Source organism: Mobula birostris, chromosome 9, assembly GCF_030028105.1.
Source record: "Mobula birostris isolate sMobBir1 chromosome 9, sMobBir1.hap1, whole genome shotgun sequence".
Taxonomy (NCBI): domain Eukaryota; kingdom Metazoa; phylum Chordata; class Chondrichthyes; order Myliobatiformes; family Myliobatidae; genus Mobula; species Mobula birostris.
Window position 1 is genome coordinate 118,815,790 of NC_092378.1, and position 60,948 is coordinate 118,876,737.

Genomic DNA, 60,948 nt, shown 5'->3' on the forward strand with positions numbered 1-60,948 from the left:
ATTCCCGCATGGTCAGCTGTATGTGGCTTTAAGCCGGGGAAAAAGAAATGAAAATGTTCGCATATTCCTGAAGGGTGGCAGATCAACCAGAAATGTGGTCATAAAAAGTGTCCTTCGTTAAACGAGGAGGAGCAATATTTGTCTTGTTACGCATCTTTCTTCTTTAATACACTGAGTTCTTCTTCGTTAATTTGCAAAGCACATCACATCACACTGCACTACCTTTCTCTCAAAAGGTGCCCCAACAGGTCACCCGGTTGTCTAGTAGTCAACTGTAATTGGTATCAGCAAGATCCATATGAGATACAAATATAGAAAATTCAAGAAAATCTCTTATCCATCAGAACATATGGACAACAGGAAAATATGAAGTGAGAATTACAGTGAAATCCGGTGCATTGGGCATTTTCTGCCTCAGCTATCTATATATAACTTTATGGTTTTGCTCTACAATCCCCATCACTGATAAGAAAAAAAACATGCACAGTTGTCATTTAATACCTCAATTTCATTCTAATGTTTAATTATTATTTCTTTTCCCTTCAATAGATTGTTACTATAAGCAAATTTGAGTTTGCTCTTCTGGGAACTATTCTCATACTCTCTGTTCATTTGTAGCTCTCCTCTTAATTATGTTTTGATTTGATTCACACTGCTTTATGAAGATTGCAATTGTCGTAAACCTTATTTAACTATTTTATTTTAACCTCTATGACTGTTGTCATTCAAGGGGTGCTGACCCTGGATTTTTATCCTTCCTGTCTCTCATAATGTGTCATCTCTGGACTGAAAACATCTCTTTAAAGGCTTCCATTGGTTTGGCTACTAGTATTTGATTTCAATCTACCTTCAGCTGTCACATGATTTTTACCCTCCTCTAATTATCTCCTTTAATTTTAGTTTGTAACATTTCTGTTTTCTTAACTACTTTGATATTTTAAAAGACAGAGATGAATTTAAAACAGCTTTTTGTGAGTCAATCATGATTCTAAGTATATTGTTAAGTGCAGAGAGAGCACCAAATTTTGGAAAGGTGCAAGAGAAAACATATTGACTTTGAGGATGAAACACTGAGAGAAAGCGGTATTGGAAATGAATGAGAGAGAAAGTGAGGGATGAAGAAACTAGTAGGAGAGAGGGAAGGAGAATTAAGGAGGAGTTTGGATCAATAAAAAGGGGAGGGAAAAGGAAGAGTTGATCAGAGAATTGGAGAGTGGGCTCATAATGAGAAAGCATAATCTGATTCAGTAGCCAGATAGAGGGTAGAGATTCAAATCCATCCCCAGCTTTCAACTGAGGAATTGCCTTCGGGTGTCTCCTGTCTCCATGCCTGGGAGAGGTCTGTCTGATCATTGCTGCACATCTCCTTCCTTTTTACGGGACATTGCATTTGGTAACCTGTATCATGATAAGGCACGTTATTGCATGTTACATCAGAAAAATGTTTTCTTTCTCTTTATTTTGTGTCACAAACATAAGAGGCATATGAGGCAATGATGGCAGATTACCATATACTGTATAAACATGCAAACAAGCATTTTAGAGATTCGTTAACTGTTTCATGACTCCCTCGCTTTTTTAAAATACAGTATTTCTGGTTTTTGCACGTTTTAAAACTCTATTCAATATACACATCTGTAATTAATTTACTTATTTATTGTTATTATTTTAATTTTATTTATCATTTCTTTCTCTTCTATATTATGCATTGCTTTGAACTGCTGCTGCTAAGTTAATGAATTTCACGTCACATGCCAGTGATAATAAACCTGATTCTGATGAATCTTCTGCTGCCTGGGATCTCAAGTTTGTGGCCACAGTCCCGACTTGCAAGCTGCCCAGTTTGCAAATAGCTCACAGGAATTAAGCACCATTCTAAGCTGGGAGCACCTGATCTGGGGAGCAGTTACACATTGTTTGCTATTTGAAGATGCTTCTCCACAATTCCTGGCTTTACTTCATTGTCTTAGTGGATATTGGATGTAAGAGTGGGGATGGGGCTGCAGGCCAGAAGAAGCCTGAATGGCTTCCTGGTGGATTTACTCAGGTTTAGCCAAGGTATTAATGTACTGCTCAAAGGTGGGTGTTAAGAGAGGGACTGAGCATTCCTTGCCTCTCTTTATTTAGGTATGGAGGAGATCAGAAATGGAAGTTACTTGTAATCTTTGTCACCATCTATAGAAACAATACTAACCAAATTTACTGTTACCTTTCTTAAATATAATTTGGGTTTTATCGACAATGAGCCTCATTCAGAACTTGCTTTATTAAGTCACAATAAACACAATATTTCAGGTTGATATATCCTGGACTTTTTTTTTTGAGTAATACATTAAACTCAAGATTCTTTCTGACCATTCAGAAGGAAGTAAGCCCTTGGCCCGATGTCTATTAAAATAAAAAAAGGAATTGCTTTTGTCTCCTGGTCAACATTTATTTCTCCGTCAACAGGACTGAAATTGATTATCTGGCCATTGTCACATGAATGTTAATGGGAGCTCGTTGTGTACAAAATGATTTTCACTTTCCTCACGTTCACTCAGTACAGTAAATACCCTTCGGAGAAAGACAAACAAAACAATAAATAAAACACCCTGTGCTGCTGGAAAATCTTAAGACATGTGGAACTCACACTTTAACTGCCCAAATCTTCCTGTGCACATTCCAGCCTAAAGGATACACTGAAGCTTGGTGCAGACAATTCAAAGACTTAGCGACGAGGAACTGCGGGCCAAGGTCTTACCAACGGCTGAGTTCTGTGCATCAACTTTTTAAACACTGTTCAAAAAGGCCACCCGATGCTTTGTAAATAGAATTCATTGACTTGATGACACCATGGACTACTGACTGGATGGCTCAATGAACGCAGACATCCCACCTCTCCCGGATGTTACGTTAGACTCCCGCATATCAATAGCAGCTCCCTGATGCCTGCATATTATATACAATATCCCAGAAATCGATTTTTTTGAGAGCGAGCGAGCGAGAGAGGGTGAGAGAGAGAGAGAGGGGGGGAGAGAGAGAGAGAGAGAGGGAGGGAGGGAGAGAGAGGGAGGCAGAGAGAGAGGGAGAGAGAGAGAGAAAGTGAGAGAGAGAGAGGGAGAGAGAGAGAGGGAGGGGGAGAGAGAGAGAGAGACAGGGAGAGAGAGACAAAGAGAGAGAGAGAGAGAGAGAGAAAATCCTGATCCTGATTGGTCTCTCTTTGTGCTAAGTAGACTTATCAGTTTTCTCTGTGGGCAGGCTTTGCAGTCGACATCTCTCTCTCTTTCATTGTCCATCAGTTCAGTTTAGTGTCCTGCAGTGCCATGACAGACTATTCCAAAAAAAGAAAATATAAATCGTACTTCACCCCAGACTACACTAAAGTGTTCCCCTGCCTAACAGGGGTAAAAAATAATGACAGTGTTGCTCGCTGCACTGTTTACAACAGTGACTTTTCTATTGCCCATGGTGGGTTAAATGACTGTAAAAGATATGTTGAGGCGAGTTTAACAGGTGTCATTCGTTTATTAGCACAGCTAACGTTATTTAAACTAGCAAGCGAGCTGCTCAGGAGCTGCTCTGTTGATGTCCTACGTGATGAGGCCAAGCTCCCTGTAGACTTGCTTACAGTTGTAATAGAATAGAATAAAAAAACCGACTCCATGATAATATAATATAATTATGTATTATGCCCTTGGAGGTCGACCGGGGGAGGGGGGGTGAAATGAATTTCTGCAGGGTGGGATGGATGTCTGTGAACGTAACTAAAGGCATGAGGTATTTTATTGCATTTTAAATATATTTCCACTAATAAAGTTGAAACAAAACATTATTATATGTAAAACACCGAGGTTTGTATTGAAATGAGCTAAATAAATCGAGCGCGCTTCCTTGCATTGCAAACTGGACCGGATGGATGCAGCCCATTCCATGACAAGCAAAGTCTTATGGTGTTCCCTTTAAATCTATTGTAGTTCTTTATTTTCCTGTAAATGTCGGCAAGAAAATGAATCTCAAAGTATTACGTGGCTGTATGTTTGTACTTTGATAATAAATGTACAGGTATTTATATTTTACAACTGCTGATGTCAGCTCTCGCGTCGAATCACGTTCCATTTTGGTAGTTATAAAAGGCAGAAATCCCGCCTCTTGTTTGGTTTGCTATCAACAACATTCGCGGAGCGCGTTCGTGTACTCAGCCATCGATCCCTGAAACTTGCGAGATGCCTGTGTTGTCGGAGTGCTTGGGGACTATCGGGGCCGCTCTGTCCTCACCGACATGGGTCCTCCTCGTCACTTTCCTCGTCCTGCTGAGCTGGTAAGTGACTGACCAAGTCATTCTTCCAAATCAAAGGAGGAAGTTTGCTGCAGTTGGAACTAAGAGTGAAAAGTCTAACTTTCTCTGGATGTTTTGTTATTGATCTAGTGTATATTAGTGTGGAACCAAAGTAATCAGCGGGAAGGAAAGTGCCTTTGCAATTTAGTTCGAGATACTGTTGAGCCAATAGGGTTTAGTTCAGTTATTTGGAATCGAGTTGTTCTGATGCGTTGGAGTTCAATGTGTGGGGACGGGGTTGTGGTTTCAATGTGTGGGGAAGGAGTTGGGGTTCGATGTTGGGGACAGGGTTGTGGTTCAATGTATGGGGTCGGGGTTGGGGTTCAATGTGTGGGAACAGCGCTGGGTTTCAATGTGTTGTAACTGAGCGGATCTGATGGGGTTGAGTTCAGTGTATGGGAACTGAGCTGAATGTATTGGGGATTCCAGTTTCAGCTTGAGAGAATTGTACTTCTTGTGACTGAATGCACTTCCTGCAGAGTCTTCTCACATCCTAAAGATATGCAGATTAGTTGGCTAATTGACCTTTGTAAATGATCCCCAAGTGTGTTGGAGGCCCTCTGTTGGTCAAGGTCGACCATAGATGTGTGTCACAGCTGTCCGCCTACATGATACACAAGCCAGGGCAGTGCGATTTGGAGAGTAAGCACATGCAAAAGCCCTTCCCCCATCTTCATGCAGCTGATGAATCCAGAAGGATGGCAGAGACCAATACAGTTTGGCACCAGCTACGCCTCAGGAGTTGCCAGTCAGTGTTGAATTTAAGATAGGGCTGTGTTGGGGGCTCGATCTCCAGATTGTTTTTCAGGGATTACTCACAAAGCCTTCCCCATGAGTGGGTAAAACCACAAGCAGTGAAGGTTTGAGATCAGTTTTGCTTTTAGATGAGCTGCCAACCATCTGCCAGAACTGACTGCTTTTGGAGCTGCAGTAACCCGCCCTTGCCCCTTCACCTGTCAGTAGAAATAGTTCCACAGGGCTAAGCCTCACACAAAGGCCAGGAGTTGGACTTGGTTGTCAGAGGCTATTTGTGATGCATGTCCTCTGGAGCATTTCACCACAACCCCCAACCCAGTATAACAACCTTCAAGAACCTGGTGTGTAAGTGGATGTTAAAACCCTGGAGGGAGTTGAATAGATTGTGGAGAGAAATCTTTAAAAAAGGATTAATATAGAATCCATACAAAAGAATTGTTGATGGTCTGTATAGACTCAATGGGCTAAAGTGCTTGTCTCTTTGTGACGAATGAAGTTTAGATTCAGTGAGTTGGGATCAAGCTGATTCCAGTGGGGTAGGTTTTGGTTGTGCTGGAAAAGGGATGTATTTCTGGATGAGATAAAAACTAATTTTAATGGGAGGCATTTGAAGAAATTACACATGGACTTCACCTTTCAGTTTGCAAAGTACTACTTTGTCTTTTAGCAAGCTGACATTTAAATCTTACTGCTTTATTGTTGCTTGCAATAAAGTCCAATGGTTATAAAATGATTAGATAGAGCCAAGAACAGAAAGTATTTTGAGCTGTGTGAGTAGTTGGAGATGCCTGTTGAGGCTGGTGAACTAAACTTGCTTACAGGTTCTTTGTTTTCTTAATTTACTACTTCATATTTTTTCTGCATGATGCTCTCAATATTCTTTTCAGATGTGAACTATTGGAGCATTCCTTCATTTTAATGCTTCAATCTGTCCTTGTAAATCACTTTTCATTAAAGACAGATCATCAAATTTGGATGTTATTATTTTTTCTTCTGATCCCATTCATAGACCAATAAGAATAGCCATTGAGCAGGAAGTACATATGTTGAAGGCAGTGCTATTTCCTTCCAAACAAATAATGCGGAATTATATACCAAACAACTACCAATTATCTAGTCCCTTTCACAGTTATGTCCCAATATAGTCGAATTACGATCATTGGAAAATCTGGTGATCACTATGCACCACAAAAAAACTCCCATAGACAGCATGGTAATAATGAGAAAACTTCCCTGTGGTGTTGACTGAGAGATAAATATTGGGTGTTAAATTTCCGAAATAGTGCCAGGGATCTTTTTCTATATCTGGAGAGGTTAGGAGTTGTGGAGAGAAAGATGATACATATCTTCAAAAAACACTTTATTCATAAAATTTGCAAATATAAGTGTATCTCTGTGCCACCATTCAAAAAATACTGATTTCACTTACAACATTCATGATATTTGCATGACATCAATTTTTCTTTTGCTTATATTCTATGAGGAAGACTTTGCATTGATTTCAGTGTCTCTGTGCAAAATCAAGAGATTTGTTCTTTGTTTGGAAGTTCTGGTGATGAGCATTCTACCAAAGGAATTTGACAGACTCTTCCAAAACCATCCATCAGAATCCAGTTTTTCTCCCGCAGAGCTCTCAATGTTCCATGCAAACCATTACCTATTTGACTTTTGCTCTGAGGTGTTTGTGCATTTCTTTGTCAGGGACAGGTGGTATGGCATAGTTCAACAATATGGGAAGTTTTGCAACAATGTGACCAGAATCCTCCTCTGTAGTACTGATGATAGACACAGCCTCTGTGGTAATAATACTTGATGTTTGTGTCCTTAATATCTTTGCACAGTTTATGCAGCTAGGCAATGATACCCATCACAATTAGAGTCACAGTTGATACATTCTTCCTCTTTGTGCATGATGTCTTTGAGGAAACAATCAATTTTCAATCTCCAAATAAAATGGAATATGACCTTGAATGTTGCAGCACAGAAGTTGGGTATTGACTACGTCTATGGCATGTATAGCAACATCGAGAGCATCTAGTAGCTGATGAGTAGGTTCTTTCCCGATAACAATAGAGATACCAATAGAGACAATGTTTACACAGTGCCAATTTCTGTTTCCCCCAGCTATACATTCCTCCTAGCTCTTTGTTCCTGATGTGTTACCCTTGATTCCAGTTTGAATTTCAAATTCCACATAAAGTGACCAGAGCAGCATTTCAACAGTAGAGAAATATTGCAAAGGTACATCTGTTTCTGTCACATAATAATGCTGAATTAACAAATGCATGCCTTTATGTTGAATAGACTAAATTACTGCAATGCACTTTTTATCGGCCTTCCAAAGCAATCTATTAACAAACTTCAACTCATTCAGAACAATGCTAGACTTTGAACTTAAACCAGAATGAGGGAGCATATCACATCTCTGCATCAGCTTCATGTATCTTTTAGAATTAATTTTAAAGTTCTCTTAGTTGTTTTTAAAACTCTCAATGGTTTGAGATTGGAGTACATCACAGAATCGCTTTCTTTTTATAATCATGCTCGAAGTTTCAGGTCTTCTTCTGCTGGCCTCTTCAATTTAAATAATCTCCCTCAAAAGATGATTGGTAGGTCAGCGGTTTTGAGCTATGGAACTCAGTTGACGCTTTTAAAAGGGAGCTCAAAGCCTATTTGCTTAACCTTGCTTTTAGCTAACACCATTTTTATTTTCACGTTTGCACTATATCTCACTGTAAAGCACTATGAACTACACCTATTTCTACAAAGAGTGCTCTATAGATAAGTTACATTATAATTATGCCATCTGAACCGTATCTGCAGTAGATTAGATTTGTAATCAGGCCTACCTGTGAAGAGGATAAATGATCCATTTGCCAAAAAAAATTGGTTCATTTTTGCTGCCATACATATTGGCCCCCAGGGCCCTTTGAAACTGATGGCAGATGGCCAGTGATCTGCAGACTGACAGTGAACTTGAGTAGAAAATGGCAATATTACTCATGTGTTGTAAGGGCTTAAGTTGCCCTTGTCAAGACAGAGCACCCTTCTGCAAGCAATCAAGAAAGTATGGGGCAATTTATGTTAGGACCGGTGGACTAACTGCTTCTAGATTCATTGTTTTCTTAATTTCATTCTTGGTATTTTTCTGTAAGACTCTCTCAGCATTCTTTTCAGATGTGAACTATTGGAGCATTCCTATCTTTGCACACAGGAAGAAACCATAACTTTCTGTATCAATAGAAGATCGAAGTTTGAAGATCTGAATTTATTGAAAAGTGATATGCAAAGATAGGTTAAAGCATTAAAATAAAGGAATGCTCCAATAGTTCACATTCAAAAAGAATACTGAGACACAGTTACAGAAAAATACCAAGAATGAAATTAAGAAAACAACAAGAGGAGCCTTCCTGAGCCTGCTCAGAGACAGTCCAAGTATGCTACAAGATGTAAACTCATTATCTACTCAGCAGTGGCCTGAGAAATAGAATCGAACTCCTGGTTACTGGTTTAAAAAAAATCCAGTGTAGGATAGTAATGAATTTTCTTTCCAGAAGAGTGGAAATGTGTTTTCGTGTCGTAGATGCAGTTCCCTGTGGTTCCCCCGCAACCCCCACCATCCCATTTTTGTGACCAACTGCTCTTGTTGAGCTCAAAAACATGGTTTCAAAGAATCTGCTGGCACCGAGCTTAGGCATACGATAAACAATGAGTATGATTGTCATATATTTGAGGAAGTTAACTGATGTGAATCCTTCAGGTAGAAAGAACAGGGAGAGAAAATGCAGATGAAATGGTGCAGTGTTAATAAGCGTGCAAGAATCCACGGACGTCGGAGAGCAAGTATCAGAGTTTTTAACTGTTGGGAAAGGAGACTGGATTGGTGGGGCGGGGGGGGGGGGCGGGGAGTGCTGAGAGCACTCAGCAACCCAGGCATTTCCAGTAGAGAGAACAGTAAAGCTGATCTTTTCAGGTCAAGAGCCCTTCATCAGAACTGAAACGATGAAAAGACAAGCATGTTCAAGCTGCTTGGAGGCTGAGGAGTAGAGAGAAAGGGCGCAGAACAGAGTTAATGAGATTACAATTACTTTAAAAATCAGAAATTAGAAGCAGAACAAAACCAAAATATCAGCTTTCCTCATTAGAGAGTGAAGGGAAAAATGGGTAGTTAATTAAAATGATTAAGTTTAGTATAAATTCCCAAGACCTCTAACATGCCCAGAGGGAAGAATGGATGTTGTTCCCATGATGAAGTTGAAGGCAGAGAGGTCAGCGAAGGTGTGGGATGGAGATTAATGGATGGGTGGCTGGAAGTTCTGAGTCAACCTTGCAGACTGAACTGAGGCGTTCGGTCAAGCAGTCACCCAATGTGCTCCTAATTTCCCCAAGGGAACCACATTGGGCAAGTCAAATACTATGTACTTTGTGTAAAGGAACACAATATGCAAGTATATTTGATAATGTTTGTGCTAACCAATTTTAGATTTTTATAAGACTATAACCATTTAACTTAAACTTGCAGGTACAGTGTTTCATCATTTGGGACTTTTAAAAGGCTTGGAATTCCAGGGCCAAGGCCAGTACCATTCTTCGGAACATTCTTGCATTACAGAAAAGTATGATTTTTTTTATTGTGTCAGCAGTACTTCCTGTTAGTGCTTTATCTGTTATCAAACAATTCTTTAATTGGTTAAAAGAAGGTACAATATAAGATCTGAGAAAGACTTTTCTGAAATTCTTTGCTATATTTGAGTGAGAGAAGATGTGGGAGTGTTGACTTTCCATATGCTCCAGTGTAAACATTTCATTCAGTGTTGTCAAGCATTCAGAAAGTTTGGTGTTTGAATATGTGCCCCTGTGAATAGCACAATCAAAGCTTCATCTTGGAGTAAATACATTAGAGCAAAGTTAACATAACAACTTAGTTGAGAATTATTATTTTTTTAAATTAAATTTAAAAAACCTTTCTATGGGAAAGGATTCAAAACAAAAGTTATTACGTCACTGTATGCACCAGCCTACCACGAGGGAGCTTTTCAAAGGCCAAAATAGATTCCAAATAGACAATATCCACCATCCTACCCTTGTCACTCATCTTTGTGGTTTCCTCAACAATCTTAACTGAATTTCCCCAGGACTTCCCAAAAAAGCCAAGCCAACTGTATCTAATCTGTCCATGCTTATTCAAACATGAGAAATCCTGTTCCTAAGAATCTTTTCCAATAATTTCCATACCACTGATGTAAGATTCACTGAATTATAATATCCTGATTTGTTCCTGTTGCCCTTAAATAAAGGGGAAAGGTTGGATATTTTCCAGTCTTCTGGGACCTCACCTGTGGTTAAAGAGGATACAAAGATCTCAATTAAAGTCCCAACAAAGTTCCTTGCCTCCCTCAGTATCCTGGGGTAGATTCCATCAGGCTCTGGGGATTTAACCACCTCAAAGTTTTTCAATAAACCAAACACCTATTCCCTAATATCGATATGTCATAGAGTAGAACATCAGCAAATCGCTCCTTGATCTCACGATCATCAATGTCCTTGATTTTGGTGAATACTGATGCAAAATGCTCATTTGGGACTTCAGTCACTCCCTGCCTCACGGCGTCCTTTGTTCTTCAGTGGACTTACATTTTCCCTAGCTACACTCTTTCAATACCTTGGGATTCTCCTTAATCCTACTTGCCAAGGACATTTCATGGCCCCTTTTAGCCCTCCAAATTCTTTGTTGAAGTTATTTCCTGTTTCATTTGTGTTCCTCAAGGGCTTTGTCTGATTTGAGCTGATGGATTGGTGTGTTGCTGCAACGCTTTAGTCAAAGAAAATAGTTTACTTAACTGCAAGCACTGAAAATTTTCTTTAGTGCAGAATGAAATTGGGTGATTTCTAAATGACTTGCTGTATGCCACAAAGACTTCTGCCCATGCAAACTTTACCCTTCAGATAAAAATAGCAGAGACCTTCAGCAGGCAGAGCTCTTCAGACAGGTGTATGTAGTGGATGGTTCACCTGCAGAAGGTCCTAGGCTTGTCATCATTGACATGGTCTCTGGATATATTGTTCAATGAAGAGGAATTGGGTACTTATCACTCTTGGGGCATAGGCTCTCCTTCAGTTTCTTTTATGCTGATCTATCATTGACTGTCTTGTACCAATAGATGTAACATGTTCACCAAAGGAATGCTCAGAGCAAGATATAATAATTCCTGTATATTTTAGCTGCTTGTGTGCCCACATCATGATTCAATAGTATTATATGAATATCGTTTGTTTTCTTCTTGGCAAGGGTTTTTTTAACTTTGATCAAGAATGCTACAAAAAGTATGGAAAATTCTGGGGGTGAGTACATCCTTCTTTTGCAAACTACAGTAAATTAGTTTGGCACAACACTGGGCTGAAGGGCCTGTTTGTTTGCTGTACCTTTCTGTGTTCTCTATTCTATGCCACAATGCAAAACACCACTGTTCATGTTGTCATTATTCATTCACCTATTTGTTTGGATTTTTATTTAACTTTGATTTATCTGTTTCTTTTGCATTTATGCAATCAAACTGTGGAAATGTCTCCATTTTGCATTCATTCTATGGTCCTGAAGATGTCCTTCATTGGACTGAGATGCAAGAGGGGAGTTCATTTATGGGACAATAGATCTTTACAATGAATAATGAAGTACTGAATGTTTTCCTTTCCTGGGATTTGGTGCATTTTAGCCATTCTTGGGTTGTTGTGAGGATAGGCTGAATCTACTATCCATTAAGGACTATCTACTAAGGAATTTCCAAAGCTATTGTCCAGAATTTGACCATTTGACAACTTCCTACAAGTTGGATGAGTCTGGGGTAAATGTACTTAAATAGTGCAAAGGCAATTGATCCTGGAAGTGATATTGTTAGGTGGGGAACTCTTGAATGTCTAGAATCTTCCTTTATTTTTGACATTGGGAAAACAATGGGAAACCTGCCAGATTAATAGGGTTTTATTGTAATTGATGCAAATCTAGAAGTCAAATGCACTCAGAGTATGTCATTAAGTTTAGATCTGCATGACCTTTCCAAATCAATCCACAGGCAGATAACTAGATGTTAGAACAAATATGGGTCCATAATTCATTGAAAGTGACATCACAGATAGATAAGGGTTGTAAAGAATACCTTTGACACATTGGGCTTCATAAATCAAAGTACTGCGTACAGGAGGTGAGATGTAATGTTGAAGTTTTATAAGATGTTGATGGGTTGGAGTATTGTGTGCAGTTTCGATCACCTAACTACATGAAAGATGTAAAGATGCAAAGGTTGAAAGAGTACAGAGAAAATTTACAAGGATATTGCCAGCATTGGAGGACCTGAGCTATAAAGAAAGCTTGAATAGGTTAGGACTTTATTCCCCAGAACGTAGAAGATTAGGATGAGATTTTATTGTGCTCATTAATGAGGGATAGTGCAGGCATACACCAGGAGGCCAGCATGTAGGATCTTCAACTAAGCTTTATTCATAAAGTTGCTTGTACAATATGTGAACTCCTCCCACTTGGCACAGGAATACCACAACATCTCCCTTCTTGGAAAAAAGGAGAACTAGGTATGTACTTCTTGTCCAGAGAACTGCATTGAAATTAATAGGCAGTGAAATTGAGCGATTCAGTTCACTTTACCCATAGCTCGTAACTTGTGCTCCTTACATAAACATAAAAAATAATTGCCAGCAATTATAACTGTCTTTCTCTTTGTTTTTAACGGTCTCTCAATCACTTTGTTTTCCTCCTTTTTTTCCTACCAATTCCTTTTTTTTAAAACTTTTTCTGAAATGTTTTCAGCATTAAAACTCTTTATATAAAAAAAGCACGAAACTAATGGAGATCAGGGTAGACAACTTGAACACTCTGAGAAACCGGGAGGATTATCCTGACTCTGCAGTTACTTGCCCTAAGCTACTAGGCTATGGAGAAAATCTCTGTGGTGGAACAGATAAACAAGCATATCTGGTATAGGTTCCCGGAAGTGTTGGAGTGGATGGAGGTCCTTGAACAGGTGTGTCCACTTCAGGTAAGTGGTTCTCTTCATGAGGATCAGGACGCTCTATTTCTTCCTTTACCTTTCGTGGACTTTAAAGGCACAGGAGTGCCTGATTTCACCTTGTGATGTTCTGATCACAAGTGATTGTGGTGCATGCTGCTAGACAAAATTGTTCATATTTTGAATTGGTCTGAAACCCTAACAGCTTCACTACTCCTGAGCGGCGGCAAAGACTTTGCTCTGTGCCTGTGACCATGCATGACGTTCATTTTCTCACGCCGTGTTGTCTCAAAATGTGGTAAGTAAGGTTGGAGAAAGGAAGGAAGAACGGGCAGGCTTCTTCTCAGTCTCTGGCCCATTGACAGCTCTGATAGACCATAGCCATTCGTAAGAGGAGTGGAACGATCAGCTAGCAGTGCTTTGCTGGTGTCTTTTTGCCTTCAGTAGGACACTTCTAACGGTTTGCACTGCTCCATTTGCCTGTGGGTACCATGAACTACTTGTCTGGTGGTTGAACTCTTGGTCGCTAGCAAAGGCCTTGAATTATGGACTGTTTTCTGACACACATTCTCTGGTATTCCATGTTGAGCGAATACAGCTTTCAATTGCTGTATAACTGTTCTTGAGGATATAGAGGACGGCTTGGACACCATAAGACATAGGAGCAGAATTAGGCCATCTGGCCCATCAAGTCTGCTCCACCATTCAATCATGGCTGATATCTTTTTTTTATCTCCTCTTGAACTTAACTCCCTGGCCTTCTCCCTGTAACCTTTGATGCCATGTCCAATCAAGAACCAATCAGTCTCGGCCTTAAGTACACCCAGTGACCTGCCCCTCCCCCCATAGCTGCATGTGGCAACAAATTCCACAAATTCACCACCCTTTGGCTAAAGAAATTTCTGCGTGTCTCTGTTTTGAAAGGGCACCTCTCTATCCTGAGGCTGTGCTGTCTTGTCCTAGACTCTTCCACCATGGGAAACGACCTTTTCCACATCTACTTTGTCCAGGTCTTTCAACACTCGAAAGGTTTCAATGAGATCCCTCCTCATCCTTTTGAATTCCAGTGAGTACAGATCCATCAAACGTTTGTCGTATGATAACCCCTTCATTCCTGGATTCATCAGGACACCTCAACATTCCATGAGTAGTAATCTACAGTGAGAACATATTCATCTCTTTTCAGCTCAAAAATGTCTGGGCCTGCAATTTTCCATGAAAAGTCTGGGAATTCTGTGGGACAGAGAGGTTCAGTATGATTTTTGTGCTGTTTTCTGCATGCTTCACATTGCTTTATGTAGCCTCCCAGCTGTGTGCTCAGACCAAGACACCACATGGATTACCTTGCTCTTAAGAGACATTTTTCGATGCCTTGATGTCCCTGGTAGATTTGACTCATAATTTTGGCATGCAGAGAAGCAGGAATGATCAGTCTGGAGCCCTTTAGCAACAAACTGTTAAGAACGGTGAGTATGTCTCTTTCAGGCCAGTAAGGTCTGAGTTTGTGAGCTCCTTTTGGGAAAAGCTGGCCATCCATGCTCACAATTTTGCATTACCTTGCTGCAGATTTGGTCCTTTTCAACTCAGCACAAATTTCATCCAGTTTGCTCTGTGATGTAGAAAAGCTTTCACGTACCTGAGCTGAGTAGATGTTGATATATTCCTTGAGGGAGGAGTCAGCTTTCATCCACTCACATTTGCATGTTTTGCATGAGCACTCCTCCAGGCCAAAGGAAAAGGCATCTGCTGAGACCTTGGTTGCTTTGTTGGGTTCAAAGATCACCAATGTTGGAGGAGAGAGAAACTCTGCTTTAAGTGATGAGAATGACTCTCCCGTGGTGTGTCCCAGGTCCAAACGTCTCTCTGAGAGAGAACATCACATAGTGACTTTATTTTCTCTGCCAAATCTGGAATGAACTTTCCCAGCTGGTTTATATATATCTCCAATATATTCATAGGTTGTTCCATGTTCTGAACTCGTGCCAGTTTGTCCGAGTCTGGTTGCACTCCCTCTGAGGACATTTGGTGGCCTGAGAATTCACCTCCAACTTTGCAAATTCACATTTCTTTTTGTTCAGGGCAATTCCAGCCTGTTTCTGCCACAACCATGGATACAGCAGCGCAGCAGATACGACAATTACGCTTGTGTACAATACACGTGTCGGCTAATTATTATTTAATCGTGATAGTATCTAACTCCATACTTGTTGTCGTAGCGCTTGTCAAGACTTGGACAGAGCATGGCAACGCTTCACTGCCTGTTTGCGTTCAGCCTTCTCTGAGAAATTGGACTGTCGAGTCAACTGACTCTGCGACTAGCAGTATTCATTTAATGTTTAGATGTTGTTTTCAGCCGTAGTGTTTTCTATTTGAGAGTTTTAGTTAATGGCTCTGTTTGGCTTAGTGTTTATTGTTTTATATTCCCTTTTGACATTGTTCACATTGAAGTCTGAACTATCAACATGATTCAGCGTCTCTCACTCCGCACTCGGGCCATATCCGACCAGGTAACAGCAAGTCTCGAACACACAAAGATGCGCCCAGCAGAGAGAGAGCAGCTGACCTTGGCCGTGAGATTTATTGATCAGGTAGGAGACAAGCTACAGGCAATGGAATATGTTCTCAGTGAAGTTATGGAGGGCAGTGAAGCAGTTAATTTCATACTGACAAGCCCAGTCTCACTTGGAGGAACAGGTATCGTCCCTAGCCGCAACTGTTCAACAGCTCACCACAGATGACCAGACTCAGGTGTCTGCGATTTCCACACTCATGGCTGCCTTCCACGAACTTGCTGTGAACAGCCAGCATTGGCTGACAGTCATTAACATTCTCACCAACTCAATTCAGCAGCTTCAGGCCGCCTCAGTCCCACTCCCAGCATCTAGCAGGGCATCCTTTTCTGCTGCCCCGACAATCTCTGCTACTAACGCTCCTGCTCCTGTTCCCGGACCAGAGCCGACTCCCAAGACTTTACAGGAACCGAGAATTCCACCACCAGGCGGATCCTGATGGTTGCAAGTATTTTATTACCCAATGCGAGCTGACATTCCAAGCCCAGTCTGGTCGTTTTGGTGATGATGCGCGAAAATTGGCGTACACGGTCAATCTTCTGACGGACAACCACTCAGCCTGTTCAACACTTTACAGGAGCAAGGATACTCCTCAGTCCAGTCGTTCCAACGTTTCGTGGTGGAGTTAAGGAAGGATTTTGATCTTCCATATGGGTTTAGGAGGCTGATCACTGACTCTTGGACCTGCGCCAAGGTAGAGGAACGGTGAGAGCCAATGCAGTTAAATTCCGTACCCTTGCAGTAGAGACGGGATGGAATGAGAGATATCTCATCACTGCCTTACAGTGTGGACTGAATACAGGGGTCCGGCATCTGAGGCAGTTTCTACTTTGTTCTCATGTTCCTCACTTGAGCCTCCGAAGATGAGTATATCATCCATGTGGCCTACTACTCCTTCCATTCCCTCCAACATTTGGTTCATCCTCATCTGAAAGAGTTCAGGGGCTGATGAGATACCAAGCGAGTGTATCCTGAAGGCATAGCGTCCATATGGAGGTTGTGAGCTTCTGTGATTCAGCATCTAAATGGATCTGCCAGAACCCTGAAGTTGCATCAAGTTTGGTGGAGAACTTTGCTGCATCCAGCATACCTACTGTGTGCTCCACAGAGAGCAGAATAAACTTCACCTGACTCACTACCTTATTCAGTTCTGTTAGATCAACACTGATCTTCACTGTGCCATCTGGCTTGGGAACAGGAACAATGCCCGCACAGCAGTCAGTAGAGACATTCAGTCAAACACCTCCACTCTCTCAAGTTCAGCTTTGACTTTGTTCATCAATGGGACCAGTGTAGTCTTGCTCTGGTCGGAGAGTAGGGCATCACTCCTAGCCTCAGTTGGATAAGGTGCTCTTCTTTCAGCACCGCGAGGCTTGTGACCAACTCCTGGTACTTCTGCCACTAAACATCACTTGGTGAATTGAACCTTGCCACGTGGTTCAGCTTCTTGATGGCATGTCGTCCCACTAGTGGTGAGAAGTGATTTTTGACTGTTTCTCATTTTTATGAACAGAAGTAGTAAACGTTCCTTTCTCACTGAGCTGATGGTTCCCTGGCCCCATGAGCAGTTTCTTTGATGGGTTTAGCATAATGCCTGTTTTGAACTGATGTTCAGGGATGGCTGTGACATGTACCTCAGTGTCCATTTTGAATGTCACTGCCTCATTTTGCAACTGAACCATAGTACATTAGCCTTGTCTACTTGAAGCTAGAATTCACTCCCTTTGCCTGAATCATGGTCTTCTTTGACCTCCTGAACTGTTTTTGAGTGATGCTGGCTTTTATAATGGCGAACGCTATTGTGTTGGTGGACAGGGCTCTTTGACATGGAATGGAGACTTGCCGCATCTCCTGCAGTTGGACATTTTACCTGCTTTTTGTTTCACCTGTCTGTTTTGTTTCAATTGAACTCTACTCTCACTGCTTTCTGACTGCATCTTGTTTGTACCCTTCTTGTACAGCTTCTAGATTTACCATAGCATCATTTTCATGCCTGAATTCTACCTGTTGCTGGTGAACATTCTCACTCACCCTGACCATAGTAATAGCTTTCTCTAGTATGAATGAGATTTGTCTGCACTCGAAGTCTTGCTGACAATTTAGTGTCTAATAGCCCGGCTCCAATCCTGTCTCTGTGCTCATGTCTCAGACTTCCATATGCACGTTTGTCTGACAGGGCATACAAATGCTGTGATGAAGTCATTTACACTTTCATCTGTCTCCTGTTCTCTGGAGTTGAACCTTGCCCTTTCATATGTCACATTTTGCTTTCCTGTGAAATATTCTGTACTGTTTTGTACTCCCTTTTCTAAGCATCTGTCAGTTCAACTCCCCCCCCGTGAATGTCATCTTCTTTGTCACCCATGCAGTATATCAGCGTGCTTACTTGATGCCCTTCTGGAGCCTGAGTGAAATTGCTTACAGCCCTAAATCTCTCAGAGCATCTAAGCCATCTCTAAAAGTCCCCTGGTTTAGGGAAATGAAATGTATTGAGGGGCTTTATAAGATAAGTAGATGTATGCACTGCAAGTATTTGCTCCATTTTCCTGTTGATTTGTTTATTTCTTATTTACTTGGACTGTAATTTTTTTCTCTCCACGAGAGTTTGAATGACCTTTGAGTTCTCCACTGTATCTGTGTCTCTGTGCACTCTGCAAGGCTAGTGACCCACACACAAATTATTACCATGTATCCACTTTTGAGTGCAGCCTGAAGGCATTGCCTAGCAACCCTGGTCAGTTCTCAGCTCCGTTAGCAAACTAGCATAGGCAGTTTAGGTTGATAAGTCTTTGGACAATTTTCCACAAATATAAGCAAACAAGAGCAGTCTTATTGTAAATTCTTTCTTGATGGGGATCTCCTTTGGTCTTCAGCACAAATTCAATGCTCAACCACTTCTGACACCATTTTGTGCTCATTAATGAGGGAGAATGCAGAGCACACCAGGAGGGTAGCATGCAAGGTCTTCCACTGATCTTTACTGGTAACACTGTTTGTACAATATGTGAACTCCTCCCTTCTGGGAGTGTCTAACTGAATGACATAGGAACAGCATTATTAACCACCACAACAAATTTGATAGAGATATTCAAAATTGGGGGGGGGGGGGATAGATAGTAAATGAAAGCAAGTTTTTTCCACTAAGGTTGGGTGGGACTACAAATAGAGGTCATGGGTTAAGGGTGAAAGTTGAGAAGTTGAAGAGGAACATGAGGGGAAGCTTCTTCACTCAGGTAGTGAGAGTGTGGAATGAGCTGTCAGCACAAGTGGTGCATGCAAGCTGAATGTCAATGTTTAAGAGAAGCTTGGATGGGTACATAGATGGTAGGGGTATGGAAGGCTATGGTCCTGGTGCAGGTCGATGGGAGTAGGGAGACTGAATTTTTCAGCACAGACTAGAAGGGCCAAAGAGCATGTTTCTGTGCTGAGCTTTTCTATGACTAATTTTCTTTGTTTGCCACCCCTAAATGGCTACATTGTGCACCCTGGCATTTGATTCCAAATGTTAGAAGAGATATAACATAAGTGGCTAAACCTTTTCACCTGTTTATTGCAACTGATTTTCTATTCCTGGGTGTTTTATTCCCTGATTTACTTACTGAAAAAAAATTGCTTTCCTTCAGAATTTTTGATGGGCGAAAGCCTCTTCTCTGCATTATGGACCCTGACCTGATTAAATCGATCTTTATAAAAGAATTCTACACATTGTTTACCAACAGGCAGGTCAGTATTTATGTGCATTGATAGTGGTTTCTTTTGTAACTCTGTTCTTGTTCCATTTTCTTCATTTCAATATTTAGATTAGCTTTCCTCGTCCTCCTTTAAGCCCCTACTTACATGTGCGATACATGTTTAATGGAACTGCCAGGGAATTGCGATGCTTAAAAGGCAAGAGCATCTCAAACATGCCACTTTGGTGCTTGTTCCCCAAGCTCCCACCCCTACCTGCTCCTGCACACTCCTGTATTGTGATTGAAATGCCCCCTCTACTTACAACATCCCTTGTTCTGCCTATCTCTGCAGTTTTAGAACCCAACATGTCATTATGGCAAAGAATTTGATGCTTAATCTTTATTTCATTCAGGATTTTGGTCTGAATGGTCCGTTTAAGGAATCTATCCTGGTTATCCAGGATGAGCGATGGAAGACAGTCCGAAGCATTCTTTCACCAACATTCAGCAGTGGGAGGCTAAAAGAGGTAACAATAAGGACTTTCTATTAATCAAATCTATTTTAGATTATGAGAACACTCAGTCCTCTTTTATTGTCATTTAGAAATGCAAACATGCATTAAGAAATGATAGAATGTTTCTCTGGAGTGATATAATAGATAATAGAGAATAGGTGCAGGAGTAGGCCATTCGGCCCTTCGAGCCAGCACCGCCATTCACTGTGATCATGGCTGATCATCCACAATCAGTATCCAGTTCCTGCCTTATCCCCATAACCTTTGATTCCGCTATCTTTAAGAGCTCTATCCATCACTTTTTTGAAAGCATCCAGAGACTTGGCCTCCACAGCCTTCTGGGGCAGGGCATTAAAAAATATCCACTGCTCTCCGGGTGAAAAAGTTTTTTCTCAACTCTGTTCTAAATGGCCTACCCCTAATTCTTAAACTGTGGCCTCTGGTTCTGGACTCACCCATCAGTGGGAACATGCTTCCTGCCTCCAGCGTGCCCAATCCATTAATAATCTTATATGTTTCAATAAGACACAGAAAAGACGATAAATATCACAGAAAACAGGAGAAACCAAAGACTGAACACTGACAGAACCACATAATTATATAGTTACAGCAGTGCAAAGCAATACCATAATTTGGTGAAGAACAAACCATGGGCACGGTAAATAAAGTCTCAAAAGTCCCCGAGTCAATCGACTCCCAAGTCCCTGATAGCAGGCGGCAAAAGGGAGAAGCTCCCTGCCATAAACCAACAGGCACTGTCAACTTGCCGATGCCTTGGAAGCAGCCGACCACAGCTGACACTGAGTTCATCCGTCCCAAAACTTCGAGCTTCCGACCAGCTCTCCGATACAGCCTCCCAAGCATCATCGTCTGCCAAGCACCTTCGACCTCGCACCCGGCTGCTGAAACACGCAAAGCCGAGGATTTCAGGGCCTTTTGCTCTGGAGATTCTGGTTACCACACACTAGCAGCTGCAGCGAAGCGGGCATTTCAGAAGTTTCCGGATGTTCCTCCGTACTCTCACGTCCGTCTCTCCATCAAATCAGAATTGTGCACGGTCCCCTACTTGACAACAGACATCATCACCAAAGTGGCCACGTGTGCTGCCATTGCGCTGCCATCTTCTCCAAATATATGCCTCCAAATTCTCCTGCACGTATGCCTTCTGTGTCCTTTATGACAACTGGCCTATTGTGCGGGTGAGGGAGATTACGACTCATAGAAAACTTAAAGACAGATTTTAACAGGGTGTTGAAGAGCAACCCGATAACATCTATACTGTTCCAAGGTTACCATATACCGAATACCTTAATTTACATCCATGTTCCCTCTATAATTTGATAATTCCCTGCCTTTTTTGAATACATTAAAGCGGCACCTTTATTCCAACAGTTGTGGAGAATATCTTGGGCTAACAACAATATTCTTTAGATTCCTAAAACTTTTCCATAATATCGAAGGAATTATGATTGCCTGTTTACACAGAATGCTTGGAGGACAGGCTTGATCAGACAAAATTTCTTATCTTTTCCATCGGAGGTTGTATTATAAAATGGAAGCCCACAGAAGTATTTTCCTTGTGGAGCATGAAAAAAACGGCAGATATGGAAACAAGGCAATTGAGTACTTGTGTTGTCCTTAAGACATTTATTTAACTTTATTAATTCTCCACTTTAAATAATTTGTTCGTAACTATTTTCTAGTTAAAGTTAAAGGTTGATAACTACGTTACAGTTTAACAAAGGTAAAATTCATTGTCTATGGTATATCGCGGCACGTGATGATGTCACCTCTGGTTTCGCCACGTGTTGTGGGTAACTCTGGTTCAGAGAAAGAGGAAAGGTGGGGGCCCGTGCATGTTGCATGAACATGAAAAGCTCCGTTTCTACCCACAAAGAAACATTATAGAAGCAACGCCGTGAGTTCATATGACAGTAGGCATGTTGAAGTAAAAATATTAACGAGGGTTCTATTAAAGGAAGTGGCGGTTGGAGTGGCGCGCGTGGCGGCTTTTCAATTTTAAACGCGGGGTCAGCTGGAGCCTGGCGGCGGCTGGATGCGACCCCCCCCCATCCCTTCCCTGGGCGGCTGAACACACTTGCTAAAAGAAAAGAGCGCGCGTCTCCTTTTCACCATATGATGTTAATGTGGAAGAGTGAACAGTACATGGTTAACCTTACTATGACTCTGTTTTCATTGCCTCTGGTTTAACTTGGTGTTCAGTCAGAGTTTCAACACACTGCACGAGAATGCTACAGTACTGATAATCCATTTATCAATCTTAGAAGACAGAACTTAATAAACAAAAACAAATGCAGATGGTGGAAAACTGAAATAAAATGAGAAAATGCTGGAAATACTCAACAGGAGAGACATTATCTGTGGAGAGATATGGAGAGAGTTAATGATTCTTTCTTTAAGTTTTAAAATTCCACAAGAGTGCTTTGAGTAAAGATCAACATTATGCAATACAGGTTTCCCTCGCCATCCGAAGATGGAGCATTCCTATGAAACGGTTCGTAAGCCAAAATGTCGTAAAGTGAAGAAGCAATTACCACTTATTTATATGGGAAAAGTTGGTGAGCATTCGCAGACCCAAAAATAACCTTCCAAATCATGCCAAATAACACATAAAACCTAAAATAACAGTAACATATAGTAAAAGCAGGAATGATATGATAAATACACAGCCTATATAAAGTAGAAATACTTTTCTACAATCATTACTGCACTGTTCTCCGTAGCGAAAATCTCACGCAAGCGCCGTCGGCAGAAAATCTCACGCAAGTGCTGTTGGCAGAAACGGCGCAAGCGCTCTCCAGTAACCTTTAAGCTGTTGAGCTGCCAAATCATACCAAATAACACGTAAAAATACACAGCCAATATAAAGTAGAAATAATGTATGTGCAGTGTAGTATCACTTACCGGAATCGGGACAGCACCAAGCAAACTGATGATGGTGTGTTAGTCTGAGTTGTCGCAGGTTGGGGTGGTGCAGTGGCCCCCACCCTCCAGGCCACCAACCGATACCGATCCGTGAAGCATGCAGCGGTAGCCGGGAGGCACACAGCACATCTTTAAGAAAAAAGCCGGAACAAACATGCTATTTAATTAGCTGCCACCCGGCACGTAATTGTCAGCCCCGATCAATGCCGATTTCCAATTGCATCGTCTCTGATCTGGGCCGACAATTACGTGCCAGGCGGCACCTAATTAATTAGCTTTTTTCTTAAAGATGTGCTGTGTGCTTCCCGGCTACTGCTGCATTCTCCGTGAATCAGTGTCTGTCTGTGCCCTGGGGGTTGGGGTGGTGGGACACTGGGGTGTCATCTCGTGATTGTCTATTTCCATTAGGGCAGGCAGGTCATATTCTATCTTTGCCCGCCTCAATGTCGAAGGTCGAGGTTCCTCGTCTGCTGTGGCTGATGTGGAAGGCTTGCTTGACTGCTGAGCCTCGCGCATTTTTCTATCACACAGTTCTTTGTAAGGACTCAAACCATCTTGCAAATATCCCCTAAACCTACGTACCCTTTCAAAATTAAAGTCGTACTTTATCATTGCAGCGAAAATCTCACGCAGTTGCTTCACGTTCAGTTCGCTACTGCATTCGGTTTTGATTGTTATCCTTTTTTCTTCCAATTGCATCAGCTCTTCATCTATCAGATCTTGGTCATGAGATGTTAAAACTTCTTCAACGTCATCTTCGTCAACTTCCACAAGCCAAACTCACTTTCCTTACTTCGTTCACCACGATCGAAACGCTTAATTATGTCTAGTTTTACGTTAAGTGTAACACCCTTACGAGCTCTTTTAGGGTTTTCCGATACCATAGAACTCGTCTTGCTAACAGCTGCTCACAGGCATGTGTTAAAGCAATGCCGGCGAGAATGCAGTTCCGAATCCGAGGAGAGCGGCTCTTCGGGGCGTGTGCTGCCTTTTATCGCGCGCTGATTTTTTTTCGTAACAGTGAAAACACCTTCTGAAAGCGAAAACAGGGTACTAATGTAGGTCTTTCGTAACAATGAGATTTCGTAAAGTGAACGTTGGAAAAGCGGGGGACACCTGTATTGGAGCAAGTAACTAAATTACAAAATTCGTAAGTCATCAGGATTTTAAAAAGTGTTTTAAGATACTGTTAGGATGTTACACTTTGCTTTAGAATAGTGCATCTTGAAAGGAAAAGACAGGGAATCATAGGTCTGAAGGAAGGAACTCTGTGAAAGGCATGGCAACCAAATATGCAAGGGCCCTGCATTGTAGAAACAAGAGACATCGCAGGATTGTAGAACAGAGGACCTTAGAGCAATGAAGAGTATTGATATGAGCAATATGAATTTTAAATTCAACCATTGATGTCACTAGTGCAGGTAAATGAGGAAATGTTGGGTGAACGGGATTTAGTGGAGTGTCTAATTCATTGACATTCTACACTTTTGGAATGTATTGAATTTTTCTGTGTGGCCATGTATTTAAGAATAAACTAGAATTGAAATTGTGATTTCTACATTGTTTTGGTCTGCATTACTAAAATTCACCAAATTCTGCAGGATTTTGTAATTAAACTCCTAGGACATTATATCCAGGAGAAAAATTCTAAGGGCATTTAATGAACAAGCCTTTAATTTAATTTGTTTGTTTATTGGCTACATTGGTCATGTTTTAATGAGCTATTTTCCTGAAGGTCATAAAATGTCTGATCTGGAAATAAAGTCAATGTTCATTTTCAAATTGATATTGGGAGGTAGTGTATAGTTAATTAGCATAGATAGGTCAAATGATTGATATCAGGATATTTTGGGGAGGTGTTAACCAACTGAAAATCTTTAAAGAATACCTAATTGGTCCAGTACCTAGTTGTTTTGTACATTTTTAATTTTGGCTGTCTTTATTTTACTCCTTTCCCAGATGCATCCAATAATTTGTCATTATGCAAACAATCTTGTGAAATTGGCTGAAAAAAAGGTGAAGATGAATGAAGTTGTCCAACTAAAGGAGTGAGTAATTCGTCTGGTTGTTTCTTTGGCACAACTTTTTCCTTTTTAGAGTCATAGAGCCATTTTTTAGCCCATTTCCAGCTGCTTCAGATCCCACTACAATCCACAATAGTCTTCCTCGTTATCTACCACACCCTCAATCTTGGAATTATCTGCAAATTTGTTTCTCCAGTTAACCACAGTATTACCCAGATTGTTGATATATTTGACAAACAACAATGGACCCAGCACCAATCCCTGCGGCACTCTACTAGGCACGGGCCTCCAGTCAAAGAGGCAGCCATTTTATTACCACTCTCTGGCTTCTCCCATGAAGCCAATGCCTAATCCAATTTATTACCTCATCTTGAATGATGAGCAACTGAATCTTCTTGATCACCCCCGCCCCCGCATACAGGACCTTGTCAAATGCTTTACTAAAGTCTATGTAGATAACATCTGATGCCTTGCCTGCATCCACTTTCTTGGTAACTTCCTTGAAAAATTCTGTAAGATTGTTTAGATATGATCTGCCATGTTGAAAGCCATGCTGACTATCCTTGATCAGTACATGTCTATCCAAATACTTGTATCCGGTCCCTTGGAACAAACTTTTCCAGTACTCATGTCAGGATCACCAGCCTGTAATTTCCTGGTTTATTTTTAAAGCCTTTCTTAAACATCGGAACAATATTGGCTATCCTCCAATCCTCTGGTGCCCCATCTATCGCTAAGGATTTTTAAAATATCTCTGCTAGGATCCTGACAATTTCTGCACTTTTACGAAGGTCCGATGGAGCACCTTGTCTGGCCGTGGGGATTTATCTACCCTAATTTGCTCCAAGGCAGCAAACACCACCACCTCTGTAAATCTGTATCAGGTCCATGAAGTTGGTGCCACTTTGCCTCACTTCTATAGACTCTGTGTCCATCTCCTGAGTAAATACAGATGCAAAAAAAATCATTTAGGATCTCTCCATCTCTCCTGGCTCCGTGCATTGATTATCATTCTGATCTTACAGAGGACCAGTTTTATCCCTTGTAATAATTTTTCTCTTAACATAACTGTAGAATTCCTTTGGGTTCTCTGTCACGGATCACGTTCCTATTTATCCAAGCACTTTCAACCTCTTGGTGTTCCCACAGAGGACGAATATAATATCTGACTCCTCATCACTGAATTGATTATCCTGATTCAGGGATCAATATATTTCTGAATATGAAGGGTAAAGTGGGACTGATTGGTAATTGATTTATCGCTTTAGGTTATTCGGCCCATTGAGTCTGCTCCCGCATTCAATCATGGTTTATTTATTATCCCACTCAACACCATTCTCCTGCCTTTCCCCCGTAACCTTTGACGCCTTTATTCAGAACCTATCAACCTCCACTTTAAATATACTAAATGACTTTGCTTTCACAGCCATCTGTGGCAATGAACTCCATAGATTCACCACCCTCTGGCTAAAGAAAATCTTCCTGATATCTGTCCTAAACGGATGTCCTTCCATTTTGAGGCTGTGCCCTTTGGTCCTAGACTCTCACACTGCAAGAAACATTCACTCTCTGTCCACTCTAGCTCAGCTTTTAGATACTCAACAGATTTCAAGGAGATCCCCTTTCATTCTTCTGAACTCAGCAAGTACAGGCCAAGAGCGGTCAAACACTCCTGATACATTCTGTCTTTACAATCCCAGAATCATTCTCATGAACTTTCTCTGGGCCCTCTCCAATGCAAGCACATCCTTTCTTAGACAATGGACAATGGACTACTCCAAGTGCAGTCTGAACAATGCCTTATATGCCTCAACATTGTGTCCACCTTTTATAATCTAGTCCTCTCAAATTGTCCTTATCAACGATTCAGCCTGTAAGTTAACCTTTGGGGAATCCTGCACGATGATTCCCAATTCCCTTTGCACCTGATTTCTGAATTTTCTCACTGATTAGAAAATAGTCTATGCCATTATTCCTTCTCCCTGACTGCAAGGCCATTCTTTTCCATACACTATATTCCATCTCCCACTTCTTTGCCCATTCTAATCTGTCACATGTACTGGGGTACAGAGAAGAAAATTGTTTGTATGACATCCATACATATCATCTGACAACATCAGTATATCAAGGTAGTACAAAAGAAAGGAAACAGCACAAAGCAGAAAGATCTGTCAGAGTTACAGAGGCAATGCGGACAATAAATTGCTAGCCCACGTTGAGATGGACTGTGAGGTCAAGAGCTCCATTAAATAGTCTCATAACAGCATTATAGAAGCTGAAACAAACAAGAGAAAATCTGCAGGCGCTGGAAATCCAAGCAACACAGTATGAAACACTGGAGGAACTAAGCAGTCTAGGCAGTACTTATAGAAAAAAAGTACAGTCAATGTTCTGAGCCGAAATCCTTCAGCGGGACTGGAGACAGAAAGCCGAGGAGTAGATTTAAAAAAGTGGGCGTAGCGGAGAGAGAAACACAAAGTGACAGGTGAAACCTGAAGGGGGATGGATGAAGTAAAGAGCGGGAAAGCTGATTAAAAGAGACAGAAAGGTATGGAAGAAAGAAAAGGGAGGAAGAGCACCAGAGGGAGGCAATGGGCGGGCAAGGTGATGAGGTGAGAGACGGAAAAGGAGATGGGAAATGGGGAAGAACGGCGGGGAGGGGGGAGGTGAGGGAGTATTACTGGAAGTTCGAGAAATCGATGCTCATGGGATCAAGCTGGAGGCCACCCAAATGGAATATAAGGTGTTGCTCCTGCAGTCTAGGTGTGGCCTCATCACGACAGTGGAGGGGCCGTGGGTAGACATATCGGAATGGGAAGTGGAACTAAAATACTTCCCTATGAATTTTACCTTTTTGTATTTTTCCCCATTTGAAAGATCAAAGTCTATCAAGACTTGATGGTAAATTCCTATTCTTGAGTTTGATTCCAGCTTAGCTGAAAAAACCATGCTAAAGGATCAATATTTCATGCTTTTTTTGATATTAATCTTAATAACATTAACATAATTAGACACATCACATTACAAAAGTGGATGCAGTGCATTTTCTAGGCAGATATTCTATGTTTTGTCCAAATGAGTGTCCCAAAAGAAAAGGAAGTGCTGTTGGAGTGGTTTACTCTCTGAAGCCTGTCACAGAGGAGCACCTATACACCTGCTCTGTGCATCTCCCAACATGTTGTTGTGTAGCAAACTGAGCAGGACATCAGTCATCAATAGTGCAATTCCAGTGGCAATTTCACAGCAATAATGCATATTTTGGTTGCCATGGATGCTGCAGAGGGGATGCCTGAGAGTTCCCACCTTTATTCTAAAGGACATGAACGTTGCGGTCAGTCAGAGGCATGTCTGTAGGAAGGAGAAGATGCACGCACTGGGGGTGGACAGGGAATCTGCCACTATCAGCAAAGCCTGGCAGGAAGTGGTTCTAGTAGTCACTTTCCAATAATCTCCACACATGGAGGAATGCTCAAAAATGTGTCTTGACTTTGCAAGATTCGCCAGTGATGTTTACACTGAAGTTGGAAGTGCAGATTATGGAAGAGCACGTGCTGGCTACTTTGAGGTGCATTGGGGTAGATGAATCCCCAGGACCTGACAATGTCTCCCCTTGGACTTTGTGGGAGGATTGTGCAGAAATTGCAGGGGCCCTGATAGAGCTATTTAAAATTCTTTAAGAACTATCTAGTGCAGCGGTCCCCAACCACCGGGCCACAAAGCATGAGCTACCGGGCCGCGAGAAAACCTTTCCTCATTCCCTGTCACACGCACTGTTGAGCCATTACGCACGCATCATCCATGTCAGCACGGGAAGGAGATCAACTCCTTGAGCTTGCAACTGACGGCGGGCTGAAATGTATGTTTGACATAACATCTCTGCCGGCATTCTGGATCAAAGTCAAGGCTAAATATCCTGAGATAGCCACAAAAGCACTGAAAATGTTCCTTCCATTTCCAACATTTTTCTGCAAAGCGGAGTTTTCTGCAATGAATGCAATGAAAACTAAATTGCGGAATAGACTGGACACAAGGAACCCCCTTCGAGTATCGCTCTCCCATCACCCCTGGTTAGGACCGTCTTATTGCAGGAAAACAAGCCCAGGGCTCCCACTGATTCAGCGATGTTGGTGTATTGAAATGATTTTATATGTTCATACGGGGAAAATACGTGCTGTGTGTTTAATATCCAAACGTTACTTAAAATGTTATGATGCTATTGACTTATATAAGCATATAACAATTACAACACGGAAACAGGCCATCTCTGCCCTTCTAGTCCGTGCCGAACGCTACTCTCACCTAGTCCCACTGACCTGCACTCAGCCCATAACCCTCCATTCCTTTCCTGTCCATATACATATCCAATTTTTCTTTAAATGTTAATATCGAACCTGCCTCTACCACTTCTACTGGAAGTTCGTTCAACACTTACTTCAAGCTCCCCTGATAATTGACTTATCACTGTATTCATGCGAGAAAAATATGCGCTGTGTTTAATATTAAATTCGTTAGATAAACCCTTTTAGAAATGAAAGTGAGTGTATTAGCCACTTATCACCTATATTCTGATCATGATTAACACCCCCCCTCGAACAGAATCGCCAAAAATGATTTGCAGGGAAAAAAAACAGCAGGTACACGCATGCACAGGTCACGCATGCGCACTGGTGCCCACGCAAGGCTTCATGGTCATTGTAGTCTTTCTCTGGGTAAACGCAACGTATTTGACTGCTACTCTTGTCCGTTGGCAACCAACCCCCCAGCCCCCGGTCAGCTGGTCCACAAGAATATTGTCAATATTAAACCGGTCCGCAGTGCAAAAAAGGTTGGGGACACCTGATCTAGTGTATGTTCTGTTTAAAGGCCCAGAAGATGTAGGGGTGAACAAGACAGGGTTTTAAAAATTCATTAATTTTTTTTAGATTATGAGAACACTCAGTTCTCTTTTATTGTCATTTTGAAATGCATACATGCATTAAGAAATGATACAATGTTTCTCTGGAGTGATATCACAGAAAACAGGACAGACCAAAGACTAACACTGACAAAACCACATAATTATAACATATAGTTACAGCAGTGCAAAGCCATACCATAATTTGATAAAGAACAGACCATGGGCACAGTAAAAAAAAAGTTCTCCAAGTCCCGAGTCGATCGACTCCTGAGTCCCCGATAGCAGGCGGCAAAAGGGAGAAACTCCCTGCCATAAACCTCCAGGCACCATCAACTTGCTGATACCTTGGGAGCAGCCGACCCTGAGTCCATCTGTCCGAAAACTCCGAGCTTCCGAGCAGCCTCTCCGATACAGCCTCCCGAGAGCCATCCTCTGCTCAGCGCTTTCGACCTCTCCCCGGCTGCTGAAACACGCAAAGCCGAGGTTTTCAGGGCCTTCAGCTCCAGAGATTCTGGTTACCACACAGTAGTAGCGGTAGGAAAGCAGTCATTTCAGAAGATTTCCAGATGTTCCGCTGTGCTCTCACGTGTATCTCCATCAAATCAGGATTGTGCACGGTCCCCTACTTGACAAATAACAGATATTCGTGACCTAAGTGGCCACGCGCGCTGTCATCGCGTCGCCATCTTCTCCCGGGAGGAAATTTATTTCATGGAATAAATATTGAGCTACTCAATCCATTTGTCTGGTGGAGAAGAGACATAGCCTAGTAATATGGACAATCCTGAGTCCCAAAGGAAACTATAGAGAATTGCTGTTACTTTGAAAATTATGAGACCACGAATCAATGGAATAAAGGAGTATAAACATTAAAATGCATTTGAAAGAAAGCTAGTCTGTATCTGTGGTGTAAACCTATATAATAATTACATTTTCTCATGCAGCAAAAGATTGCTCAGTTATCATTCATTTCTTAACTAACACATTTTTCTTCTGTCAGATTTTTTGGAGCATACAGTCTGGACGTGGTCACTAGTACGTCATTCAGTGTGGATGTTGACTCCATCAACAACCCCAATGATCCATTTCTGAAAAATGCCAGGAAACTTGCTGATTTTTCCTTCTTCAATCCGCTGATACTTTTGATTTGTAAGTGATGTGAAATATTTATGTTACGTAAAGGAAGATAAGGGTTTTCTTTTAGGTTATGGAAATCACTGATTAGTTGCTGACTATTTTGCTCTGTTCCATGTTTTGGATTTTCTGAAAATTAGTTGACAAAATACTTTTGTACCCTGGGGTAAACACAGTCCTGTTTCTGATGTGCATAGTTTAAGGCAGGAATGTATCTTTCAAGCACAATATCTCCACAAATTACTACTTGTGACCTGGCTTCCTCTTGGCAGAGAATTTCAGAGATACACCATCCTCTAAGAAAATAAATTTCAACACACCTCATTTTGGAATTACTGGCTGCTTATTTTGTAACTATGTCTCCAGGTAGCCCACCCACTTGGTGCTCTCCTCCCCACATACATTCACCAACCCAACTATTTGTCTTCTTTTTTTTTTGTTCATCCCTCTCTTCCACTCCTCTTCCCTGGTTTCATCTACCATCATTCCCTTCACATCCAGTCCCCCCTATCACCTACTAAGCCTCTATCCCAACCCTTACATACTGCTTCCATTGGCAATCTTTCCTGTCCTGTTGTAGTCTTGATGCAGGGTCTCGACCCAGAACGTTGACTACCACCTTTGCTACAGAGATTCTGCTTGACCTGCAGCAGTTTTCCAGCTTTCTGTTTCTATTCTAGAATCCGGCATTTGCAGCCTCTCTTGTCGTCTATCCCCTTAGAATCTTACATATTTGAATATGGTCACCCCCTCAATCTTCTGAACACAAAGGAATACAGACCCAAACTGTCTGACACCTCTTGACAGAACAACCGTCTCATCCCCGTGAATCTCTTCTGGACTGCCTCCAACACTACTTTATGCTTTTTTTTTGTGTGCAGCATTCCCGATACAGCCTCAACAATACTAGTGCAACTATAACAAAACATCCTTATTTTAAAATTCCAATCCCTTCACGATAAAGACCAGAACGCTGATTGCCTTCTTAACAACTTGTTGGATCTACCTGCTAACTTGTTGTCATTCATGCATCCGAACATCTGGATCCCTTTTAAAAAGAAAAATGTGTGATAATTAGGATTAGAGGGGCTCGTATAGCACATGAAAAAATTATGATGATGGATTTGATCTTGGATATTCTAGCAGAGGGTAGCGAAGACATAGTTAAATGGCATCTTTCTATGATCCTAATGTAGCTTATTAAATACAAAGTGGATTGGAAACATTGTGCACTGTCTACACATCCTTAGATTCTGCCCAACAGGTGAATCGAAAGGTTGTGGATACAAGTTACACTATAGAGATCTGAACAAATGATCCACACTGACATTTCAGGGCAGCAATGGGAGAGCATGCTGCTGAGAGAAGTGCTGATAAGATGTGAAATTGAGGCTTCATCTGCTGTCCTGGGAGGGCAGAGGATCCTATTCTTCCATATGACAACTGGAAACTTCTTTTGGATATTTGGCCAATCTACTTTTGAGGGAGCCCAGTTCACACTTGAATCAGGAGATCTTTTGCTCCGTGCTGTTTGTGGATCCTTGCTGTTTGCTATATCCCTACATTACAATAGGAGCTACATTTCAACAATTGGCAGTGCAGCCCTTGGATACCCAGAGTCTGTGAAAATGCCACTGAATTCAGTCTTTCCTTTTACCTCTCTGGCCCCTCCCCAATCCCCTTCATCCTTGAACTAAAACTAATTACTTACTTTGCTTCTCAATTGCTCTTTGTTATTTCTTTTCCATAACCCCACTTACTTTCAAATGAGCAGGTACATGGCTACTCTCAACAGTAATTTCTATGTTTTTGTATTTTTTTCAGTGCTGTTTCCTCCACTTACTCCAATCCTGGAGAAATTGGGTATCTCTGTCTTCCCAAAAGATGTGAATGACTTTTTCATGAGAGTCATACTAAATATGAAGGAAAAGAGGCAGAAAGGTGTACACAATGTGAGTGTTAAATTGACATATTTACATTTCTGCAAACATTTTGTCTCTTTCATTCCACAACACTGACAGTAATTTCGTAACTGAGAAGGAGGTGACTCTTAACAATATTGTTTGACCGAGGAAGGTTGTAGGGGGGGCGGGGGGAGTCCTTGAAAATATGGTGTAATTCTGCAATTTCTTAAATTTGTCTTTTATGCATGCAATATAAATGTCCAACCTGGCTGCACCTGCAATCACTGTTGAAATTTATTGACCTTCTGCACTGGATAACAGAAGCTTGTGTTGGACAGTGTTCAAGATTTGCAAGACATGGAATTTGTAGAATGCCTATGAAATAGCCTTTTAGAGCAGCTTGTGGTTGAGCCCACTGGGGGAGCGGTAATTCTGGATTACTCTGTAATGATCCAGTTTTGATTAAGGAGCTCGGGGTAAAGGAACCCTTAGGAGGCAGTGATCATGATATGATAAAATTCACCCTGCAGTGTGAGAAGTAGAAGCTAAAATTGAATGTATCAGTTTTACAGTGACGTAAAGGGAATTACTGAGATATGAGAGGAGCTTGCCAAAGTTGATTGGAAAGGGACATTAGTAGGGATGACAGCAGAGTAGCAATGACTTGAATTTCTGAGAGTAGCTCATAAGGTGCAGGAAAGATACATCGCAAAGATAAAGAAGTATCCTGAATGGAGGATGAGGTGACCATGGCTGACAAGGGAAGTCAAAGACAGCACGAAAGCAAAAGAGAGAGTATATATGTTGCAAAAATTAGTGGGAAGGTAGGGGATTGGGAAGCTTTGAAAAACCTTTGAAAAGGCAATTTAAGAAGTCATAAAGGGAGAAAAGATGATATATGAAAGTAAGCTAGCTAATAATATAAGAGGATCCAAAAAGTTTTTCTTCAATTATATAAACAGTAAAACAGAGTCAAGAGGAAAATAACTCTGGAGCGGTAGTTATTGGGGGGCGGGGGACATAGAAATGGTGGATTAACTTAAGTATTTTGCATCAATCTTCAGTGTGGAAGACACTAGCAGGATGCCAGAAGTGCAAGAGTGTGAGGGGGCAGAAGTGAGTGTTGTTGCTATTAATAAGGAGATGGTGCTTGTGAAGCTGAAAAATCTGAAGGTAGATAAATCATCTGGAAGCCATGGACTAGACCCTAGAGTTCCAAAAGAGGTAGCTGCAGAGATTATGGAGGCATTAATAATATATCAAGAATCACTAGATTCCGGAATTGTTTTGGACTGGAAATTTGTATATGTTACTCCACTCTTTAAGAAGGGAGGGAGGCAGAAGAAAGGAAATTTTAGGCCGCCACTTAGCCCGACTTCAGCGTGTGGAAAGATGTTGGTCTATTATTAGCTGTAAAGTTTCAGGGTACTTGGAGGCACATGATAAAAGAGGACGAAGTTAGCAAGGTTTCTTTAAGGGGAAATCTCGACTGACAAATCTGTTGGAATTCTTTGAGGAAAATTCTTTTGGCCTTTTTTTCTTGGAGCAGTGGAGGATGAGAGGTGACCTGTTAGAGGTGTAGAAGATGAGGAGAGGCATTGATTGTGTGTATAGTCAGAGGCTTTTTCCCAGGGCCGAAATAGCTAGCATGAGAGGGCAAGTGTTAAGGTGCTTGGAAGTAGATACTGAGGAGATGTCAGGGGCAAGTTTTTTTTACACAGAGCAGTGAATGCATGGAATGGGCTGCCAGCGATGGTGGTGGAGGCGGATATGATAGGGTCTTTTAAGAGACTCCTGGACAGGTACATGGAGCACAGAAAAATAGAGGGCTATGGGTAACCCTAGCTAATTTCTCAGATCAGGACATGTTTGGCACAGCTTTGTAGGCCGAAGGGACTGTATCGTGCTGTAGGTTTTCCATGTTTCTAAATAACAGGCAGGAAAGACGAAGGAGAATTGGTGGATGTTGTGTACTTGATTTTCAGAAGGCCTTTGACAAGGTGCTGCAAAGGATACTGCTTAACAAGATAAGAGCCCGTGGTATTGCAGGAAAGATACTAGCATGGGTAAAAGATCGGCTGACTGGTAGGAGTCAAAGAATGGGAATAAATGGGCCTTTTCTGGTTGACTGCTGGTGTGTCCCAAGAGTCGGTGTTTGGGCCATCCCTTTCATGTTATATGTCGATGACTTGGATGAAAGAATTGATGGCTTTATGGCCAAGTTTTCAGTTGATACAAAGAAGATGGAGGGGCAACTAGAGTTGAGGAAGCAGGGTGTCTGCAGAAGGACAGACGCATTGGGAGAATTGACAAAGAAATGGCAGACAGAATATAGTGTAGGGAAGTGCATGGTCATGCAGTTTGGTAGAATGATTAAAGGCATGGATTATTTTCTAAAAGAAGAGAAAATTTAAAAATCCGAAGTGCAAAGAAACTTGGGAGTCCTCGTGCAGGATTCCCTAAAGGTTAACTTGCAGGTTGAGTTGGTGGTATGGAAAGCAAATGCAATGTTAGTTTTCATAGCAAGAGGACAAAAGTACAGAAGTATGGGTGTAATGCAGAGATATTGGTCATACACACTGGAGTATTGTGAGCAATTCTGTGTCCCTTGTCTAAGAAAAGATGTGCTGGCATTGGAGAGGGTCCAGAGGAGATTAATAAATGATCTCAGGAACGATAGGATTAACATATGAGGAGCGTTTGATGTCTCTGCGCCTGTATTCGCTGGAGTTCAGAAGAATGGGTTTGGGGTGGGGAGATCTCATTGAAACGTATCATATATTGAAAGGCCTAGATAGTGGATACAGAGAGCATATTTCCTACAGTGAGGAAGTCTAGGACCAGATGGCACAGCCTCAGAATAGAGGGACATCCATTCAGAATAGAAATGAGGAAAAATTTCTTCAGTTAAAGGATGGTGATTCTGTGGTATTCATAGCTACAGATGGCTGTACAATACAAGTCTTTGGGCATATTTAAGGTGGAGGTCGATAGGTCCCTGATTAATCAGGATGTTAAAGTTTAGAGGGAGAAAGGAGTAAGAACGCTGGAGTATGCATAGCATTTTGAACATCTTGCTACAAATTGGTTAAATTGATCCAAGCTGAAGATCGTGAATTTATTCTATTTTTCCTAATGTGGAGTGAGTGTGTAACTCCACAGCCTATTTCCCAGCCAATTCTGAGGTTATAGGAGAACTTCATTGGACCAATAAATCACTAATTAGAGGTTTGGCTATAAGGCAAGTCAAAGGAAAGAGTGCTGTTATTGAAGTAAAAAACAGCTTTGAAAATTTTATTGCTAATCTTTTCCATTGTTTGATGAGTAGATAAGTAGGTAAATGGGTAGGTACGTATATATTTGAAATCCTGAAAGAGGAATTGGGCAATTATTCAACTTCAAATCATTGTCAGGGACATACATATCCAGTATATAAATGTCAGAAAATGTGCAGAAGTAGCACAGAGCTTTACAAACATGATGAATATAAATTACAGAAAAATGAAATTTGCTTAAATTATACATAACATATACAACAGAATAAACAAACATAAACAACAGTGGATGGCTGAGAGAAATACGGTTGGAGGGTAGAATTATGGTTTTCTAGTTCAGCTCAAGATCCTGATATTAATGGGGAGGATTATGATGCGGAATACCACTAGATTCACCAGTCACTTCTCAAGGGTTGTTGATAAATTAAGTACATGTGGTGGGTGGAACAAAGCAGACAGATGAATTGACTCTAATGTGTTAAAGCTGAATGGGCTTCTGCGTTGTGAAAGGCTTTGGTTTGGAATTCCAGGCTTCTTGCTCAACTCTGTAAAGAGTGTGACTGCTACCCATGTCCATTATTGATGGTCCTTTCAATATTGTGAAGGGCAGAAAAAAATCCATTGTTGATGTTGTTGGGCTTTTTTGCTTACAGGCTCTAAAATGAAAGCTGACCTTTCATGTTTCAGACAGATAGGCTTTGAAGGCTAATGATTGTAGACTCGTAGGTTTTGTCTTCTCTCCAGAGACACACAAGAGCTGACTTCCAGTGTTAAATGCCATTCTATTTGGCGGTTAGATTTATAATTGGGCTGGAGGTAGACAAATTATGGTGGATACCCAACATAGATTTGGAAATCTCTGGAAAGCACCCTGTATTTGCAGGGTGATAGAGTTTGCTTAAGATTGTAGATGGGGGGGGGGGCGTCACGTGATGACGTGGGATTGAGACGTGTTAATCCAGCTCTCCCGCAACAAATCAGTAAAGTACCGTTTAAATAAAACAAAGTTGTTAAATACTTTCTCAAAACTATTTATAAACTTTGTAAGGCTACTTTACGATATGCCTCCTAAACTGCAACAAAAGAAGTCTGCTGTTGTGAAGCAGCCGCGAGACGGGAAGGAAAAAGGGCCTACTGCAACGATGGAACCTCGGACTCAGGTTGGATCTCCTTTGGTAGAACAGGGAGCAATGGCAGTGGCAACGCTTTCTCTGAAGAAGACACCGGAAATGCACATGCGCAAAGAAGAGCGCATGCGCAAATCGACACAACGCAAATTACAAGAACCGACACCCACTGCAATTGAAAATGACTCAGAGTCAGAATTGGACTCTGCAGAGAACACAGATGAAGAGGAGGAAGAATTGGAAGCGAGTGGAAGTAAAGGAGATGATAGAGACATAAGAGAGGCTCTATTGCAATCAACGGCTGAATTAAGAAAAGTAAGAGAAGAGCTTAGAGATACGAAGAGGTGCTATAATAAAGTTATGGAAAGACAGGACAAAATGGAAAAGAAGCTTCAGAAGAGGGAAAGAGAAATGGGGCTGATGAATGATAGAGTGGAAAAAACAGAAAATGATTTGCTTGTTTGGAACTTGGAAAGAAACCGACTCTTGGAGAAAGTGGATATGTTGGAAAATATCAGTAGACGTAATAATATTAAAATTGTTGGTCTTACAGAAGGTATGGAGGGAGAAAAGCCAATAGAATTTTTTCAAAGATGGATCCCGGATGTTTTGCAAATGGGAGAGGAGGCTCGACCAATTGAAATTGAGCGGGCACATAGAGCTCTAAGACCAAAACCAAAAGATGACCAATATCCACGATCGATTTTAATAAAATTCTTAAGATTTCAAGACAAGGAAAGGATTCTACAGGCAGCTGCTCGAGCTGCCAAAGATAGAAAAGGGCCATTGATAATTAAAGGGAACAAAGTTTTTTTCTACCCTGATATAAGTTACGAACTTTTGAAGAAAAGGAAGAAGTTTAATCCAGTGAAAAAAACCCTATGGGATCATGGTTATCAATTTATACTGCGTTATCCTGCAACTTTGAAGATTTTTTTGCCTGGTGGAGAAAAAAGATTTTTTGATGACTACCAGAAAGCAGAGCAGTTTGTGCAAGATTTTCTGAATATTCACCAGATACAAGAACAAACTCAGGAGAGAGAGATAGATTGAAGATGAAGATTGGGTTAAAGAATGGACTTGTTGGATTTTTGAAGCTGGATGAATGTATAAATATATTATTAATTATATGAGAGGGGTAAGAAAGGTTAACACTGGAGGAAATTAGTTGGGAATAGTAATACTAATTTTGTCTATATATATATAACTTTTTTTGTTGCGGGGGAGCTGGAAGAAGCACTGATCGATTGCTACGTTAATCATGTGTGCAAGCGTGGCTTTTGCCGCGACCCGTAAAATGGAGGGGGGTAGTGTTGTGTATCCTTTCATTCACAACATTAGTGGGGGGGTATTTTGTTTTTTCTTTTTTTTTTTATCTTTTTTTCTTTTTGCCTTGAAGGTTGGGGGGGAGGGGGAACACATAGCAACATAGTGAAGTTTAAAGAAATTCCCCAAGGAACTATGAGAGTTGAGAAGATAAGTAATGTTTTAGATTGGAGTAACTTTGTTAAGAATAATGACTAATTTATTGAATATTTTGAGTTTTAATGTTAATGGGCTTAATGGACCAGTGAAAAGAAAAAGAATCTTAACATATACTAAAAGAATGAAGATAGATTTAGCTTTTTTACAGGAAATGCACCTAACAGAAATAGAACATCAGAAACTAAAGAGAGATTGGGTGGGTAGTGTTGTTGCGGCTTCATTTAATTCAAAAGCGAGGGGAGTAGCAATTTTGATCAATAAAACGTTACCAATTAGAATACAAAATGTAATAACTGATTCTGCGGGGAGATATGTGATTATACATTGTCAACTTTTTTCCGAACTATGGACTTTTATGAATATTTATGCACCAAACAAAAATGATGCAAAATTCATACAAGAAGCTTTTTTGAATTTGGCGGATGCACATGAAAAAATATTAATTGGAGGAGACTTTAATTTTTGCTTAGACCCAGTCTTAGATAGATCAACCAAGGCTGTTATAAAATCGAAGGTAGTAAATTTAACTTTATCATTGATGAAAGATTTAAATTTGATTGATATATGGAGAAGAATCAATCCTAAAGAAAGAGACTATTCGTTCTATTCCCATAGACATAAAACTTACTCAAGGATAGATTTTTTTCTATTATCAATGCATATTCAACACAGAGTGAAAAATATGGAATATAAAGCAAGAATATTATCAGATCATTCTCCTTTATTAATGACAATAATAATGGCTGACAAGGAAGAAGTGGCTTATAGATGGAGATTTAATTCAACATTATTACATCATCAAGATTTTTGTGATTTTATGAAAAAGCAGATTCAATTTTTTTTGGATACAAATTTTCATTCAGTGGAGGATAAATTTATATTATGGGATGCGATGAAAGCATATCTTAGGGGCCAGATAATAAGTTATACGTCTAAAATTAAGAAAGAATATATGGCAGAACTAGATCAATTGGAAAAAGAGATTACAAGAATAGAAAAAGAATCTCAAAGATATATGTCAGAAGAAAAATGAAGACAACTTCTCAATAAGAAGTTACAATATAATACGCTTCAGACATATAGAACGGAAAAAGCAATTATAAGAACTAAACAAAGGTATTATGAGTTAGGTGAGAGAGCACATAAAATTCTTGCCTGGCAGTTGAAAACAGAACAAGCTTCCAAAACAATAAATGCAATTAGAACAAGGGCAAATAAAATATCTTATAAACCTCTTGAAATAAATGAAACCTTTAAAAATTTTTATTCTGAATTATATCAATCAGAATCCCAAAATGATGTTAATGAGATAGAAAGGTTTTTATCACAAGTTTCTCTTCCAAAATTGAATTTGGAAGAACAGAGGGGATTAGATATGCCTTTTGCATTAAAAGAAGTTGAAGAAGCTTTAGGATCACTCCAAAGTAATAAATCTCCAGGAGAAGATGGTTTTCCACCTGAATTTTATAAAAAATTTAAAGATTTATTATTTCCTCTTTTTATGGAACTAATACGTCAAGCAGAAAAAATACATAAACTTCCAGAATCTTTTTCAACAGCGATTGTAATAGTATTGCCAAAAAAGGACAGAGATCCTATGAAACCAACATCATACAGGCCTATTTCTTTATTGAATACGGATTATAAAATAATAGCAAAAATTTTATCGAATAGATTATCTAAATATTTACCAAAATTAATACATATGGATCAAACAGGATTTATTAAAAATAGACAATTGGCAGATAATGTAACTCGGCTACTCAGTATAATTCATTTGGCACGAAAAAGGGATGAGAAGAGTATAGTAGTAGCTTTGGATGCAGAAAAAGCATTTGATAGATTAGAATGGGATTTTTTATTTAAAGTATTAGAAAAATATGGGTTAGGAACATCTTTTATAAATTGGATTAAAACCTTAAATTCTAACCCTAAAGCTAAAGTAGTGACAAACTCTCAAATTTCAACACATTCCAGTTAAAAAGGTCAACTAGACAAGGTTGTCCACTATCACCTGCTTTATTTGTATTGGTGATAGAGCCATTAGCAGAACTAATTAGAATTGATCCAGATATTATGGGTTTTAGAGTTAACCAAGAGGAATATAAAATTAATCTTTTTGCCGATGATGTTTTGATATATTTAACAAACCCACAACATTCGTTACATAAATTATCTTCTAGATTGGATCAATATGGGAAGGTATCAGGTTACAAAATAAACTGGGATGAAAGTGAAATTTTACCTCTTACTAAAGGAGACTATAGTCAATGTCGATTAGTAACCCAATTTAGATGGCCGGTAAATGGTATAAAGTATTTAGGTATAAGACTTGATAATGATGTAAAGAATTTATATAAATTTAATTATTTGCCACTGTTGAAAATAATTCAAGAAGATCTTGACAAATGGATGATACTACCAATAACATTAGTAGGTAGAGTCAATGTTGTAAAAATGAATATATTTCCTAGATTACAGTATTTGTTTCAAACATTACCAATACAATTGCCACAGAAATTTTTTCAGGAGTTAAATAAATGTGTGAGAAAATTTCTTTGGAAAGGTAAAATGTCAAGAATATCATTGGAAAAACTGACATGTAAATTTGGGTTAGGAGGATTACAACTTCCAAACTTTAAAAACTACTATAAAGCAAATCAACTTAGATTTATTGCATCTTTTTTCGATGATCAAAAACCAGCATGGATTAAAATAGAACTAGACAAGATAGGAGAAAATAAACCTGAAGATTTTATATATAAATGGGAATCTAAATGGATACGGGAAAAGAAAGAATCTCCTATATTAACACATTTGATTGATCTATGGAATAAGATAAATGTTGATAAGGAAACACAGAAATCTCTATTAGCAAGGAGACCTTTGTTCCAAAACAGACTTATTCCTTTTACAATGGATAATCAACTTTTATATAATTGGTGCCAAAAAGGGATTAAATTTATAGGAGACTGTTTTGAGCGAGGTATATTGATGTCATTTGAACAAAGGATAAATATAAAATATCTAATAATATTTTCTTTTGTTACTTTCAATTAAGGGCTTACTTAATAGGTAAGCTGGGTCAAACAATGTTTTTGCCAAAGCCTAATGAAATTGAAATTTTAATTCAAAAAGGGAAAATTAAAAAATTTATTTCTTGTATGTATAATTTGATTCAAGAACAGACAATTAAACAAGGAATCCATAAGTCAAAGCAAAAATGGGAAACAGATCTGAATATTAATATTGATGAAACAAATTGGTCAAGACTTTGTCTTGACAGTATGACAAATACAATAAATGTTCGACTTAGATTAGTACAATATAATTTTTTACACCAATTATATATTACACCACAAAAAACAAATAGATTAAATTCAAATCTATCTGATAAATGTTTTCAGTGTAATCAAGAAATTGGTACTTTTTTACATTCTACTTGGTCTTGTTTTAAAATTCAACCCTTTTGGATAAATTTAAGAGTCTTATTGGAACAAATTACTGGAATTCAACTTCCACATAACCCTGTATTATTTCTATTAGGTGATATTGAAGGGATAAAACCGAAACTTAAATTGAATAAATATCAGAAAGAATTTATAAAAATTGCATTGGCAGTAGCTAAGAAGACTATAGCAGTTACTTGGAAATCTGATTCGTATTTAAGTATGGATCGTTGGAATAATGAAATGGCTAGTTCTATTCCACTTGAAAAAATTACTTATAATTTAAGAGATAAATATGTAACATTTTTGAATATTTGGCACCCTTATTTACAAAAGATAGGATGGCATATTTAAGTGCTCCGATAAAGATTTTGGTTACTTGGGGAAAGTAACGAATAATTATACCAAATTTATTTTGAATCCCATGGAGCATGTGGAAACCTTCCAATAACCAGGCGGTTCTTTTCTTTTTTTTCTCTTTCTTTCTTTTTAGGTAGGACTATATATGGGGGGGGGGGGAGGGTTAAGGGGAGGGGGGGTGGGTAGATTTTATCTTTTCATGTATTTTTGAAAATTTAATAAAAATTATATTAAAAAAAAGATTGTAGTTAGAATTGATGTGAGCTTTGGAGTCCACGTACATGGATTTACAGAAGGGAATTGATAAGATGTGACGTAACTGGCTTATTAACAGAGTTGAAATCCATGGCATAAAAGAAACATGGATAGCATGGATTGGAAGTTGGCCAAATAGCAGAAATCCAGTGAATGGATGTTTATTTCGACTGGAGTAAATAGTGGTGTCATCCAGACCCAGATTGTGATTTTGTTTTCTTCAACTATCTTAATGAAACAGACTTGGGGATTCAAGCTCCAATTCCAAATTTTGCAGATGACACAGAAGTTGTCAATGCTGTGAATCATGAAGAGAAATGGGTTGGAATATGAAGCTGAACAGTAGCTTTAAATATGTGAGAGCTAGCACAGACATGACATAGATAGTGGAGGTGTCAACTGTCCTCCTCCTGCAGGCTTCGGCTTGATTCTGTTTTTGGTCCTGCTGGAGACAATAGATTGTTTTTTATCCCCTTTCACACCTTGGGCTTTCAGGATTCATACTTAATTCTAAGTGACTTGTCCCTGTGCCCTCTTGGTTGAATCTGACTATCTTGTTTATTTAACTTTCAGGATCGGGTGGATTTTCTGCAGCTGCTGGTTGATTCTCAAGCAACAGCCACTAACTCAGAGCAGCAGAATGATGCCAACAATTCAGCGCATAAAAGTATTGCCAGTACATCTTTGAGCTTTATTTCCTTTTATTCCTGAAGTTGACGCCCCGTTTTCAGTCACTAGCATTCTTTGATTAGTCGACTAGTTTGCATTCTGATAGAAATGGTTGCATGAAAACAATGCAGGGAGTAATCTCTCTGCTACAATTAGCCCCTCCACTGGTGGAAGTTACCTGACCTACAGTCACAGGTCTAGTTGGGAGTTGAGCTGTACAGGGAAGTTTTTGACGTAGTGTTTCTGGGGCTGGAATTGCAGTGAGCACTTTCAACATTTAAACCGTTTGCGTGCTGATTAGCTTTTATTGTTCTGATCATTAAAGACCAGAAAAGTTGTGATTTACCTCAGCATTGGAATGCACATTTGATGTCACTTCACTTGTAATCGCCTCTCAGAGAACATCAGTCTGTAATCTCAGCGATTTAGAAAGGAATCCTCCAAAGAGTTTAAACAATGTGGCTCTGAAATTAAACAACTAAGCAGAAAATTGGATTCTATTCAGGAAACCTTAACTGAGCACGATAAACAAATAAAAGAGAATGAAGAAATCCTGTCAATTCTGGATGAGAAAATGGACGACCTGCAAAAGCTTATGAAAAACAATCCAAGGTTAATGATGAACTAAATCAGAAGATTACTGATTTAGAAAACAGAAGTAGTAGGAATAATGTATGAATTCTTGGTCTGGAAGCGTTAATTGAAGGTCATCATCCTATGGAATTGTTTGCAAACTTTCTGGTTCAGTTCCTTCCTGATATTTTAAAATCGACACCGATGATCGACCAAGTGCACAGAGTACCTAGGAACAGAATGTTTGCAAGCAAACCTCGTTCAGTAATAATCTCTTTTCATGAGTTTCAACCAAAGGACCGTATAATTCGTGAATCTCGTCAGAAAGTTATGATTGATTATAATGGTAAGAAGATTAGAACTCTTGAAGATTTCTCGGCAGAGATTATGAGAGAGCGTGCTAAATTTAAAAGCGTTATGTCAGAGCGCTACAACAAGGATTTTAAACCTTCTCTACGGTATCTGGCGAAGCTCAGAATTAGATTGCAGGATGGATCGCAGGAATGGTTCCGTTCGAGTCTCCAGGCCCAGAAATTTTTAGAGTCAGTAAAGTGATTGCTTATTATTTGTTATGCGAATAACTGTCTATTTTACCTTTGCTAAGCTTTGTACTTAACTCTTTCTTTATGAACTTTTTAAGGCTTTATTTTGAGAATATGATTTTAATGTGCTAAAACTTTGTCTGCTAAGTTTAAAAGTGTCATGTTAGATCTGCTTAACAAAAAGTTGCATGAATAATTGTGTATTTTGCTTCTGGCGTATCTTGTAGTCAATTCTCTTTTTTGAACCTTTTAAGGTTTAACTTTGAGAATAAGATTTTAATGAGCTAATTTTCTGTGTGTCCATATTATTTTATATTATACTTTTCTCGAGTTGATATCAGAATTAACTATTTCTTTATCATCTGTTGTTTTGACTAGGTTGGAATATTTCTCACTTTGAAATTTATTTGGAGCTAAGCCAGCGGGGGGGGGGGATGTTGCTATTAGTTGTAGGCATCGATTCTTTTTGGTCAACTTTCTCTCTTTGGGAGGGGGGAAGGTGTTTGGGTATTTTTCTTGGAAGCTGTTTGGGATTCTTAGTCAAGCCTGTTGTTTGGTTTCCTTATCTCATAGGTCGTTGTTTAGTTTTATTAATCTTAAGGATTATCCTTTTAACTTTTTTTAAAAATAATAATAAAATGGATTATAATATTAATGTACTTAGTCTTAACATGGAAGGATTAAATCACGCTTTGAAACGAAATAAGATTTTTGCCTATATTATAAAACTTAAGGTCCCAATTATTTTTTTACAAGAAACCCACGTAGGCAATTCTGGTAGGGTAGGGCAAGGAAGAGGAGGGCAGTTGTGATAGGGGACTCGATAGTAAGGGGGTCAGATAGGCGATTCTGTGGACGCAGTCCAGAGACCCGGATGGTAGTTTGCCTCCCTGGTGCCAGGGTCCGGGATATTTCTGATCGTGTTCAAGATATCCTGAAGTGGGAGGGTGAGGAGCCAGAGGTCGTGGTACATATCGGTACCAATGACATAGGTAGGAAAAGGGATGAGGTCCTGAAGGGAGAATATAGGGAGCTAGGAAGGGAGTTGAGAAAAAGGACCGCAAAGGTAGTAATCTCGGGGTTACTGCCTGTGCCATGCGACAGTGAGAGTAGGAATGCGATGAGGTGGAGGATAAATGCGTGGCTGAGGGATTGGAGCAGGGGGCAGGGATTCAAGTTTTTGGATCATTGGGACCTCTTTTGGCGCAGGCGTGACCTGTACAAAAAGGACGGGTTACACTTGAATTCTAGGGGGACCAATATCCTGGCAGGGAGATTAGCGAGGGCTACTGAGGTGACTTTAAACTAGAATGGTTGGGGGATGGGAATCAAATTAAAGAGGCTAGGCGAGAAGAGGTTAGTTCACAACAGGGGGATGGGAACGAGTGCAGAGAGACAGAGGGGTGTAAAGTGAGGGTAGAAGCAAAAAGTACTAAGGAGAAAAGTAAAGTGGCAGGCCCACAAATCCAGGGCAAGCATTAAAAAGGGCCACTTTTCAACATAATTGTATAAGGGCTAAGAGAGTTGTAAAAGAGCGCATGAAGGCTTTGTGTGTCAATGCAAGGAGCATTCGTAATAAGGTGGATGAATTGAAAGTGCAGATTGTTATTAATGATTATGATATAGTTGGGATCACAGAGACATGGCTCCAGGGTGACCAAGGATGGGAGCTCAACGTTCAGGGATATTCAATATTCAGGATGGATAGGCATGAAAGAAAAGGAGGTGGAGTGGCATTGCTGGTTAAAGAGGAGATTAACGCAATAGAAAGGAAGAACATAAGCCGGGAAGATATGGAGTCGATATGGGTAGGGCTGCGTAACACTAAGGGGCAGAAAACGCTGGTGGGAGTTGTGTACAGGCCACCTAACAGTAGTAGTGAGGTCGGAGATGGTATTAAACAGGAAATTAGAAATGTGTGCAATAAAGGAACAGCAGTTATAATGGGTGACTTCAATCTACATGTAGATTGGGTGAACCAAATTGGTAAAGGTGCTGAGGAAGAGGATTTCTTGGAATGTATGCGGGATGGTTTTTTGAACCAACATGTCGAGGAACCAAATAGAGAACAGGCTATTCTGGACTGGGTTTTGAGCAATGAGGAAGGGTTAATTAGCAATCTTGTCGTGAGAGGCCCCTTGGGTAAGGGTGACCATAATATGGTGGAATTCTTCATTAAGATGGAGAGTGACATAGTTAATTCAGAAACAAAGGTTCTGAACTTAAAGAGGGGTAACTTTGAAGGTATGAGACGTAAATTAGCTAAGATAGACTGGCAAATGACACTTAAAGGATTGACGGTGGATATGCAATGGCAAGCATTTAAAGGTTGCATGGATGAACTACAACAATTGTTCATCCCAGTTTGGCAAAAGAATAAATCAAGGAAGGTAGTGCACCCGTGGCTGAGAAGAGAAATTAGGGATAGTATCAATTCCAAAGAAGAAGCATACAAATTAGCCAGAAAAAGTGGCTCACCTGAGGACTGGGAGAAATTCAGAGTTCAGCAGAGGAGGACAAAGGGCTTAATTAGGAAGGGGAAAAAAGATTATGAGAGAAAACTGGCAGGGAACATAAAAACTGACTGTAAAAGCTTTTATAGATATGTAAAAAGGAAAAGACTGGTAAAGACAAATGTAGGTCCCCTACAGACAGAAACAGGTGAATTGATTATGAGGAGCAAGGACATGGCAGACCAATTGAATAATTACTTTGGTTCTGTCTTCACTAAGGAGGACATAAATAATCTTCCAGAAATAGTAGGGGACAGAGGGTCCAGTGAGATGGAGGAACTGAGCGAAATACATGTTAGTAGGGAAGTGGTGTTAGGTAAATTGAAGGGATTGAAAGCAGATAAATCCCCAGGGCCAGATGGTCTGCATCCCAGAGTGCTTAAGGAAGTAGCCCAAGAAATAGTGGATGCATTAGTGATAATTTTTCAAAACTCGTTAGATTCTGGACTAGTTCCTGAGGATTGGAGGGTGGGTAATGTAACCCCACTTTTTAAAAAAGGAGGGAGAGAGAAACCGGGGAATTATAGACCGGTTAGCCTAACGTCGGTGGTGGGGAAACTGCTGGAGTCAGTTATCAAAGATGTGATAACAGCACACTTGGAAAGCGGTGAAATCATCGGACAAAGTCAGCATGGATTTGTGAAAGGAAAATCATGTCTGACGAATCTCATAGAATTTTTTGAGGACGTAACTAGTAGAGTGGATAGGGGAGAACCAGTGGATGTGGTACATTTGGATTTTCAAAAGGCTTTTGACAAGGTCCCACACAGGAGATTAGTGTGCAAACTTAAAGCACACGTTATTGGGGGTAAGGTATTGATGTGGATAGAGAATTGGTTAGCAGACAGGAAGCAAAGAGTGGGAATAAACCGGACCTTTTCAGAATGGCAGGCGGTGACTAGTGGGGTACCGCAAGGCTCAGTGCTGGGACCCCAGTTGTTTACAATATATATTAATGACTTGGATGAGGGAATTAAATGCAGCATCTCCAAGTTTGCGGATGACACGAAGCTGGGTGGCAGTGTTAGCTGTGAGGAGGATGCTAAGAGGATGCAGGGTGACTTGGATAGGTTGGGTGAGTGGGCAAATTCAAGGCAGATGCAATTTAATGTGGATAAATATGAAGTTATCCACTTTGGTGGCAAAAATAGGAAAACAGATTATTATCTGAATGGTGGCCGATTAGGAAAAGGGGAGGTGCAACGAGACCTGGGTGTCATTATACACCAGTCATTGAAAGTGGGCATGCAGGTACAGCAGGCGGTGAAAAAGGCGAATGGTATGCTGACATTTATAGCGAGAGGATTCGAGTACAGGAGCAGGGAGGTAGTACTGCAGTTGTACAAGGCCTTGGTGAGACCACACCTGGAGTATTGTGTGCAGTTTTGGTCCCCTAATCTGAGGAAAGACATCCTTGCCATAGAGGGAGTACAAAGAAGGTTCACCAGATTGATTCCTGGGATGGCAGGACTTTCATATGAAGAAAGACTGGATGAACTGGGCTTGTACTCGTTGGAATTTAGAAGATTGAGGGGGGATCTGATTGAAACGTATAAAATCCTAAGGGGATTGGACAGGCTAGATGCAGGAAGATTGTTCCTGATGTTGGGGGAGTCTAGAACAAGGGGTCACAGTTTGAGGATAAAGGGGAAGCCTTTTAGGACCGAGATTAGGAAAAACTTCTTCACACAGAGAGTGGTGAATCTGGAATTCTCTGCCACAGGAAACAGTTGAGGCCAGTTCATTGGCTATATTTAAGAGGGAGTTAGATATGGCCCTTGTGGCTACGGGGATCAGGGGGTATGGAGGGAAGGCTGGGGCAGGGTGCTGAGTTGGATGATCAGCCATGATCATAATAAATGGCGGTGCAGGCTCGAAGGGCCGAATGGCCTACTCCTGCACCTATTTTCTATGTTTCTATGATAACTCACGCCTTTTTAGCCAATGAAAAAGATTCACTTTCATTCTTGTTGTCAGGCCAAATCTAAAGGTTTTTTGATTTTTATAGAAAATACTGTTCCCTTTGTTCAACACAAGGTTGTTCCTGATACTAATTGGTGACTTGTTATAGTATCAAGGAAATTAGAGAATAAGTTGTTAGTATTTGCTAATGTTTATGCTCCAAATATAGACAATCCAGGATTCTTTGAGTGTTTTTTTTCTCTGTTTCTGCCTGATGTGAGTTTGTACTCATTGGTGGTGGCAGGAGACTTTAATTGCTGGTTAGATCCAGTTTTAGATCGGTCTTCTCTTAAACCAGTGACACTTAACAAATCAGCTTTGTTTATTCATTCATTTCTAATGAAATGAGGTATTGTTGATATATGACATTTCTTAAACCCAGCAGATAGAGAATGCTCGTTTTTCTCTCATGTTCATCATGGACATTCCAGAATTGACTATTTTTTATTGATAACCAAATGATGCCATTAGTTTGATCTTGTGAATATAAAGAGATAGTGATTTCTGACAATGCTCCTGTGCTTTGATCCATAGATCTTCCTGGTTTTCCTCAGACAAACAGATTCTGGCATTTTAATTTAACTTTGTTATCTGACAGCGATTTCTTAAAGTTCTTGGAGAGGCAAACTACTCTTTTTTGAAGAGAATATAGTGGAGGAGACTTCTAGCCTCGTCATATGGGATGCCTTTAAAGCATATATTAGAGGACAAATCATTTCTTATACTGCAAGTGTTAAGAAAAAATCTAATAAAGAGAATTAATTTAGCCAATCAGCTGAAACAATTAGATGAACTTTATAAGGCTTTTTCTTCTTTGCTTATACCTCACTTATGTTCAGTTTTCTCAGATTCTTTCAAGTCAAGTAGGTTGCCGCAATCTTTTTACGAAGCTTCTATTTTGCTTATCCTTAAAAAAAAAAAGAACCCAACTGAATGTTCTTCATATAGACCAATTTCCCTACTTAATGTTGATGCTAAAATCCTATCTAAAGTTCTGGCCTGTAGGATGGAAAAAATCTTATCATCTATCACTTCTGATGATCAGACTGGTTTTGTTAAAAATCCATATTTTCATTTTAATATTCATTGGTTATTAAATGTTATCTATTCTCCTTCTAAGGAGATATCGGAGTGTGTGATATCCTTAGACGCTAAGAAGGCTTTTGATCGGGTTGAATGGCATTATTTATTTAAAATTTTAGAAAAATTTAATTTTGCGTCCAAATTTATTCAATGGATTAAATTACTGTACTTACCTCCTTTTGCTCGGATTCTTATTTTTCTTTTCTTTTCAAATCTTTTTATTGTTATATTATACAAAATAAATAACGCGAGTTCATTGAAGTAACAACACTTGCAATGTCTCAAAAAAGACATTATCTTAAATATCAAAAAAATAATTTGTGATAACAAAAAAAACCTACCAAGCAGAAAAAGTGAGGGAAAAAACCCCATTAGGTGTATAACCCCGGAGTCATGCGTCATACAAAAAGCTTCTAAAAATAAACATCAAACCACCAGCAAGAAAAGAAAATATGCCAAAAAATTTACAATTAGATCGTGGGAAAAATCTATCAATTAGTTCAAATGATAATAACGAGCAAATGAGCCCCATCTTTTCTCAAAATCAAATAAAGTTTCAAAGGTTCGACTTCTAATTTTCTCCAAACTAAGACATAGCATCACTTGAGAGAAGCATTGTGACAAAGTGGGAGCTGATGTATCCTTCCACTTCAGCAAAATGGCCCTCCTAGCTATCAATGCAACAAATGCAATAACATGTTGATCAGACACAGAAATACCATGAATATTTTGAGGAATTATTCCAAAAAGCACAGTTAATTTATTAGGTTGTAGATTAAAATTTTAAGTGCTTTAGAAATTTTTGAAAAAACTGACTTCCAGAACTGTTCCAATATAGAACAAGACCAATACATGTGTCAGTGTAGGTATCTCAGTTTTACATCTATCACAATAACTATCAACATTAGGAAATATTTTAGAAAGAGTCTCCTTCGTCAGATGATAACGATGTGCAATTTTAAAATGAATCAATGAATGGCTAGCACAAATTGAAGAAGAGTTAACCAACTTCAAAATCTGCATCCAATCCTCCGTCATAAAAGTCGGAGAGGCAAATTACTCTCATTTTTGAAGAAAATATAGTGGAGGAGACTTACTAATTCTGAGAATTCTAAACCATTTAACTTCAACGTGGAACTTGACAAGATTGCCCTTTGAGTCCCTTGCTCTTTGACCTGGCCTTGGAACCCTTAGCTATTGCTTTTCGAGAACCTAATGATAGCACTGGTATTTTATGGAAGGATACTATACACAAAGTTTCACTTTATGCGGATGACTTATTACTTTACATTTCTAATGTTGAAACTTCGTTACCTTCTGTGCTTTCTTTACTCTCTTGTTTTAGTCAGTTTTTCTGGATATAAATTGAACCTACGCAAGAATGAACTTTTTCATTTGAATAATTTGGTATCAACTGATATTAACCTTCCTTTTAAAATTGTAAGAGTTGTTATTTGAATGTAACAATTACAAAGAATTATAAATACCTATTTAAAGAAAATTTTCTTACTTTATTAAATTATATAACAAGAACATTATCAAATTGTTTGCCCCTTTCGTTATCATTGATTGGTCGAATTAATTCTATTAAGATGAATCTTTTACCTAAATTTAGATACCTCTTTCAGGCTTTACCTGTTTTTATTCCTAAATCCGTTTTTGACTCTCTGGACTCTATTTTATCCTCCTATATATGGAAAAATAAATGTCCTCGATTGAATAAAGCCCATCTTCAGAAAGTTAAAAAGAATAGAGGTTTAGCTTTACCAAATTTTAGGTTTTAATACTGGGCAATTATATACGGAATCTCAGGTTTTGGTTGTACTACATTAATCATGAGGACTGTCCTGGGTGGGTTTCTTTAGAAGCTAACTCGGTTAATAAATTTTGTATTATCTCTCTTTTGGGATCTTCACTTCCTTTATCCTGAAGTAAGATACCTGAAAATGTGGTAGTCAAACATACTTTGAGGATTTGGATATAATTTAGAAAACACTTTGGTTTATTGAGATTCTCCCTTTCTAGTCCCATTTTTTCAAATTACCTTTTTAAGCCGCCTATGGCTGATGTAGTTTTTAAACAATGGGAAGGATTGGGCATTACATGTTTCCGGGATCTGTTTGTGGAGGAAGTCTTTCTTTGCTCGAACAATTGTGAACTAAATATAATTGACCAAAAACCCATTTTTTCGGTGCTTACAAACTAGAGATTTTCTGTGATCTCAATTATATACATTTCCTAATAGTCCTGATAAGAACGTATTAGATGAAATTCTTAATATGAAATCATTTTATAATGGTTCGATATCCAATATTTATGATATGTTGTTGGGAATGAGAAATGATTCTTTTGACAAAATCAAAAATCTTTGTGAACAAGATTTACAAACTTCAATTTCTGAAGAAACCTGGAATGAAATTTTTAAATTGGTTAATAAGACAATAAGGCAAAGGAGCAGAAGTCAGCCATTTGGCCCATTGAGTCTGCTCCGCCATTTTATCATGAGCCGATCCATTCTCCCATTTAGTCCCACTCCCCCGCCTTCCCACCAGAACCTTTGATGAACTTGCTACTCAGATACCTACCAATCTCTGCCTTAAATACACCCAAATGACTTGGCCTCCACTACTGCTCGTGGAAACAAATTGCATAGATTCACCACCCTCTGACTAATAAAATTTCTTCGCATTTCTGTTCTGAATGGGCGCCCTTCAATCCTTAAGTCATGCCCTCTCATACTAGACTCTCCCATCATGGGAAACAACTTTGCCACATCTACTCTGTCCATGCCTTTCAACATTCGGAATGTTTGTATGGGGTCTCCCCTCATTCTTCTAAACTCCAAGGAATACAGTCCAAGAGCGGACAAACGTTCCTCATACGTCAACCCTCTCATTCCCGGAATCATTCTAGTGAATCTTCTCTGTACCCTCTCCAAAGTCAGCACATCTTTTCATAAATAAGGAGACCAAAACTGCCCACAGTACTCCAAGTGAGGTCTCACCAGCGCCTTATAGAGCCTCAACATCACATCCCTGCTCCTATACTCTATTTGTCTAGAAATGAATGCCAACATTGCATTCGCCTTCTTCACTACTGACTCAACCTGGAGGTTAACCTTAAGGGTATCCTGTATGAGTACTCCCAAGTCCTGTTGCATCTCAGAACTTTGAATTCTTTCCCCATTTAAATAATAGTCTGCCCGTTTATTTCTTCTGCCAAAATGCATAACCATACACTTTCCAATATTGTATTTCATTTGCCACTTCTTTGCCCATTCTTCCAATCTATCCAAGTCTCTCTGCAGACTCTCCGTTTCCTCAGCACTACCGGCCCCTCCACCTATATTCGTATCGTCAGCAAGCTTAGCCATAAAGCCATCTATTTCATAATCTAAATCGTTGATGTACAATGTAAAAAGAAGCGGCCCCAACACGGACCCCTGTGGAACACCACTGGTAACCAGCAGCCAACCAGAATAGGATCCCTTTATTCCCACTCTCTGTTTCCTGCCAATCAGCCAATGCTCTATCCATGTATGTAACTTTCCCGTAATTCCATGGGCTCTTATCTTGTTAAGTAGCCTTATGTGTGGCACCTCGTTGAAGGCCTTCTGAAAATCCAAATATACAACAGCCACTGCATCTCCCTTGTCTAGCGTACTTGTAATTTCCTCAAAAAATTGTAATAGGTTTGTCAGGCAGGATTTTCCTTTAAGGAATCCATGCTGAGTTCTGCCTGCCTTGTCATATGCTTCCGGGTACTCTGTAACCTCATCCTTGACCATCGACTCCAAAAGCTTCCCAACCACCGATGTCAAGCTAACAGGTCTATACTTTCCTTTTTGCTTCCTTGCCCCCTTCTTAAATAGTGGAGTGACATTTGCAATCTTCCAGTCCTCTGGAACCATGCCAGAACCTATCAACTTTTGAAAGATCATCGCTAATGCTTCCGCAATCTCCACAGTTACTTCCTTCAGAACACGAGGGTGCATTCTATCCGGCCTGGGAGATTTATCTACCTTTAGACTATTCAGCTTCCTGAGTACTTTCTCTGTCGTAATTGTGACTGCGCACACTTATCTTCCCTGCCACCCTTGAATGTCTGGTATACTGCTGATGTCTTCCTCAGTGAAGACTGATGCAAAATACTCATTCAGTTCCTCCACCATCTCCTCATCTCCCATTACAATTTCTTCAGCATCATTTTCTATCGGTCCCATATCTTCTCTTACCTGTCTTTTACTCTTTATATACTTGAAAAAGTTTTTAGTATCCTCTTTGATATTATTTGCTAGCTTCCTTTCATAGTTAATCTTTTCCCTCTTAATGACCACCTTAGTTTCCTTTCGTAAGCTTTTAAAAACTTCCCAATCCTCTGTCTTCCCACTAATTTTTGCTTCCTTGTATACCCTCTCCTTTGGTTTAACTTAGGCTTTGACTTCTCTTGTCAGCCACGGTTGCATCCTTTTTCCATTCGAAAATTTCTTCTTTTTTGCAATATACCTGTCTTGCACCTTCCTCACTTTTCACATAAACTCCAGCCACTGCTGCTCTGCCGTCTTTCCCACCAGTGTCCCTTTCCAGTCAACTTTGGCTAGTTCCTCTCTCATGCCACTAATTTCCTTCACTCCACTGAAATACCGACACATCAGATTTCGGCTTCTCTTTTTCAAATTTCACAGTGAGCTCAATCATGTTATGATCACTGCCTCCTAAGGGTTCCTTCACCTCGATCTCTCTAATCACCTCCGGTTCATTACACAATACCCAATCCAGTACAGCCGATCCCCTAGTGGGCTCAACAACAAACTTTTCTAAAACACCATCTCGCAGATATTCTACAAGAGATCCAGTGCCGACCTGATTTTCCCAATCCACTCGCATGTTAAAATCCCCCACAATTATCATAACGCTGCCCTTCTGACAAGCCTTTTCTATTTCCTGTTGTAATTTGTAGTCCTCATCACTGCAGCTGTTTGGAGGCCTATAAATAGCTGCCATCAGGGTCCTTTTACCCCTGCGATTTCTTAGCTCAATCCATAAAGATACTGCACCTTCCTATCCTATATCACTTCTTTCTAATGATTTAATATCATTTCTTACCAATAAAACCCATGCCTCCCGCTCTGCCTACCTTCCTATCCTTCCTATTCCCAATACTTCATCGTTACGTGCTCGTCATTCCCTCCTACAATTTAAAGTGGTTCATAGGGCTTATATGACCAAGGATAAGTTATCTCGGTTTTATATGGGTAAATCTCCCTACTGTGATAGGTGCAACAATGGAGAAGCTTCATTATTTCTTATGTTTTGGACATGCCCAAGTCTTGGAAAATAGTGGAAGGAAGTATTCCAAACTTTTTCTGTACTCTTTAAAGTGAACTTTAAGCCTAATCCTTTGACTGCCCTGTTTAGTATTATTGGAAGGAAAGATATCATCTTGAAGAAATCTGATTTGCACGTTCTGGCTTTTATCTCTCTTATGGCTAGGAGGGCGCTTTTGTTTAAATGGAAGGATGCTGTTCCACATAACCATAGTTCGTTATTCAATTTCTGAATCTAACCAAGATTTTCAAAATTTGTGGGGGCTGTTTTTAAATTGTTTTCATAATCTTTGACTTCTTGTTAAAGTACAGAAATTGGTTAATAGCATATTTTATTTTCTGATAAGGTTTTTTTTCCCAAAAAGCTTCGACTTTGGCAGTGGGTATAGACGTTTTTTTATAAAACTGTTTATATTCTGATATGCAATTTAATCTAATCTATATGAATATAGGATAAGGAGTTCGTTAATGTGATTCAATACACTGTATCTGGTATTGTATTTTTTCTTTTGTTTTATAATATGTATTCTTTTGGCCTCTGTATTCTTCTATATAGAAATCAATAAAAATATTGAAAAGGAAAGAAAGAGCCACATATAATAAAGGCTCTTTATTAAATATGACACACATTGGGAAGACATGCCTAGAAATTCCATTCAACCCATTAGTAAGCATTAGATAGACTTGGCATTGGGTGCCAATGACTACTTTGCTCCTTGTCTGCAGCTGAAGTTTTCAGCAGAAGTTTGATTGAGCATTTAAATGCTGTTTCCTCCTTTCCAAGGTAAGTAGATAGGCAACCAGAAGTGAGAAGAGCCTGTGGTGTAGTCCATGGGTATTGGGAAGGGGAGAGGGACAAAGATGCACTAGAACCCATAATTTGGTGGAATCATGAATGGAAGACTGGCATTGAAGACTTGGGTGGGAAGAGACTTGGAATAGTGAGATCTGAGGACTGGGGTAGAAATTGACACTGGCTTGGAAAGGTGGGATTAGGAGGAGGTGGAGAGTGGCATGATTGTCCAAAATGAATGAGAAAATTGTACAGTCATGGGGGCTACAGTTTAGGGATTTTTAGATGGTGACTAGAAAGAAGAGGAGAGTTGTGGAGATGTTCAATGCAGTATGTCTGAGCTCTCCCAAGGAAAAAGGTAAGTAATCTATCTATTTAGAGTTTATATGTTGGAAGTGTTCACTGCAACTCCAGTTTCATAAACACACAAGTATGTCTACAATTTTGATGGACTGTTCAGCTCCCAACTAGATCTGTGACTGTAGGTCAGGCGACTTCTATCTGTGGAAGGGCTAATTTTACATAACAAGTATCTAATTTGGCACTGCTAGGAAGACTAAATTGTGTAAGGAATTCTAAACACTGTACTCTCCCAGAATAATGTGACCCAAGCTCTCCTGCAGTGCTGTGAAAGGATATAGTTGTTTCTTTTTGGAGCAATGTAGAAGATTTGTACTTGGGATGAGGGCTGAAAATTCAGTTGCTGATAAAATAGCCTTTTAAGACCAAAAGTTAAAGGGAGTATTTAAAAACTATCACGTTAAATTTTGTTTAAAAATGAGATTTGGAGAATAAATTCTGGCTCTCCCCCTTTTCTGCAGCTCTGACTGACTCGGAGATTATGGCACAGTGCATCACTTTTGTCCTTGCTGGGTATGAGACTACCAGTAACACGCTTTCATACTTGGGGTACAATCTGGCCATGCATCCAGATGTGCAGAAGAAATTGCAGCAGGAAATAGATGAGGCTTTTCCTAACCAAGTGAGTTCTTGAGAGAAAAAGACTTGTTTACATCAGTACCTTTTTTTTAATTACCATAAAGTCCCCCAGCACTTTCTGGCCATTAAGTTTCAACATTTCTGAAATGGAGCCATTGTTACAAGGTCATAAGAGCAGAATAAACAGCAGCATGAATAGTGCAATCAGCTCCTCCTGTCTGCTTCATTCAATAAGGTCATGGATAATCTAATTTCGATTCACACACTTCCTTACTTTCTCAAACTATCCCAATTCCCTTGCAGTTTAAATCTTTGTCAAATTCTGCCTTGAACATGCTCAGTTTCTTCATCTTTCGAGCTCTCTTGGTTAGAGAACTTAAGAGGTTCATTGAGGGAACTTGAGGGAAGATGTACTTTTCCTCCTCCATATCCTCCTCTCTCCCTTAAATATCTGACCCCTTATTCTGAAAAAATGCCCCCTGGGTTTAGCTTGGCAAAACATAATCCCCTCAGAATCCTGTATGTTTCTAAAAGGCCACTCCTTATACTTTTTGGGTATATTTTTCTATGCTCCAGTCAGCTCAAGTTTCATCTAACAGCTTCATCCAAGGAAACACTTTTGTGAAACGCCTGTGCACTAGCTCTGTGGTGCTATCTATGAAGACCAAAAATGTATGCTGTACTGCAGGTGTTGTCTCAGCAGTGCCCCATGGACTTCGTGACAATGAGCTACTATTTTATACTAAAAATTCTAATAGCCTTCCTAATTAGTTGCTATATCCTACATGCACCAGGGCTCCCAGATTATTTCGCAATGTAACGTTTAGTCATCACATTCTTTTTAATTAACAATTGATTTTTCCATTCTTACACATTATACTCCAGTTCTCATTTTCTTGTCTGTTTAAATAATCTATCTATATCCTGTTGTGTGCTGTTTGTGTTCTTCCCATTACTTGTTGGACTGCAGGACAGATGAAAGATCTCAATCCAAAATGTCAAATGTCCTTTTCCCTCCACAGATGCCAACTGCCCTGCTGAGTTCCTCCAGTGCTTTGTGTGTTGCTTCACATTCCAGCATCTTCCATTTCTTATATCACCTTTTCTAATGGAGCTCATTAGGACTAGAGGAATTGTTGGCGTCTGCTCTATTAGTTTCGATCTGTGGTCTTCTCTGCAAGTGGAAATATTTTCACTAACAATGCACAGTAGGAAGTACATATTTCCTGCTCTATGACAAAATATTTTAGCCTTATCACTTAGTGATGTAAATACCCATCTCCCATCTGTATTAATGTCCTGTTGTTAAGAGTGTTTTTGTGTGTGAAGGCTCCGCCCACATATGATGGTGTGATGCGTCTGGAGTACCTGGAAATGGTGATATCTGAAACACTGAGGTTATACCCTCCTGCACCCCGTTTGGATAGAGTCTGCAAGAAAGATGTCAAACTCAATGGAGTGACAATTCCAAAGGACACTGTAATTGTGGTGCCTGCTTACGTCTTGCACCGTGATCCAAAGTACTGGGAAGAACCTGAAGAATTCAGACCTGAGAGGTACATATTAATTGTGTGTTTTTTCATGAGTACCAATGATCTTTCCCCACCCACCCCAACCTGCGATGACAACCAGATCTCCATTTGTGGGTTTTGCTGTAGCTTTTTTTTTTAAATGGCAATTTCCTATTTAGTACATAAATAGGTGTTTGGGCAGATAACCAAAAGCTGGGTCAAATTGATTTTAAGGAGTGCCTTTATATCAATGGAACTAATTTGTCTTCCAACCTTCAGCTGGGTTGATAACTGACCCACAGAAGACGGTCTCCTTGTTGTGGTCACAGGCTGAGGGTAGCAGACACCAACAGAATTAACAAACTCATTTGTAAGGCCAGTGATGTTGTGGGGATGGAACTGGACTCTCTCACAGTGGTGTCTGAAAAGAGGATGCTGCCAAAGTTGCATGCCATCTTGGTCAATGTCTCCCATCCACTACATAATGTACTGGGCGGGCACAGGAGTACATTCAGCCAGAGACTCATTCCTCCGAGATGTAGCACAGAGCGTCATAGGAAGTCATTTCTGCCTGTGGCCATCAAACTTTACAGCTCCTCCCTTGGAGGGTCAGACACCCTGAGCCGATAGGCTGGTCCTGGATTTATTGCATAATTTACTGGCATAATTTACATATAACTATTTAACTATTTATGGTTCTATTACTATTTATTATTTATGGTGCAACTGTAATGAAAACCAATTTGCCCCGGGATCAATAAAGTATGACTATAACTATTCGGTGACTTCTAAAGAATTTCGGAGGACAACGGAAGATCGACGGCATCAGCTTACCTGAAGAACTAAACGTCTGTCTCTCTCTCGACTAGGTGGTTGCAGTTTCTCGGTGTTGTATTTCACATCTATCTCTTCCAACCAGCCTGACAATGATGTGTTTCTGCCCTTGTAATTAGGTTCAGTAAAGAGGAGAGTATGTCTCGGAATCCTTCCACCCTCCTGCCATTTGGGATGGGTCCTCGAAACTGCATTGGGATGCGGTTTGCTCAACTTACGATGAAGGTCATCGTAGTTTTACTCCTGCAGCGGCTGACTCTTGTGCCATGTGACGAGACACCAGTGAGCATTGCATAATAGAGGAATTGCATGAAAAAGTGGTTCAAGTATTGCATTAAAATGTGGGCTTTTTGTGATGGTGGGTAGGTGGGGATAGTGGTGATGAATAATAGTGGACAGAAGGATATTGAGATGAAATTTAAGTCATTCATCTCTAGTGAAACTCTCTGTTAATTTAACATCACCATTGTTGTTTCTTTTCCAGATCCCATTGGAAATAGATGTGAAAGGACCCTTGCATCCAAAAAAACCAATAATTCTGAAATTTGTGCCACGAATAGATACTGATTCAAAGGAATAAAACTGAAGAATTATTAGCAGCTATGAAATATTTGGAGTATGTATATCTCCAAGTACTGAAATTATCTTCTTTATTAACTCTTTAAAACAAAATATATAGAAATGTAATGCACCTTTAAGTATACTGTATGTAGTATAGTTAAATAAAGCTAAGCATCCAAACACCATCTTGTTGTTGAGGCTGAATATTGAGGAAAATGCTAATGTTCACAGGAATGCTATTACTGTGATTGTTCCATTAATTATTGCTGATGGTTGAATAGAATTTTGCATAAAATATTAAAAAATTTCAAAATTGAAATGAATCATCTCTGAAACTTTTAAAACTATTTTTACACTTAAACTTCTATAAAAACTATCAGTTAATACTTTTGGCAAACTAATTTTTGATTATAAGTAAATAAAATTAAATATAAAAATGGTCGTGCATTGTGTTCTGTTTTGAATGCTTTTGTCTCTTTAACTTGGGTAATAAGCTTGCTTATCGAACTTGGGTTGTCGGTTCACTGATGAACAACTATCCACCAGAAAAATAAAATGTGGCAGATAATGAAAATCTAAATTAAAAATAAGACACTGCATAGTATCAGTGGGTTTGGTAGTGTCTGTAGAAAGAGGAGCAGAAGTCATGTTTGTACATATTTTATTAGAACCAGGTTCTGAAAAATCATTCAATATCTCTGATGTGGTTGGAGTGAAGGCTGATGGGAAGGTCAGGCTCACTCTGAGAAACATAGAAAACATACAGCACAATACAGGCCCTTCGGCCCACAAAGCTTTGCTGAACATGTCCCTACCTTAGAAAAGTCGTCCCCAACTACCGGGCCGTGAGGAAACGATATGATTTGACGATATGAGTCAGCTGCACCTTTCCTCATTCCCTGTCATGCACTGATGAACTTGAACATAGGGTTGCCTAC

The 60,948-nt window shown here is 39.9% G+C and overlaps 1 protein-coding gene across 2 annotated transcripts; it reads left to right on the forward strand.

Annotated features, from left to right (window-relative positions):
• Window positions 1–4,131: 4,131 nt before the first annotated feature.
• LOC140203018 (cytochrome P450 3A30-like) lies at window positions 4,132–60,195 on the forward strand. Of its 2 annotated transcripts, none has more exons than XM_072268699.1 (13): window positions 4,132–4,300; window positions 9,597–9,690; window positions 11,364–11,416; window positions 19,286–19,385; window positions 19,747–19,860; window positions 24,754–24,842; window positions 30,716–30,864; window positions 32,674–32,801; window positions 43,278–43,380; window positions 56,987–57,147; window positions 58,434–58,660; window positions 59,569–59,731; window positions 59,934–60,195. In XM_072268699.1, exons 1-13 carry the CDS (start codon window positions 4,206–4,208, stop codon window positions 60,027–60,029), a joined length of 1,572 nt encoding a protein of 523 aa, XP_072124800.1. In that variant the 5' UTR covers window positions 4,132–4,205; the 3' UTR covers window positions 60,030–60,195. The 2 variants fall into 2 exon arrangements, with proteins under 2 accessions (XP_072124800.1, XP_072124802.1); XM_072268701.1 differs by having other exon boundaries at window positions 4,133–4,300; window positions 43,278–43,371.
• The last annotated feature ends 753 nt before the right edge of the window (window positions 60,196–60,948 follow it).

Bases quoted from the DNA above. Each gene is read 5' to 3' on its own strand.
- LOC140203018 (XM_072268699.1), top strand. From the start codon at position 4,206: ATGCCTGTGTTGTCGGAGTGCTTGGGGACTATCGGGGCCGCTCTGTCC. The intron at 4,301-9,596 runs GTAAGTGACTGA...TTAAACTTGCAG, and splicing joins TTCCTCGTCCTGCTGAGCTG to GTACAGTGTTTCATCATTTG. The intron at 59,732-59,933 runs GTGAGCATTGCA...TTTCTTTTCCAG, and splicing joins TGCCATGTGACGAGACACCA to ATCCCATTGGAAATAGATGT.